Below are 72,089 nucleotides of genomic sequence, written 5' to 3'. Positions count from 1 at the left end.
TGCATTCATTCAGATCTAGGATGTGTTATTTGAGTGTTCCCTTTATTTTTTTGAGCAGTGTATATAGTATGTATCTGAAGACTATACCTCCCCCAATGGCCCTTAGTGGAACTGCGAGCACACACATCCCCATTAGACCTCTAGCACATGGGTGTATCTCTATTGGTCTATCAGATATTACCAAAACTACAACTTCCTGCACAACAGGATTTGTAAATTCACAAGAGCAAACAGTTTGGAGCTCTAGGACATGTGATGGTGCCTTATGTAAATGACGCGCCCCCTGGGCCGTGGGGTACTCGGTGCCGGGCCGGTCGTTGCTAGGGGAGATGTGATAGTGGCGGTGACCCGGTCCGTGACCCAGGGCGGTCATTCAAAAGGGGATTATTTACAGGGGAATTTAATAAAGTTTTTATGTACAGTTCGTGACGCCACCTGTGGTATGCGGCTATGTGGAGCCGCCGCTGCAGAGCAGATCCTCTGGTGCTGGTGTTAGTGCAGCAAAGCTGGTGTGGCTCTCCACAGGTAGAGCTTACCTCCAGGGCAGTGTAGATGTAGTAGGTGATGCTGGGCGTTGTAGTGCAGGGGTAATAATCACAGAGACAGTGGGGTGCAGTCCTCAGGGTCTTTACTCACAGTTGTTGCAGTCCAAGTTACAGGTACCGGTGTAACTTCCATCGTCGTGCTGCGCTTACTCAGGGAGGTGTTCGGTCCACCCCCAGATATCTCCGGAGTACTTAGCGGGACCCCCTTCTGTGTGTTCTCTCTCTGGCTGTTTCCCTGCACCTCATACCAAGTGTCCCAATCCGGTACCCGCGGGCCTTGTCGGGTGACGTCTGTTCCGTCCCCTGGGTCCTCTATAGCTACCTTCTTGGTGAGACTGATATGGACTATTGACTACAGGACTTGAAATACTGCAGCCTCCGGTTTCTAGTTGAGACATAAAGTGCTCTGCTAGTTGAGGGACCGATCCCCTTTGTGTGGCCTGACCCCTCCACCTCCTGGTAGATTCGGGCGTACGGGTGGCCTCTAGCACTGCCCGTACCCCTGGGGTCCATTCTTCGTTCCTGGAGCCTTTCTCCTGCTCCCTCTCCTCTTCCTTTCAGTCCTGGGCCTCTCCTCAGGCTCGCTCTGGAGCAGAGCTCTTGCAGAGCCCCTGCTCCTTCCACCTCTCCGCCTCTGACTGAACTCTCTGATTCTCCTCTCTAAACAAGATGGCTTCTCTATTCATACCTTCCTCTCATGTGCTCCCCTAAGCTACTTCCTCCACCCACACCCACTACATAGCACCTCCCCTCAGCTAGGGACCCAGGACTGTGCTCTCCCTTAGGAGCAATCTCGCCTTACCCCCACTGCGGGTATGTGTTGGATGCAGGTGTTAGGGTCCTGAGCTGTACTCGTTCCTTACCTGAGAGTCAGATACCTCACCTCTGGGTGGGATGCAGTACCTCTGTGGCGACCGAACCCTCAGGAGCGCCACATAAACACCCTGCGGCGGCAGAAATGTGAAGTATCAATGATTATAACGCAGGGGAAAAAGGGAATATGTTCACTTCACATGGTAGAAAATAATAACATTTTACTGCATTTCTCATAAGTCGGTGAAACCTCAATCAATGGAGCACATCACACAGACAGCTATTACAGGAAAGCTACCATGTTATGTAAATAAAACGGAAGACTGATACATTGTAACTATCAAGACAGGAGCTCTCAGAGGATTGTCTACACTGGACACAACTGTAACAATCTCTCTGCTGTGAGGACTATTAGGTCAATGCAAGTTTTTCAGCCTATTGATAAACATGAGCCCTCCCATTCATTAGATAGATAATAGATAGATAATAGATAAATAGATAATAGATAGATTGATAGATAGGAATATTGCATAGATAGATATGAGATATACATTACCGTTCAAAAGTTTGGGGTCACCCAGACAATTTTGTGTTTTCCATGAAAACTCATACTTTTATTTATCAAATGAGTTGCAAAATGATTAGAAAATATAGTCCAGACATTGACAAGGTTAGAAATAATGATTTTTATTAGAAAGAATAATTTTCTCCTTCACACTTTGCTTTGGTCACAGAATGCTCCCTTTGCAGCAATTCCAGCAATTTTTTGACCTTTGGCATTCTAGCTGTTAATTTGCTGAGGTCATCTTGAGAAATTTCCCCCCATGCTTCCTGAAGCCCCTCCACAAGTTGGATTGGCTTGATGGGCACTTTTTCGTACCATACGGTCAAGCTGCTCCTGTTAGGATAGGCTACAAGCACTAAGGAAAGACAGGAGATCTGTCCCTACAATAGAACTAAGCTAGATCCCTACGATGTAACAGGGAACCTGATCCTGCGATCAGACCCGCTAAAGTCCTCAGCTAGTCTGAACGAAGACCTATAGATGTGAGGGAGGGATCCCTACAAGAACTAGGGACTGGGAGAAAGATGGACACCTCCTAGCAGAAATTGTAGCAGTAAAAAGACAAACACACAACATAGAACATAAAGGTCAAAAGACCTAGCTAAACTGAGAGAGAAAGGTTACAAAGCACCTGGCTAGCTTAAGAGTAGAAATTACAATGAAGTCCAGCATGGCCAGAAGGGCGGAGCAGGATTAAATAGGCAAAAAGGTCATGTGACCAGCAAAATAGAAAAAACCTAACAGGAGAGTTCTAACAGTACCCCCTCTTCTAAGAGGATCCTCCGGATCCCCTAGGCCCAGGCCTATCAGGAAACCTCTTGTGAAACGCTCTGACAAGTCTGGAAGCAGAAACATCATCCGCCCTCACCCATGAGTTATCCTCGGGACCGAAACCCTTCCAAGCGACAATATACTGCAAACTCCCACTATACCGCCTCGAATTAAGGATGCGGGAAATTTCATATTCCCCGTCCTCTACCACCGGAGGAACGGTGGCAGTGGCGTCTCTATCTGATACATCAGCTTTTTTCAACAGAGAAACATGAAACACCGGATTAATCTTCCAGGAGATAGGAACCTCCAACCTAACAGCAGATTGGTTAACTACCTGAAGCACCTTAAAGGGCCCTACAAACTTGGGACCCAATTTTTTAGAAGGAATCCTCAATCGCAGATTCTTAGAGGACAACCAAACCATGTCACCAACCGTAAACAAAACCTCTTGACGTTTCCTGTCAAAGTACCTCTTAGATTTTTTGTTAGCCTCCTGAAGATTACCACGCACATCCGTCCAAACTCTCTCCAAATCACCGGAAAAACTCTCCTCCTCAGGCACAGCCGATACCAATTTGGAGAATGACCCAAAAGACGGATGTCTCCCAGAACAACAAAAAAAAGGCGAACACCCAGCAGAAGAGGATGTATGGTTGTTAAGAGCAAATTCAGCAAGCGGCAGAAACTCAGACCACCACTCCTGATTGTCTGCCACAAAACAACGCAAGAACTGCTCAACATCCTGATTCTTCCTTTCTGTCTGGCCATTAGACTCAGGATGATATCCAGATGAAAACGACAAATGAACTCCCAACCTGTCACAAAAGGCACGCCAAAAACGAGCCACGAACTGAGGTCCCCTATCAGAAACAATATCAGTAGGAACACCATGGAGTCTGACAATTTCCTTGACAAAGGCCTTAGCGAGTGTCTTAGCGCAGGGCAGTTTGATGAAGGGAACCAAGTGACACATCTTGCTAAAACGGTCCACGACCACCCAGATTACCGTGAAACCCTCAGAGGAGGGAAGGTCAGTAATAAAGTCCATAGCCAGATGTGTCCAAGGTGCACTAGGAACCTCCAGAGGGCAAAGCAACCCCGCAGCAGGAGTATGAGAAGACTTAGATCTAGCACACACAGTACATTGGCGCACCCACTTAATGACTTCCTTCTGCCATCCAGGCCACCAAAAACTGCGACCCACAAGTCTCTTGGTCTCAGAAATTCCTGGATGACCTGCCAACCGAGACTCATGACACTCAACAAACAAATCTCTCCTAAAGGTCCTAGGCACAAACAACCTCCCATGGGGAGTGTTAGAAGGGGCATTCTTCTGAGCTTTAAGAATCTCATCTTCCAAAACGGAGTCCAAAGCAGCAATCAAAACACCTTCTTGTAAAATGCTCTCCTCCTCCTCAACACCGACCATGGGAGAAAAGCTGCGAGACAACGCATCAGCTTTAACATTCTTGGTACCCGGGATGTAAGTAACGGAAAAATTAAACCGCGAAAAAAAAAATGCCCACCTAGCCTGACGGGCATTCAAGCGCTTGGCAGCATCAAGATAGATCAGATTTTTATGATTAGTGAAAACCTGAATGGGAAATTCAGCACCTTCCAAGAGATGACGCCAGTGTTCAAATGCGAGTTTAATAGCCAGCAATTCCTGATTACCAATATCGTAATTAAGTTCAGTCTCAGAAAAATTTTTTGAAAAAAGGCACAGGGATGTACTCCATCCTTGTTTTCCTGAGACAACACCGCACCGACCCCCACAGAAGAAGCATCAACCTCAACCAAAAACGGCTTAGTCACATCAGGCTGCATAAGGATGGAGGCAGAGCTGAACCTCTCCTTTAGAAACACAAAAGCTTCAATGGCCTCAGAAGTCCACTGAACCGTATTAGAACCTTTCCTGGTGAGATCGGTCAGTGGTTTAACAATAATAGAAAAATTTTTAATGAATTTTCTGTAATAATTGGCGAAACCCAAAAACCTCTGTATCGATTTCAAACCAATAGGCCTAGGCCATTCCTGCACAGCTTGAACTTTCAACGGGTCCATCTCAAAGCCCTCGCTGGAGATAATGTAGCCCAAAAAACTAATTCTCTGTACAGCGAACTCACATTTCTCCAGCTTAGCAAAAAGCGAATTGTCCATTAATAACTGTAATACCTCACGCACGCTCCGCCAATGAGACTCCAGATCTGGCGAATAAATCAAAATGTCATCCAAATACACAACCACATTTTTACCGATCAAAGGTCTAAGGATGTCATTAATCAGATTCTGAAAAAATGCAGGAGCATTAGTAAGACCAAAAGGCATAACCAGATTCTCAAAATGACCCACAGGAGTGTTAAAAGCAGTCTTCCATTCATCACCCTCCTTCATGCGCAACAAATTGTATGCCCCCCGGAGATCAATTTTAGAGAACCACTTGGCCCCCACTAACTGGTTAAACAAATCAGGAATCAATGGCAGTGGGTAGGGATTATGTACAGTAATTTTATTAATCTCGCGAAAGTCCAGACAAGGACGTAAACCGCCGTCCTTTTTTTTAACAAAAAAAAAATCCAACAGCCACAGGTGACTTAGAGGGTCTGATATGACCGGCTGCCAAGCTTGTCTGTATGTATTCCTCCAAAGTCTTTCTCTCAGGAATAGTAAGATTAAATAAACGACTTTTAGGAAGAGTCGCTCCCGGGACAAATTCAGTGGTACAATCATAGTCTCTATGGGGAGGCAAAATTTGCGACTCCTCCTCAGAAAAAACTTTCCAAAAATCCTGAATAGGTACAGGTAATTCCCCTTTATCCACATCAGCAATGCGCCCGTTACAACACTTGTCATAACACTTAGGGCTCCAGGACTTAATTTCATTAGTAGACCAATCCAGTACAGGATTGTGCAATTTTAACCAGGGTAACCCCAAAATTACTGGAGAAGGCAAATTATTTAATACTACCAAATCCAAATTTTCTTGGTGAATACCATTAATAGTGAGGGGAAATTCATAAACCTTGTGAGTAACACATTTCAAGAGAGAGCCATCGACAGAAACCACGGCAATAGGGGATGACAAAGGTTTGGGTTTTAATTTAAGTTTTTCCAAGAATCCCCCATCAATCACATTCAGAGTAGAACCACAATCCACAAATACCCGAAATTCAATTAATTCTTCCTGAGATGCAGTAGTAGCAGAAAGAAATACCCCCTTAGTGTTTAAACAGGCCATATGGGCGTAACTGACCTTTTTTTTTTTTTCTTTGTTCATACGAAGCACACAGTTCTTAATGAAATGGTCAGATTTTCCGCAATAAAAGCACAAACCTTCAGAAAACCTGCGATCTTTTTCCTGAGAGCGGGGTGACATCGCCCCAATCTCCATCGGCTCTCCAATGTCAGTACAGACCCTCTCAAGACTAGGAGCTGACATGGCAAAGGATTTACTCTCATTAACCGTTGCACGCAGTCTCCTGTCCACCCGTATAGCTAATTGCATTGACTCCTGCAAGTTTCCAGGTGTAGGATAAGCAATAAGCAGATCCTTAACCCTTTCACCTAGCCCAGCAAGAAACAAACTTTTCAGAGCTGAATCGTTCCACCCCACCTGAGCAGACCACCAACGGAAGTGACTACAATAATTTTTCACATTACCTGATCTCTGTCTCAAAAGTCTCAATTCCGTCTCAGCTGATGAGACACGATCAGGATCATCATACAACAACCCCAAAGCAGAAAAAAAAATATCCACTGATCTAAAGCACGGATCACTAGGTTGGAGAGAAAAGGCCCATCCCTGAGGTTCTTTGCGCAAAAGTGACATTATGAACCCTATGCGCTGTGATTCATCACCAGAGGATCTGGGTCTCAAACGAAAATACAATAAACAAGCATTTTTAAAGGAAAAAAAATCTTGTTGTTCACCAAAAAATAAATCAGGCAATCATACCTTTGGCTCCACAAAATGCGCTCCAGAACAGCTACTCACGTGTTGTTGGAGCTCGGCCACCTCCAGAGAGAGTCCCTACAGGCGTTGAGCCAAATCCTGAACCGACACCATGATGGAAACTGGAGGTCTTTCCTTAGAGATATTTTTGGGCTGGACTTACTGTTATGATAGGCTACAAGCACTAAGGAAAGACAGGAGATCTGTCCCTACAATAGAACTAAGCTAGATCCCTACGATGTAACGGGGAACCTGATCCTGCGATCAGACCCGCTTAAGTCCTCAGCTAGTCTGAATGAAGACCTATAGATGTGAGGGAGGGATCCCTACAAGAACTAGGGACTGGGAGAAAGATGGACACCTCCTAGCAGAATTTGTAGCAGTAAAAAGACAAACACACAACATAGAACATAAAGGTCAAAAGACCTAGCTAAACTGAGAGAGAAAGGTTACAAAGCACCTGGCTAGCTTAAGAGTAGAAATTACAATGAAGTCCAGCATGGCCAGAAGGGCGGAGCAGGATTAAATAGGCAAAAAGGTCATGTGACCAGCAAAATAGAAAAAACCTAACAGGAGAGTTCTAACAGCTCCCACAACAGCTCAATGGGGTTGAGATCTGGTGACTGCGCTGGCCACTCCATTACAGAAAGAATACCAGCTGCCTGCTTCTTCCCTAAATAGTTCATGCATAATTTGCAGGTGTGCTTTGGGTCATTGTCCTGTTGTAGGATGAAAATGGCTCCAATCAAGCGCTGTCCACAGGGTATGGCATGGCGTTGCAAAATAGAGTGATAGCCTTCCTTATTCAAAATCCCATTTACCTTGTACAAATCTCCCACTTTACCAGCACCAAAGCAACCCCAGACCATCATATTACCTCCACCATGCTTGACAGATAGCGTCAGGCACTCTGCCAGCATCTTTTCAGTTGTTCTGCGTCTCACAAATGTTCTTCTGTGTGATCCAAACACCTCAAACTTTGATTCGTCTGTCCATAAATCTTTTTTCCAATCTTCCTCTGTCCAATGTCTGTGCTCTTTTGCCCATATTAATCTTTTCCTTTTATTAGCCAGTCTCAGATATGGCTTTTTCTTTGCCACTTTTCCCTGAAGGCCAGCATCCCTGAGATGCCTCTTCACTGTAGACGTTGACACTGGCGTTTTGCGTGTACTATTTAACCCCTTTAAAGCCCAAGACGTATTACTATGCGTCTGTGCCCTGGGCTTTAAGAGCCTGACCCGTATTAATACGTCATTGCGATCGCGCGCACACAGGCTGTGCGGGCGCGATCGCCGCCGGGTGTCAGCTGATTGTCACAGCTGACACCCGGTACTATGTGCAGGGACCGCTCCCGGCACATTAACCCCCACAATGCTGCGATCGAAATCAATCGCAGCATTGCAGTGGCTAAGGGGAGGTGATCGCAATACTCACCTCCTCTTCCGGCCTCCAGGGCTGTCTGCCGCGGCTTCCCGGATGTTGCCATGACGACCCGATGTCGTCATGACAACATCCAGGTCACCAGATAGCAGGAAGATTTTTTGGTCATGCGCAGTGCATGACCAAACTATCTTCTCCCTGTGCAGCGCTGACAGCCTGCATAGCACAGGTAAGGTGCACCATTCCTGTGCTATGCAGGCGATCAGAATAAAAAAAGTGAAAGTCCCAGAGTGGGACAAAGTATAAAAGTAAAAAAAAACAGTCAGAAAGTGAAATTTTTTTTTTTAAAAAAATTTAAAAATAAAATAAATAAATAAATAAATAATCCACCAAAAATAAAAATATAATGTACCCATCAATAAATATTATTATGAAAAAAAAACAATAAAAGTACACATATTTGGTATCGCCGCGTCCGGAACGACCTGACCTATAAAATTGTTCCACTAGTTAACCCCTTCAGTGAACACGGTAAAAAAAATAATAAAAAACAAAGCAAAAAACAATGCTTTATCATCATACCGCCAAACAAAAAATGGAATAACATGAGATCAAAAAGACGAATATAAATAAAAATGGTGCCGCTGAAAACGTCATCTCGTCCGACAAAAAACAAGCTGCCATACAGCTCCATCAGCCGAAAAATAAAAAAGTTATAGCTCTCAGAATAAAGCGATGCAAAAAAATATTTTTTCTATAAAATTGCTTTTATTATGTAAAAGCGCCAAAACATAGAAAAACTATATAAATGTGGTACCACTGTAAACGTACTGACCCGAAGAATAAAGCTACCTTATCAATTTTACCGCACGCGGAGGAGAATAAAAAATAAAAAAAAAACATTCCTGAATTGTTGTTTTTTGTTTATTCTGCCTCCCAAAAATCGCAATAGAAAGCGATCAAAAAATGTCACGTGCCTGAAAATGGCACCAATAACAACATCAACTCATCCCACAAAAAACAAGCCGTCACATGATTCATGACATGATGAATTATAGCTCTCAAAATATGGTGATGCAAAAACTAGATTTTACAAAAAAATGCATCTTTTAGTGTGTGACAGCTGTCAATCATAAAAACCCGATATGATTCTGGTATCTCTGTAGTCGCACCGACCCGAAGAATAAAGTCGTCTAATCACTTATACCACACGAGGAACGGCGTAAAAAATAAACTCTCGGGTTAGGGTTGTGCTAGGGTTAGGGTTGGGGTTGGGGTTAGGGTTGTGCTAGGGTTAGGGTTGGGCTTAGGGTTGGGCTAGGGTTAGGGTTGGCTAGGGTTGTGTTGGGGTTAGGGTTGGGGTTAGGGCTAGGGTTGGGGTTAGGGTTGGGCTAGCGTTGGGCTAGGGTTAGGGTTGGGCTGGGGTTAGGGTGGGCTAGGGTTGGGCTAGGGTTAGGGTTGGGGTTAGGGTTGGGCTAGGGTTGAGGTTAGGGTTGGACTAGGGTTGGGCTAGGGTTAGGGTTGGGGATGGGCTAGGGTTAGGGTTGGTTTTTTTTTTCAAAAGTCAAAAAAAAAAAAGATGACGATATGGCAACTAGTGTTAAGTGCAAGTGCTCGCTACTTGAGTTTGCATCGGGTGCTTGGGTATGCATTGAGCATCGTGGGTGCTTGAGTGACATGCTCGAGTCTCCGCCCCATATGTTTTGCAGCCCAAAAAAACTTGCAGGGATTGCCTGCCATGTACAAGCGATCCCGGCATGTTTTTTTTGGGTGTCAAATAACTGTGAAACATGCGGGCGGGGACTCGAGCATGTCACTCGAGCACCCTTGATACATGGTGCATGCTTGAGTACCTGATGCAAACTCAAGTAACGAGCACTTGCGCTCAAGACTAATGACAACTTATTCAATAAGATGACCTAATGTTATCAAATTCTGTGTCGTACCTCTGGGTTCAAAATGTTCACTATACCCCTTGATAAATTTCTTGAGGGGTGTAGTTTCCAAAATGAGGTCAGTTGTGGGGGGTTTCCACTATTTAGGTGCATCAGGAGCTCTCCAAACACGACATGGCGTCCGCTCTCGATTGGGTTCAAAAAGTCACACAGTGCTCCTTCCCTTCTGAACTCTGCCATGCGCCCAAACGCTGTATTTTCCCCACATATGGGGTATTGGCATACTCAGGAGAGATTGCACAAAATTTTCTGGGGTCCATTTTCTCCTCTTACCTGTGTGAAAAAAAAAATTAGGGCTAAAACATAATTTTTGTGGAAAAAGTTTGATTTTTTTTATTTTCACGGCTCCATGTTATAAACTTCTGTAAAGGAGTTGGGGGTTCAGGGTGCTCACCACACATCTAGATAAGTTCCCTGAGGGGTCTAGTTTCCAAAATGGTGTCACTTGTGGGGGGTTTCCACTATTTAGGCACATCAGGGGCTCTCCAAACGCAACATGGCGTCCGCTAATTATTGAAGCAAATTTTTCATTCAAAAAGTCAAATGGCGCTCCTTCCCTTCCGAACCCTGCCATGCGCCCAAACAGTGTTTTTTCCCCACATATGGGGTATCTGCGTGCCCAGGGGAAATTGCACAACAAATTTTGTGGTCCATTTTTTCCTGTTACCCCTGCGAAAATAAAAAAAAATTGGGCCTAAAGTAACATTTTTGTGAAAAAAGTTAAATGTTAATTTTTTTCTTCCACATTCCAAAAAATTCCTGTGAAGCACCTGAAGGGTTAATAAAGTTCTTGAATGTGTTTTTGAGCACCTTGAGGGGAGCAGTTTTAAGAATGGTGTCACTTTTTGGTATTTTCTCTCATAAAGACCCCTCAAAGTGACTTCAAATAAGATGTGGTCCCTAAAAAAATGGTTTTGTAAATTTTGTTGGAAAAATGAGAAATCGCTGGTCAACTTTTAACCCTTATAGCTCCCTAATAAAAAAAAATTTTGGTTCCAAAATTGTGCTGATGTAAAGTAGACATGTGGGAAATGTTATTTATTAACTATTTTGCGTGACATATCTCTGATTTAAGGGCATAAAAATTCAAATTTTGAAAATTGCAAAATTTTCTAAATTTTTGCCAAATTTCCATTTTTTTCACAAATAAACACAAGTGATATCGAAGAAATGTTACCATAATCATGAAGTAAAATATGTAATGAAAAAACAGTCTCAGAATCAGGGGGATCCGTTGAAGCGTTCCAGAGTAATTACCTCATAAAGTGACAGTGGTCAGAATTGTAAAAAATGGACTGGTCATTAACGAATGAAGCTGCCAGTTGAGGAGCTGTGAGGCGTCAATTTCTCAAACTAGAGACTCTAATGTCCTTGTCTTGTTGCTCAGTTGTGCAGCGGGGCCTCCCACTTCTCTTTCTACTCTGGTTAGAGCCTGTTTGTGCTCTCCTCTGAAGGGAGTGGTACACACCGTTGTAGGAAATCTTCAGTTTCTTGGCAAGTTCTCGCATGGAATAGCCTTCATTTCTAAGAACAAGAATAGACTGTCGAGTTTCACATGAAAGTTCTCTTTTTCTGGCCATTTTGAGAGTTCCATAGAACAAACAAATGTAATGCTCCAGATTCTCAACTAGCTCAAAGAAAGGTCAATTTTATAGCTTCTCAAATCAGCCAAACCATTTTCAGCTGGGCTAACATACTTGTGCAAGGGTTTTCTAGGGTTTTCTAAACATCCATTAGCCTTCTTACACAGTTAGCCAACACGATGTACCATTAAAACACTGGAGTGGTGGTTGTTGGAAATGGGCCTCTATACACCGATGTAGATATTGCAATAAAAAACAAGACGTTTGCAGCTAGAATAGTCATTTACCACATTAACAATGTATAGAGTGGATTTCTGATTCATTTAATGTTAGCTTCATTGAAAAAAAATGTGCTTTTCTTTCAAAAATAATGAAATTTCTAAATGACCCCAAACTTTTGAACGGTAGTGTAGATAGTGGAATGACATACACTGCACTCCTAATAAGCGATGATGACATCCCCCTTTGCGCTCGCACGTTACCCCTGGGATGTATTTCTTCTATACAGTTTGGTTTCTGTGATATCCTGTTCTCAGTGGAGTGTTGTAATCCCGGGTTCTGTGTAACATGGAAGGTCACTCGGTGTTAGATGCGCAGGTTATACAATAACGCCTTTCATAGAGAGAACATAAAAACATATAATCTGTGACACCATATTGCAGAGTCCTTACTGTATCACAGCCTTGTTGCAACGTATCACCACCTGCTATACATCACACAGGGGTCGGACATATCATTGGTGCAATGTGTGCGGCCACACAAGGGCCCAAGAGGTAAGAGGGTCACTCCCAGCTCCAAAGCAGTAAGCAGCTCTCTTCACAGACACGTAAAGGGGCATTATGATGTGACACTGGACTGCAATATTTTGTTCTTGTGCAGGGGCCCTCTTCTGTCTGTTACATATGTAACCAATAACCCCCCATATTGAACTAAACAGAGACACACAGTAAAAATTATAACAATAACAGATCCGTCAACAGCAGCTTGTTGATTGGATTCCAAGTAATACTAGGATTTGCTACAAATAGGGATGAGCGAGTAGTGAAATAATCAGACTCGCTATCCTCGTAACAAATAGGTCCCAATACTCGGGTACTCGTTACGAGTAGCGAGTCCAATGTAAGTCAATGGGAAATGCGAGTAAGCCGCATGATTGTTTAAAAGCCAGCTGTAAAAAGCTGCCGGCTTTTAAACAATCACTCAGCCCCATACTGCTTCCCCGCAGCCTCCCATCCCAATCCTCCGCTCCCCCCGCCGCCTCCCATCCCGATCCTAAGTTAGGACCGGGCGGGGAGCGCAGCACCAGGGAGTGGGGAGCGAAGGACCCGGGCGGGGAAGCCGGCAGTGAAAAGACTTCACCGCCGGCTTACCCGTTTGGTGCTGCGCTCCCCGCTCCCTGGTGCTGCGCTCCCCGTCCGGTCCTAACTTAGGATCGGGATGGGAGGCGGCGGGGGGAGCGGGGAGCGCAGCACCAAGCGGGAAAGCTGGCAGTGAAGTCTTTTCACTGCCGGCTTTCCCGTCGGTTATTTCAAATGAACAGCTGAGGTATCAGCTGATGCTGATCAGCTGTTCATTTGAAGTAGCCGCGGTGCCCTCAGAGGGTTCATGTGAGTTCATGCTTGACTGCATGAAGTCACATGAACTTTCCCACGGCCGCACAGCTCAGCTACATCTCTGGTAGAGAATCTCTACCAGAGATGTAGCTGAGCTAAAGAAGAAGACTACATTGGACTACGTCAGACTGAAGATAATTTTTTTTTAATAAAGATGGAGTCTCTAAGTGTTTTTTTGTTTTATTTCTAATAAAAAAATTTTTTCTATGTGTTGTGTTTTTTTTAAATACTTTACTAGAAATTCATGGCTGTCATGTCTAATATTGGGGTGACCCCATGAATTTCGGGCTTAGGGCCAGCGGATAATACAAAGCTGGCCCTAACCCCTTTATTACCCAGTGAGCCACCGCACCAGGGCCCTGGATGAGCTGGATACAGCGCCAGAAAATGGCGCTTCTATGAACGCTGGACACAAAAATAGGGCGAAGCCCCACGTATTTTTTTTTTTATTATTTCATGAAATTCATGAAATAATAATAAAAAAAAAAAGGGTTACCTATATTGTTGTGTCCGGCGAAGTACAAATAGTCAATTTATTTCAGTTCTTCAATACAAAAAGTGAAGTTCATATATTATATAGAGTCATTACACACAGAGGGATCTATTTCAAGTGTTTATTTCTGTTAATGTTGATGATTATGGCTTACAGCCAATGAAAACACAAAAGTCATTATCTCAGTAAATTAGAGTAAGACAGATTAACAAAAAACACCTGCAAAGGCTTCCGATGTGTTTAAAAAGGTCCCTTAGTCTGTTTCAGTAGACTCCACAATCATGGGGAAGACTGCTGACTTGACAGATGTCCAGACGGCAGTGATTGACACACTCCACAAGGAGGGTAAGCCACGAAAGGTCATTGCTAAAGAAGCTGGCTGTTCACAGAGTGCTGTATCCAAGCATATTACTGGAAAGTTGAGTGGAAGGAAAAAGTGTGGTAAAAAAAGGTGGACAAGCAACCGGGATAACCGCAGCCTTGAAAGGATTGTTAAGAAAAGGCCATTCAAAAAATTGGGGGAGATTGACAAGGAGTGGACTGCTGCTGGAGTCATTGCTTCAAGAGCCACCACACACAGACGTATCCAGGACATGGGCTACAAGTGTCGCATTCCTTGTGTCAAGCCCCTCATGACCAATAGACAACGCCAGAAGCGTCTTACCTGGGCCAACGAGAAAAACATCTGGACTGTTCTCAGTGGTCCAAGGTGTTGTTTTCAGATGAAAGTAAATTTTGCATTTCATTTGGAAATCAAGGTCCCAGAGTCTGGAGGAAGAGTGGAGAGGCCACAATCCAAGCTGCTGGAGGTCTAGTGTGAAGTCTCCACAATCAGTGATGGTTTGGGAAGCCATGTCATCTGCTGGTGTAGGTCCACTGTGTTTTATCAAGACCAAAGTCAGCGCAGAAGTCTACCAGGACATTTTAGAGCACTTCATGCTTCCCTCTGCCGACAAGCTTTTTGGAGATGGATATTTCATTCTCCAGCAGGACTTGGCACTAGTGATGATCGAGCATGCTTGTTGCTCGAGATTTACGAGCATGCTCGGGTGAGCACCTATTATGCTCAGGGGTTACGTTTTTATCGCTCCATGAACATGATTTGCGACTGTTTGACAGCTTTAATACATGTGAGGAATGCTGGAAAAAGAGGCATTCCTCACATGTATTAAAGCTGTCAAACAGTTGCAAATCATGTTCACGGAGCGACAAAATCGTAACCCCCAGCATGCTGGAGATAATAGGTGCTCACCCGAGCATGCTCGTAAATCTCGAGCAACGAGCTTGCTCGCTCATCACTACTTGGCACCTGTCCACACTGCCAAAAGTACCAATACCTGGTTTACACACAACAGTATCACTGTGCTTGATTGGCAGCAAACTCGCCTGACCTTAACCCTAAAGAGAATCTATTATAGAGAATCTATGGGGTATTGTCAGGAGGAAGATGAGAGACACCAGACCCAACAATGCAGAAAAGCTGAAGGCTTCTATCAAAGCAACCTGGGCTTCCATAACACCTCAGCAGCCACAGGCTGATCGCCTCCATGCCACATTGCCGCATTGATGCAGTAATTGATGCAAAAGGAGCCGCAACCAAGTGTTGAGTGCATTTACTGAACATACATTTCAGAGAGACTATGTAATAAAAGAGGGCACTGTGACTGAAAAAAATAACAAGAATACGCTATGTAAGGGACAGCACTGTACATAACAGCAGAGGAAGCTATATAATAAGAGACGGCACCATATACAACTAGAGAGGATGGTATGTAATAATGGAGGGTGTTATACATAATAAAAGAGGAAACTACAACCCCTGGCAAAAATTATGGAATCACCGGGCTCGAGGATGTTCATTCAGTTGTTTAATGTTGTTGAAAAAAAGCAGATCACAGACATGGCACAAAACTAAAGTCATTTCAAATGGCAACTTTAGGGCTTTAAGAAACACTAAAAGAAATCAAGATTAAAAATGTGGTACTCAGTAAGGGTAATTTTTTTCAGACCAAGCAGAGGGAAAAAATTATGGAATCACTCAATTCTGAGGAAAAAATTATGGAATCACCCTGTAAATTTTCATTTCCAAAACTAACACCTGCATCAAATTAGATCTGCTCATTAGTCTGCATCTAAAAAGGAGTGATCACACCTTGGAGAGCTGTTGCACCAAGTGGACTGACATGAATCATGGCTCCAACACGAGAGATGTCAATTGAAACAAAGAAGAGGATTATCAAACTCTTAAAAGAAGGTAAATCATCACGCAATGTTGCAAAAGATGTTGGTTGTTCACAGTCAGCTGTGCCTAAAATCTGGACCAAATACAAACAACATGGGATGGTTGTTAAAGGCAAACATACTGGTAGACCAAGGAAGACATCAAAGCGTCAAGACCGGAAACTTAAAGCAATATGTCTCCAAAACAGGAAATGCACAACAAAACAAATGAGGAACGAATGGGAGGAAACTGGAGTCAATGTCTGTGACCGAACTGTAAGAAACCGCCTAAAGGAAATGGGATTTACATACAGAAAAGCTAAACATAAGCCATCATTAACACCTAAACAGAAAAAAACAAGGTTACAATGGGCTAAGAAAAAGCAATCGTGGACTGTGGATGACTGGATGAAAGTCATATTCAGTGATGAATCGCGAATCTGCATTGGGCAAGGTGATGATGCTGGAACTTTTGTTTGGTGCCGTTCCAATGAGATTTATAAAGATGACTGCATGAAGAGAACATGCAAATTTCCACAGTCATTGATGATATGGAGCTGCATGTCAGGTAAAGGCACTGGGGAGATGGCTGTCATTACATCTTCAATAAATGCCCAAGTTTACATTGATATTTTGGACAGTTTTCTTATCCCATCAATTGAATTTGGGGATGATGACATCATTTTTCAAGATGATAATGCATCCTGCCATAGAGCAAAAACTGTGAAAACATTCCTTGAAAGAAGACACATAAGGTCAATGTCATGGCCTGCAAATAGTCCGGATCTCAATCCAATTGAAAATCTATAGTGGAAGTTGAAGAAAATGGTCCATGACAAAGCTCCAACCTGCAAAGCTGATCTGGCAACAGCAATCAGAGAAAGTTGGAGCCAGATTGATGAAGAGTACTGTTTGTCACTCATTAAGTCCATGCCTCAGAGACTGCAAGCTGTTATTAAAGCCAGAGGTGGTGCAACAAAATACTAGTGATGTATTGGAGTGCTCTTTTGTGTGTTTGTTTTTCATGATTCCATAATTTTTTCCTCAGAATTCAGTGATTCCATAATTTTTTCCCTCTGCTTGGTCTGAAAAAAATTACCCTTACGGAGTACCACATTTTTAATCTTGATTTCTTTTAGTGTTTCTTAAAGCCCTAAAGTTGCCATTTGAAATGACTTTAGTTTTGTGCCATGTCTGTGATCTGCTTTTTTTCAACAACATTAAACAACTGAATGAGCATCCTCCGAGCCCGGTGATTCCATCATTTTTGCCAGGGGTTGTATATAACTAAGGATGGCGCTATACATAATAAGTGAGTACACTATGTACTAAGGGACTGTGTTATACATAATAAGACTACATTCCTGTATCTGTGTGCAGTGTCGGTGTGCTGCCTGCTTTTACAGATGCATTGAGCATGTCCTATTCTAAACCACAAAATCAGATCAGAACAGGACATCTCTGACCCTCTTAGATCTCATTCTCAGATCCGTGATTTTCATGGATGTGTGAATGGATCTATAAAACTCTACGAGTCCGTGGACCATCCGATAAAAAAATCTGGCAGCACAAGTACATTTCACACAAATGTGAGAATGCAGCCTAAGGGATTTTGCAGATAACATTATCAATCCAAGTCACACAGCGCAGATACAGAATAATATTTACATCCAGGCACTTACCGCTGACGTCTCATCTGATCAGAGTCGGTTTCTGCTGCTTCTTCTCCATCTGGTCAGACCTTCATGTCCACATCTCCCAGCCACGACTCGTCTTGTCACGATGATCTCCAGTCTAGATAATAACAAGGTCACATATATTGTATATATAGAAGTGTCTCCCCCACACAGCGCCCCTGAATACAGATATGTACCCCCGCCCCTTATTAATATATTATTAGCCACTTAGTAATCAAAATATAAAGTGATAAGCAGCACTGTGCCCCCCATTAACTATAATCTGCACCAACCAATAATATAAATTATTCAGTCTCTGTGACTCTCCCAAATTAACTGTAAGGCTATGTGCACACGGAATATATACAAGGCTTTACAGCACAAGCAAAGTGAAACCCCCATCATTTCTCTCTCCCAACACCCCCATCATTGCTCTGTCCCAGCACCTCCATCATTGCTCTCTCCCAGCACCCCCGCCATTGCTCTGTCCCAGCCCCCCATCATTGCTCTGTCCCAGCACCCCCATCATTGCTCTCTCCCAGCACCCCCGTCATTGCTCTCTCCCAGCACCCCGTCATTGCTCTCTCCCAGCACCCCCATCATTGCTCTCTCCCAGCACCCCCATCATTGCTCTCTCCCAGCACCCCCGTCATTGCTCTCTCCCAGCACCCCATAATTGCTCTCTCCCAGCACCCCCATCATTGCTCTCTCCCAGCACCCCATCATTGCTCTGTCCCAGCACCCCCATCATTGCTCTGTCCCAGCACCCCTGTCATTGCTCTCTACCAGCACCCCATCATTGCTCTCTCCCAGCACCCCATCATTGCTCTGTTCCAGCACCCCCATCATTGCTCTCTCCCAGCACCCCCACCATTGCTCTCTCCCAGCACCCCCATCATTGGTCTCTCCCAGCAACCCCGTCATTGCTCTGTCCCAGCAACCCCCCGTCATTGCTCTCTCCTACCACCCCGTCATTGCTCTCTCTCAGCACCCCATCATTGCTCTCTCCCAGCACCCCCATCATTGCTCTCTCCCAGCAACCCCCGTCATTGCTCTCTCCCAGCAACCCCCGTCATTGCTCTCTCCCAGCAACCCCCGTCATTGCTCTCTCCCACCACCCCCATCATTGCTCTCTCCCAGTATCCCCGTCATTGCTCTCTCCTAGCACCCCCCGTCATTGCTCTCTCCCACCACCCCCTTCATTGCTCTCTCCCAGCACCCCATCATTGCTCTGTCCTAGCACCCCCATCATTGCTCTCTCCCAGCACCCCCGTCATTGCTCTCTCCCAGCACCCCGTCATTGCTTTCTCCCAGCACCCCCATCATTACTCTCTCCCAGCACCCCCGTCATTGCTCTCTCCCAGCACCCCATCATTGCTCTGTCCCAGCACCCCCATCATTGCTCTCTCCCAGCACCCCCGTCATTGCTCTCTCCCAGCACCCCATCATTGCTCTCTCCCCGCACCCCCATCATTGCTCTCTCCCAGCACCCCCATCATTGCTCTGTCCCAGCACCCCCATCATTGCTCTGTCCCAGCACCCCTGTCATTGCTCTCTCCCAGCACCCCCATCATTGCTCTCTCCCAGCACACTCCGTCATTGCTCTGTCCCAGCAACCCCCGTCATTGCTCTCTCCCACCACCCCCATCATTGCTCTCTCCCAGCACCCCGTCATTGCTCTCTCCCAGCAACCCCCGTCATTGCTCTCTCCCACCACCCCCGTCATTGCTCTCTCCCAGCAACCCCCGTCATTGCTCTCTCCCACCACCCCCATCATTGCTCTCTCCCACCACCTCCATCATTGCTCTCTCCCAGCACCTCCATCATTGCTCTCTCCCAGCACCCCATCATTGCTCTCTCCCAGCACCCCCATCATTGTTCTCCCACCACCCCCGTCATTGCTCTCTCACAGCACCCCATCATTGCTTTCTCCAGTCCCATCATTGCTCTCCCCATCCCCATCATTGCTGTCCCTCCCTAGCCCCATCATTGCTCTTCATAGCTCCATCATTGCTCTCCACAGCCCCATAATTACTCTTCCCATCAACACCATTGCCCTCCCCATCACCACCATTGCTCTCCCCATCATTGCTCTCTCCAGCCCCATCATTGCTCTTTCCAGCCCCACCATTGCTCTCCCCATCGCCACCACTGCTCTCCCCAACCCCACCATTGCTCTCACCAGCCCCACCATTGCTCTCCCCAGCCCCATCATTGATCTCCCCATAGCCAACATTGCTCTCTTTAGCCCCATCATTGCTCTCCCCATCGCCACCATTGCTCTCCTTAGCCCCATCATTGTTCTCCCCATCGCCACCATTGCTCTCCTTAGCCCATCATTGCTCTCCCCGTCGCCACCATTGCTCTCCTTAGCCCCATTATTACTCTCCCCATTGCCACCATTGCTCTCCTTAGCCCCATCATTGTTCTCCCCATCGCCACCATTGCTCTCCTTAGCCCATCATTGCTCTCCCCGTCGCCACCATTGCTCTCCTTAGCCCCATTATTACTCTCCCCATTGCCACCATTGCTCTCCTTAGCCCCATCATTGTTCTCCCCATCACCACCATTGCTCTCCTTAGCCCCATCATTGCTCTCCCCGTCGCCACCATTGCTCTCCTTAGCCCCATCATTGCTCTCACCATTACCACCTTTGCTTTCCTTAGCCCCATCATTACTCTTCCCATTGCCACCATTGCTCTCCTTAACCCCATCATTGCTCTCCCCATCGTCACCATTGCTCTCCTTAGCCCCATCATTGCTCTCTCCATCGCCACCATTGCTCTCCTTAGCCCCATCATTGTTCTCCCCATCGCCACCATTGCTCTCCTTAGCCCATCATTGCTCTCCCCATCGCCACCGTTACTCTCCTTATCCCCATTATTACTCTCCCCATTGCCACCATTGCTCTCCTTAGCCCCATCATTGTTCTCCCCATCACCACCATTGCTCTCCTTAGCCCTATCATTGCTCTCCCCGTCGCCACCATTGCTCTCCTTAGCCCCATCATTGCTCTCACCATTACCACCTTTGCTTTCCTTAGCCCCATCATTACTCTTCCCATTGCCACCATTGCTCTCCTTAACCCCATCATTGCTCTCCCCATCGTCACCATTGCTCTCCTTAGCCCCATCATTGCTCTCTCCATCGCCACCGTTGCTCTCCTTAGCCCCATCATTGCTCTCCCCATCGCCACCACTGGTCTTCTTAGCACCATCATTGCTCTCCTCCACCTCCCCAGTTCACCCCAGCGTTTCAGAATATAAAAATTAAAAAACACTAAACTTACCTCTCAGCGCGCTCCCCTGCAGCATCGTCCTCACCGGCAGCTTTCTCTCTGACACAGGCCCACACCGCATGATGACGTCATAAAGCAGCGCGGGCCTCTGCTGCCATTTTCTCTTGTCAGCAGCGGAGCTGGAGGAATCGCTCCCTGCCCACCGCATATGATGAGGGCAATTTGACCATGTCCCCCCCGGAGTCTGGGGCTCTGAGACGCAGGCCAGATTGCTCTCATCATTAGTCGACCGGCAAGGGCCCCCTGCACCGCCGGGCCCCAGTGCAGTTGCCCCGGCGGTAGGTCCACTCCAGAAATAGTCCTACATGTATGCCTCATCAAAGCTGTTCTTCACTTCAGGAGCAGTGACTCGCCGGCGCCTGAGCAGAAGAACAATGATGTCAATGCCCATAAAAGGGCGGAAAAGGTAAGTATAATTGCGCTATTGCAGGGTGCAGGAGCAGGATTCTGGCTTTACAACTACACGTCACATGGCACTGTGACCCTGATGGCAGGTGACATGTACACAAATGAACACCGGAGGCAGAGTTTTCTTCCAGGCACCGCACGCCCCGGAGCCTGGAAGACCTCATTAACATATAGGATTAAAAGACGATTTCTCAACAGCAAGGCCGCAGCTATGAGGCATACAAAACTATTTTAACAATTCTATCACCTGTATGCCCATAGTAATAGATTAAAAGCGTTACGGGAGTGACATATTCCCTTTAAGCCTGCGTTAATGGTGAATTTCATATTGTAAACACAATAAGGATGGGCTGCTGCAGTGGACTTGCCCTCCAGGCTAAAATTTGGCAGCCAGCCCCTGTATACGCTAGTGGAAGCCCTTAGATGAATAGATAATCTGCAGATTAAAGCTACTGTATATCTGCAGGATCTTGGTACTTGGGGGCAGAACAGGTCCCCTTTAGTTTCGAATATTCATCCTGAAGGTTTTTTTACACTATTGAGTTAGGTAGATAGATATGAAGTCAAGTATAGTCCTGTCCCAATCGGGAGCTTGAGGGCCGAGCAGCTGAATACAGCCGTACATCACCAAGCACAATGCCAAGTGTTGGAAGGAGTGGTGTAAAGCCGCCACCACTGGACTCTGGAAGAAATGTGTTCTTTGCAGTGACGGATCGCACTTCTCTATCTGCGTCTGATGGACCAGCCAGGATGTGGTGATTCCAGGATGACGTTACACCCTGACTGCATTGTGCTGCTGTACACATGGTGGAGGAGGATAATGCTATGGGCTGTTATTACAGGTCAACCTTGGCCCCTTAGTTCCAGTGAATGGAAATCTTAATGCTTCAGTACAAGTAATTGTGGACAATTGTAGCTCCCAAATTTGTGAGAACAGTTGGGGGAAGACCCCCTTCTGCTCCATGACTGTGCCCAAGTAGGGAAGCCCCCATACATATTAGGTGGTCAACCAATCCAGCCAAAATCTGCAGGCTCAACCAAGTTTTATCTAATATGTAAAAGCCCCCGTAGGTAGATCGATCGATAGATAGATGCTTCAAACGATCGATCACATCCATCCTCAAAAAGCCCTCCCTTGACCCATCCTCTCTGACTAGCTATCGCCCCATATCACTTCTCCCCTATGCCTCAAAACTACTGGAACAACATGTCCATTCTGAACTGTCCTCCCACCTCTCCTCCTGCTCCCTCTTTGACCGCTTACAATCTGGCTTCCGACGGCACCATTCTACTGAAACTGCACTGACTAAAGTCACCAACGACCTACTAACTGCCAAATGCAAGTGACACTACTCCGTCCTCCTCCTCCTGGACCTGTCATCTGCCTTCGACACAGTGGACCATTCCCTCTTACTACAGACTCTCTCATCTCTTGGCATCAAGGACTTGGCTCTATCCTGGATCTCTTCATACCTAACAGACCGGACATTCAGTGTCTCCCACTCACACACCACCTCCTCATCTCGCCCCCTATCTGTCTGTGTCCCCCAAGGTTCAGTCCTAGGACCCCTGCTCTTCTCCATCTACACCTTCGGCCTGGGACAGCGCATAGAGTCCCACTGCTTTTAGTATCACCTCTATACTGATGACACACAGATCTACCTCCCTGGACCTGATATCTCCTCCCTACTAACCAGAATCCCACAATGTCTGTCCGCTATTTCATCCTTCCTTTCTGCTAGATTTCTAAAACTTAACATGGACAAAACCAAATTCATCATCTTTCCACCATCTCAATCATCCCCCCCATCTGACCTATCTATCAACGTCAATGGCTGTTCACTCTCCCCAGTCCTGCAAGCTCGCTGCCTCGGGGTAACTCTGGACTCTAATCTCTCCTTCAAACCACATATCCAAACCCTTTCCTCTTCCTGTCGACTCAAAAATATCTCCCGGATCGGCACATTCCTCAATCAAGAATCTGCAAAAACACTAGTGCATGCCCTCATCATCTCCCGCCTCAAATACTGCGACCTCCTGCTCTGTGGCCTCCCTTCTAACACTCTCGCACCCCTCCAATCTATTCTAAACTCTGTGACCTAGTCTCCCGGTACTTACCTGTATGCAACCTCCGATCGTCACAAGATCTCCTTCTCTACTCCCCTCTTATCTCCTCTTCCCACAATCGCATAAAAGATTTCTCCCGTGCTTCCCCCCCTACTCTGGAACGCTCTACCCCAACATATCAGACTCTCGCCTACCGTGGAAACCTTCAAAAGGAACCTGAAGACCCAGCTCTTCCGACAAGCCTACAACCTGCAGTAACCCTCGCTCCACCATGCCGCTCCACGACCAGCTTTACCCTTACCTACTCTATGCTCACCCATCCCTTGTAGATTGTGAGCCCTCGCGGGCAGGGTCCTCTCTTCTCCTGTACCAGTCAGCGACTTCTATTATCTAAGATTATTGCAATTGTTTTTGCTATGTATACCCCTTTTCACATGTAAAGCGCCATGGAATAAATGGCGCTATAATAATAAATAATAATAATAGGATCTGTCATCTATTCTATCTATTATCTATCTAACATAGGGGATTTATTATATACGTATACTGTATAGAATATGGATTATTGTACATATATAATGGGCCGGGCGCAGCATGAACCTTCGTAAATAAGAAACTGAATCACCCAGGAGACGTCACGCGAGATGCAGGAGGCGTCTTCCCACCAGTCAGGATGTGCAGCCTTGGCTTCAGGGTATTGTTTAATGATGTTGGAATATGTTTTCCGATACCTTGACTCCGGTCGTTCTCTCCTCACCGCGCGCCGGATTCTCATTCTTTTCTCCCAGCGTAATCATTATTTTTAATGCAGTGATGGAATTCTACGTCCTGTGCGATTCTCTTTCAAGGTTGCTGTGTAACGAGCTTCTAGAACTCGCGCATCAGGAGAAAACAAGGTTCACCCTGTGACATCGGCTCCTGCGCCTTAATATTGTGAATTGCTTCAATCTGTGTTTCCTACGCGCGGCAGAACTATTTCCTCCAGTGTTAGCACATAAATAAATGCAAATTTAAAGAACAGAAACTACCAAAACAAATGTGTTTGTCAGAACAAGCAGCCACACAGCCGGAGAAAAATAAAATTCTGTCTGCCATCATTCACCACTAGGGGGCAATCACTGTATATGTGAAAATGTGTGACGTGAGCTCCATCTAGTGATAGCACGAGGCAGCCAGAATTTTATAATATTATCTTTGACATATAATTGCATTTTGTTAGTAGGAGTTATGACCTCTGGGAAAATAAAGGATATAGATGTCCTCGCCAATGACTGCACAGAAAACTGCAGCACAGAACTACTCCGGTGAAATATTGAAACAGTACACTAAGGACACTTGAATTGTCACTGTCCTTTCAAGAAACTTTTCAGAAAATGAATAGTTTAATAAAATATAAGAAACTTTGTAATATATCTCATCGGAGAAATTTATTTCTTTCTCCACTTAATTTTCTCAGAAACTTTTCTAAAATTAGTTCTAAAGACAAGATGGAGTGCCAGCTCACTGAGGGATTACAAAAAGAGGAGGGAAAGGAGGAGGAAGGAGCAGAGAGAGAGACACAGGCTGAGAAGCACAGATGATGATGCAGCTTTCTAGTAAGGATTTTATCTCACCTCCGAAGCTGGATTCACAGCTATACTACTGAGTATATCTGTATCATGCCCTCCAGGCTGCTACTTCTGTGTGCTACATAGGACTGGGGAACATGAATCCCTCATATCTCTGTGTGCTCTGGATAGGTGTCACGCACAGTGTAGGAAAGGCAAAGTGCAACACGAAGGGATGAGGGGAAGGGAACCCAGATACTACGGAAAGGGGGAGTGAAGACTTCCTAGGCTGATCTAATATAACCCTGTCTCCCCTACCGTACCTATATTGGTTCCCCACCAATCGCTGAACAGGAAACCTAAGCCCTGTATATCCCTGGAGCTAGACCCTGGATAGGGAAGGGGGGATGAGCACTGGTCAGTGCCCGCTATAAACTAAAGACAACAAGGGAGACAAACACAGGGGAAAGCAACTTAGCTTGAGCCGACTTCAGAGAGATTATACCAAACGTCCTCCAAGCACCAGAGAGGAAGTAAGCAGACTGCAACAGCTACAAGCCTTCACAAGGGAACATGTGAATATCACCGGTACCTCCCTGCACCAAACTGAAAGTATTTAAACACCCAGGCCAGGGTGTCAATCAGAGCAGGAGGGAGGTAGCCGCTGGGTCCTAAAGTAAGACAGATTTATGAAGGTGTCTGTAATGCTAAGTGACCTTCTGCAACTGTAGCACCCAGAGGGCTCGGCTGCTACAGGGGTATTGCACCTCAAACCAGAGGTGTGATATTCCACTCCCGGGTAAGGATGGAGTGTGGACCAGGACTCGTTTAGCTGCATGCACCACACACACCCCATTTCCGAGGGACAGGTCAACGGTGCTCCCACTAGACAGAAGTGCAGGCACGACAGCATCTGTCCCTGGCTGGAGTGGGGTGGGGGTGGAATACCCAGTGGTGTAGGAGCAGATAGGGGTGGGTTTCTGGGCATAGGTAGGAGCCCATTGGTTGCTAGTCACCTGGGCTCGGGTGTTAGAAGGAGGTATATAAGGTGGGCACCATCTTAGAAGTTCAGACAGTCAGAGGAGAGGAGTGAGAGAAGGAGTTCAGCCAGAGAGGGCTGGCAGGGAGCTGTGGCTCTGTCTGAGTGGAGGCCAGAAACAGCAGAAAGAGAGAGGAGAAGGAACGGAAAGGAAAGTAAGAAAGGAACTGGAACAGAGGAGAAAGGAAGCAAGGAACACAGAGAAGGGCCCAGAGACACGAGGACAGAAGGAACCCCATATGCCCAGGAGATACAGGGTGAAGGGTTGGCAGAACAGGGTACCGGAACCCAAATTGGTGGAGGCAACAAATTCCTCAGCCAAAGACCGGAGGTTGTTACCACATCTTGGTGCGACCCCTCACTACATCCACCAGGAAAGGATACCGCATAGGGTCAGGGAAACCGGAGATAGGTTTCGCCAAGAGAAGGCCCGAGGGAGCTGGATAAAGGTGGGTCACTGGTGGGGACGGCCAGAGAAAGGAAAGGAAGGGAGCCCTGTGCCACGCTCTGGAATTGCCTGGGAGTTGGTCGAGTCCCTTGCCTGGTGGACGCAGCACGGCTCAGGCGGTCCCTCATGTGCACAAGTGACCAGAATAACAACTGTGAGTAAAGCATTGGAAACTGCAATTACAAGTCTCTGTGTTTCATCGCCGCACCAGCACCATCGGTCCTGGGACACACACACCATCACTCCCATCATCCACTCTAGCTGCCCTGAGGCAATACTTCTCCCGTGGGGAGTTATTTCATACTCGGCTGCGCAAATGACATCAGCCTCAGCGGTCTGCAGCGCAGCGGCGGTCCCCACTGACCGCAATCCACGGGTGGCGTAGTCGGACAATTACAATACCAATAGACTGCCACTAGTTTGACCGCCCTGGGCACGGACCGGGTCACCGCCACACTGAGACTACAACCCCCAGCGATCCGGCTCCGGGTATCCCCCCTGCACAGCACAGGCCCAGGGGGCGCGTCACAACCAGCTGCAGAACGACCCCACTAGCTCAGAGGCTATTGAAAATTATAGATAGAGCCAACGGTGGGAACACTGGTGAAAATGCAGCATACAAGACATACTTATAATGACCAGATATAATGTTATTCATCATTTACACATGACAACTTATACATGAAATGATAGGTACGCTTTAAAGAAAGACTAAACCTAGAATGAATGTCTAAGTGTCCAGGACCAGACAGTTTTAAATCTTTGCATTTTCTTTTTTCCTCCCCTTCTTCCAAGAGCAATACCTTTTTTTTTTTTTCCTCGTTGACCTAGCCATACGAGGACTTGTTTCTTTGCGGGACGAGTTGTAGTGTATAATGACACCATTTATTTTACCATATAATATGCTGAAAAATGGAAAAAAAATCTAAGTGGGAGGAAATGGTGAAAAAAAATTAATTCCACCATTAATTTGGGATTCTCTAGGTTAGTACCAATACCAAACTTGCATAGTTTTTTTTTTTTCATGGAAGTGAAAATTTTTCAAAAGTTTAAATTATGGGGTTAAACAAGAAATATACTTGTCCTCACTGTTTGTTAGTCTGTTAGTTTGACACAATTTCTGTATGAGCCTGAAACAGTCAGTTATGTAAAAGCCTTGCAAAGAACACAAGGGTTAATTTACTGTTCATCTCTTATAACTGTCTGAAGCCCCTCCCCCTTAGTTCAGGGGGTGTGGCTTACTGATCTAGTGTTCTAATACAGATAGGTCATTGGGGGGAGGCTCCTGCTGCAGTCAGTTGACTTAGCACAGTTATGGGGAGGAGAGGTGATTGATTTCCAGAGACATACAGACAAAAAACATATTCTCTATTCATTATTTATTTATTTTGGTGGGTAGGGGCATTTTTTGTGCTTACACAACTAAATAGGGACATGCAATAAAAATAGGATCTGTATACATAAGCTTGTTGATGTTCTCTAAGGAGTAATGGAGTTCCAAAGAAAAATAAGCTAATGAATAGGGATGAGCGGACTCGTGGACATTCAGGTTTTGGTACATGATCGAAATTTTAGTCCATAATTTGGCTGGGGTACCAAAACTGTACCCAAACTTGAACCTGAACCCCATTGAAATCAATGGGTACCTGAATTTTGGAGCTTGAAAATATTCTCTCTCCTCTCGGAACTCCAAACATTAAATGGACTTCCGGGAGAAGTCCGTGATCGGAGTTTAGCACCGGACACTAACTGTCCGGTACGAACCCCAAACTTTTACGTTTGGGTTCTCTCATTTCTACTAATGAAGATACGTTGCAAAGAAGCTTTCTATTAGTTTTGCTCTAGTAAGGCTATGTTCACACATGTTGGGTTTTTCAGTGTCACAAATCTGCAGCAAAACGTAATCTCTGGCAGGAAATCAGCAGCGTAAAAAACGCAGGTTTTGCTGCGTTTTTTGTGCGTTTTTTCAGCCTTTTTTCACTGTCTTTCTGTCTCTATTTATTCATGTACATAAAGTTCTGTGAACAAAAAAGAACCCCATTCTATTTTGCCATCAAAAACGCTGAAAAACACTAAAGCAAATTTTGATGCATTTTTTTTAGCATTTTTTTCACCACTCATTACTTCCTATGGGTGAAAAAACGCTGAAAAAACGCTGAAAGAAGTTATATGCTCTATTTCCCAAAAACCCAACCAAGGCACAAAATAAGCAACAATAAAAAAAAAACATGATGTGTGAACAGAAAATTCCGGTTTCTCATAAACTTTGCTGGTACTGACAAACGCAGCTGAAAATTTACATAAAAATATGCAGCAAAAAAAACGCTGAAAAACCCAACATGTGTGAACATAGCCTAAAGGTTCTGGTTGGGAAATTTGTGGTTATTAATGGAAACATTTCGTTTTCTTTTCTACATTTAACAAATTACAGATTCATACTTAAAGGAAAACCAAAAAAATTATCCGGAACACAAGTTGGTATAAGTGCAATGTGTAGGTACACATTCATACTATGGCCATTTATCGGGCAAAACCTAAAATAAAAACAAAATGAGCATATACTCTGCAGTAAGTGAATAAAATAAATAGTAATAATAGATGTAAATGACATAGGGTACTTAGCTAACACTATTTTGATCAAAAGAGCATAAAAGTCATTCCATCATGACAAGGTGACCCCAATCAAGATGGTCCCTAACTCTTGTAGTTCACCTTACTAGGATCCAGACCTGACTGTTCAGCACCTGCCCGTGTAAAGCTATATAGACAAGATGCCCAGCCCAAAAAGGGGGAGCCGCACTTCTGTATGTATAAAGTGCAAAAAACAAAAGCAAAACCAAAGAAATGAGCCGGAACACATATTGGTATAAGTCCAAAAAGTGGCCACAGATTGACCGCAGCAGTCACGTGATGACTCCCTCCTTGGGAGGAAGTGAAGAGACCGCTGGGGTAACAATAGGGTGCTCATGTTATAGACCATGTTATTTTGACCAATGACCAGCATGCAAATGTGGAGCCCAGCTGCGCTTGGTACCACAGATCCTAGAGGGTTGCATAAACGGATTTCTCCACAAGAGGCCCCCACAGCATACATACACCTCCACCTTCCACCTCAGACCACCAGAGGGAGCCCGTTAGGGATATAAAAAGGGAAGGTGGAGCCAGGCAGCTGAGTGATTCAGCAGTTCCTGCTCAGACACAGAAGGAGTCAGTGCAGTCGAGCTACAGCCTAGCAGTTCCTGCAGAAAGAGTTCAGTACAGTCTGTAGAGTGAGTCCAGACTAGAACTCACAGAGCTCAGGATAGAGAGCTAGGAGTGTGCCGACACTCTGAGAGCGGCGAAGAAGAGCAGCTTCCCGGCTGCAGTGTGTGTAGCCTAGTGAGGGCCTGAGCGGGGCCGAAGGCAAGAGGAAGAAAGTAACATAGGGGGCAGAGGAGCTTTACAAGCTCACCCCAGAAGCATATACTGGACACCGGGTCCGAGTCTACGTGGATCTTTATGACCAGTAGAAAACAACCGGAACCCCTGGCGAACTATATGTCCCAGGACCACCAAAAGCTGATACGTACCAGGGTCAGGAATCACGGAGACCCCAAAGAATAGGGAGAGTGATCTCCAACAGAAGGCCCTATCACCAAGTCAGCCGGTGCAGAACAGAAACAAAGTTAGGCCTAGCTCCAGGCAGGTCAGAAACTTACTACACAAAGGCAAGGAACAGGAGGCCCTATACCCGCTCACTGGGGAGGATCCTGATATGCACCCTTCACCCTACAGTGCTCCGGATTGTGCCTTGAATACCACCAGTAAAAGGTACTGAAGTGACTATCGTGTCTGTCCCTGTTCTTGCTCTGACCCGGCGGGTCCCGTCTGTCCTGCATCCTTACATCCCCACTGCCCTGAGGCCACGCTCCTCCTGTGGGGAGCTATACCACGCAAGCTGCCTTAACACCGACCTCAGTGGGCTGCCGCAGTGCTGGTGATCCTCACCAGCACCACAGGTGGTGTCACGAACATTTACAAACCTATTATCCCAATATACATTCCCCTCTTTTCAGTTGTCCGCCCTGGGCCACGGACCGGGCCAGCCACCGTGATTTCCCCCAAGCATCTGAAGGCCCGGCTGCTGAGTACCCCACGGCCCTGGGAGCGCGACAGCTTCTGGCGTCACGAACACGATCCTGTGCCCGCTGCAACGACGGAGTGTTATGCCCGTTGCCACCGGGTACTGTGCGCCTCTAATCAAAAACTGTGTATTAAACTGTGGTGAAGATTGCCGCCATTGTTGGGCCACCGAGCGAGAAGAAGGGCGTAACCGCGGGAAACTGAGGGGCGTACCTACAAAAGCGCGCGAAGCCCCGGACACGCCCCACGCCTCGACGTCAAACCAGGAAGCGCCAGGTCCTGGAAGGAGCGTCGGCGAGCGCTCTGACGTAGGATGCACGCGACGCAAGGTCCTGAAGAAGACCGTCACCTGCGGAGCTGCGGCCAACCGGAAGAAAAGAAAAGAAGGTAGGACACGGTTCGCTAGGGGGGTGCCAGAATGTCCGAGGAACAGCACAGCGCCGGAGCACCGGTTAACCGCCCTGATGTTCAGCCCGAGCTCGGTGCCGAGCAGGCTGAAGCGGCCGCCCCATCAGCAGGACCTGTAACCCCTGTCATACCCATGGTCCTGAATGTCCACAAGGTAGGGGAGGAGAGCAAACCCCCGCCATCTACAGCTAATGACCCGGCTGGGCCAGCTTATCATGGACAGGTGCTTCCCCGGAAGGAGCACCATTATTGAACTGCTGAAAATGTTTTATATGTTTATAATGTTTTTGTTATGCAACGCTCAAGTCAAAGTGCCTTCCAAAAAGGGACGATTGTTATTGTTAATGTTTATTGTTTTATAAAATGTACTTCAGGCCAGGAGTGCTGAGCTTTGCTAGGGGGGAATGTGGCGCCCAGCTGCGCTTGGTACCACAGATCCTAGAGGGGTGCATAAACGGATTTCTCCATAAGAGGCCCCCACAGCATACACACACCTCCACCTTCCACCTCAGATCACCAGAGGGAGCCCGTTAGGGATATAAAAAGGGAAGGTGGAGCCAGGCAGCTGAGTGATTCAGCAGTTCCTGCTCAGACACAGAAGGAGTCAGTGCAGTCGAGCCACAGCCTAGCAGTTCCTGCAGAAAGAGTTCAGTACAGTCTGTAGAGTGAGTCCAGACTAGAACTCACAGAGCTCAGGATAGAGAGCTAGGAGTGTGCCGACACTCTGAGAGCGGCGAAGAAGAGCAGCGTCCCGGCTGCAGTGTGTGTAGCCTAGTGAGGGCCCGAGCGGGGCCGAAGGCATATGGAAGAAAGTAACATAGGGGGCAGAGGAGCTTTACAAGCTCACCCCAGAAGCATATACCGGACACCGGGTCCGAGTCTACGTGGATCTTTATGACCAGTAGAAAACAACCGGAACCACTGGCGAACTACATGTCCCAGGATCACCAAAAACTGATATGTACCAGGGTCAGGAATCACGGAGACCCCAAAGAATAGGGAGAGTGATCTCCAACAGAAGGCCCTATCACCAAGTCAGCCGGTGCAGAACAGAAACAAAGTTAGGCCTAGCTCCAGGCAGGTCAGAAACTTACTACACAAAGGCAAGGAACAGGAGGCCCTATATCCGCTCACTGGGGAGGATCCTGATATGCACCCTTCACCCTACAGTGCTCCGGATTGTGCCTTGAATACCACCAGTAAAAGGTACTGAAGTGACTATCGTGTCTGTCCCTGTTCTTGCTCTGACCCGGCGGGTCCCGTCTGTCCTGCATCCTTACATCCCCGCTGCCCTGAGGCCCTGCTCCACCTGTGGGGAGCTATACCACGCAAGCTGCCTTAACACCGACCTCAGTGGGCTGCCGCAGCGCTGGTGATCCTCACCAGACACCACAGGTGGCGTCACGAACATTTACAAACCTATTATCCCAATATACATTCCCCTCTTTTCAGTTGTCCGCCCTGGGCCACGGACCGGGCCAGCCACCGTGATTTCCCCCAAGCATCTGAAGGCCCGACTGCCGAGTACCCCAAGGCCCTGGGGGCGCGACACAATGATTACTGAAAAAAACACGAAGAAGGAGAAGCGATAAATGCCAGTACGATATATTGGGCTGATTTTGGACATTAATAGTTAATAGTCCCGTACGCTTTGTTTTTTTGCTGCCATTCTGACACATAGAAAGTAAAGGACATATTGTTAGCAGAAAGCATCTGCTGAGCTGAATGGATGGCCTTGTATCTGCACTTGTGAAGGATTCCTTCCCATTCGCTCAGCCCTGACACGACAAACAAATGCAGAATACTATATCGTAATGAAAGAACGGCATTTTTACTGCGCAACATGAAAAAAAAAATAGTCAAGGTCCTAAATCATTTCTTTGAGATAAAAGAAAATTAGAAAGAAAACGTGATGCAAACTGCTACATCTTTGTAATTATCGTACAATGACAGATAATGGAGTGTTCCTGGCCGTAGAGATGACAATCCTGCTGGTATTTCCCACCCGTGGCCTCGTATCTGGGGACAGACAGGGGAAAAAGAATGTACAGGTTGGATTTTTACATGTCCAGCTCTTTATTTCATAGAAGTAGCGAGGCTTTTAATGGCGAAACAGAGTTCTATTTTCAGGTCCGAGTGTCGTCTGTAAAATAAACGGATCAATGTTATTCAATGGGGCAGTGCCAATGAGCGATTATTTTCACAGACGGAATCTGCATATGAGAAAAATCACAGCTGCATCCGTAAATCGGATGAGACTCGCCCGTACAAGTCTATGGGTGCGCAAAATAAAAATCAGGATTCTATACGTATAGCGTCCGATTTTTAAAGATAAGTCTGTAACAGAGGAAACTGTAAATCATCTTGTAAATTAAAAACAGATGGCTCACGGATGACAAGTGAGAAGAAAGAGGAGTTTTCTGGATGAAACTCTGACCATTTTTTATATGGTTGTGCTAACTTGGCCTTAGTCTGAAAATTTGCAAAAAAAGGTACCAAGACACTTCAATCTCCCCCATCCGCTCTATTCATTCTCTATGGGACTGCCTGAGATATGTGATGTCTCCCATACACAGTTAAAGGGAGTGCATCTGAAAATTACCTATAATTTAAATTAGTTTTTTTTGCATTATACATATTTTGTTAGAAAAAATGTTGCCATTTTTTCATATTACGATCTCTGTTTAAAAAAAAAAAATAGTAATCTTGCAATTTTCACAGTGGTCACTGGGGCTTTTTTATAATCAGGAACAGTTTGCAGCTCTATTATTAATAGAGGCAGAATTACAGTGACTGCTAACACCTCTATATACAGCTGATAATATAGGATCCAGCATACACAATATGTGATGTCACAGCTCACCTTCTCCTCCTGTACAATGACTGATAACACTTCTACATACAGTAGATAACACAGGCTCCACCATTCACAATAGGTGATGTCACAGCTCCCCTCCTCCTCTTGTACAAAGACTGATAACACCTCTATATACAGTAGATAACACAGGATCCACCATTCACAATAGGCGATGTCATAGCTCACCTCCTCCTCCTCCTGTACAATGACTGATAACACCTCTATATACAGCTGATAATATAGGATCCAGCATACACAATATGTGATGTCACAGCTCACCTCCTCCTCCTGTACAATGACTGATAACACCTCTACATACAGTAGATAACACAGGGCCCACCATTCACAATAGGTGATGTCACAGCTCCCCTCCTCCTCCTGTACAATGACTGATAACACCTCTATATACAGTAGATTACACAGGATCCACCATTCACAATAGGTGATGCCACAGCTCACCTCCTCCTCCTCCTTCTGTAGAATGACTGATAACACCTCTATATACAGTAGATAACACAGGATCCACCATTCACAACATATGATGTTACAGCTCACCTCCTCCTCCTCCTGAACAATGACTGATAACACCTCTATATACAGCTAATAATATAGGATCCAGAATACACAATATGTGATGTCACAGCTCACCTCCTCCTCCTGTACAATGACTGATAACACCTCTACATACAGTAGATAACAGAGGATCCACCATTCACAATAGGTGATGTCACAGCTCACCTCCTCCTCCTGTACAATGACTGATAGCACTTCTATATACAGTAGATTACACAGGATCCACCATTCACAATAGGTGATGTCACAGCTCACCTTCTCCTCCTCCTCCTCCTGTACAATGACTGATAACACCTCTATATACAGCAGATAATACAGGATCCACCATTCACAACATATGATGTTACAGCTCACCTCCTCCTCCTGTACAATGACGGATAACACCTCTATATACAGTAGATAATACAGGATCCACCATTCACAACATATGATGTTACAGCTCCCCTCCTCCTCCTCCTGTACAATGACTAATAATACCTCTATATACAGTAGATAACACAGGATCCAACATTCACAATAGGTGATATCACAGCTCACCTCCTCCTCCTGTACAATGACTGATAACACCTCTATATACAGTAGATAACACAGGATCCATCATTCAAAATAGATGTCACAGCTCACCTCCTCCTTCTCCTGTACAATGACTGATAACACCTCTATATACAGTAGATAATAAAGGATCCACCATTCACAACATATGATGTCACAGCTCACCTCCTCCTCCTGTACAATGACTGATAACACCTCTATATACAATAGATAACACAGGATCCACCATTCACAATAGGTGGTATCACAACTCACCTCCTCCCCTCCTGTACAATGACTGATAAAACCTCTATATACAGTAGATAACGCAGGATCCACCACTCACAATAGGTGATGCCACAGCTCACCTCCTCCCCTCCTATACAATGACTGATAACACATCTATATACAGTAGATAATACAGGATCCACCATTCACAATAGGTGATGTCACAGCTCACCTCCTCCTCCTGCTCCTGTACAATGACTGATAACACCTCTATATACAGTAGATAATACAGGATCCACCATTCACAACATATGATGTTACAGCTCCCCTCCTCCTCCTCCTGTACAATGACTGATAACACCTCTATATACAGTAGATAACACAGGATCCAACATTTACAATAGGTGATATCACAGCTCACCTCCTCCCCTCCTGTACAATGACTGATAACACCTCTGTATACAGTAGATAACACAGGATCCATCATTCCCAATAGGTGATTTCACAGCTCACCTCCTCCTGTACAGTGACTGATAACACCTCTATATACAGTAGATAACACAGGCTCCACCATTCACAATAGGTGATATCACAGCTCACCTCCTCCCCCTCCTGACAAAGACTGATAATACCTCTATATACAGTAGATAACACAGGATCCACTATTCAAAATAGATGTCACAGCTCACCTCCTCCTCCTCCTGTACAATGACTGATAACACCTCTATATACAGTAGATAACACAGAATCCACCATTCACAATAGGTGATATCACAGCTCGCCTCCTCCCCTCCTGTACAATGACTGATAACACCTCTATATACAGTAGATAACGCAGGATCCACCACTCACAATAGGTGATGCCACAGCTCACCTCCTCCCCTCCTATACAATGACTGATAACACCTCTATATACTGTGGATAACACAGGATCCACCATTCACAATAGGTGATATCACAGCTCACCTCCTCCCCTTCTGTACAATGACTGATAACACCTCTATATACAGTAGATAACACAGGATTCACCATTCACAATAGGTGATATCACAGCTCACATCCTCCTCCTGTACAATGACTGGTAACACCTCTATATACAGTAGATAACACAGGATCCACCACTCACTATAGGTGATGTCACAGCTCACCTCCTCCTCCTCCTGTACAATGACTGATAACACCTCTATATGCAGTAGATAACACAGGGTCCACCATTCACAATAGGTGATATCACAGCTCACCTCCTCCTCCTGTACAATGACTGATAACTTCTCTATATACAGTAGATAACACAGGATTCACCATTCACAATAGGTGATGTCACAGATCACCTCCTCCTCCTGCACAATGACTGATAACACCTCTATATACAGTAGATAATACAGGATCCACCATTCACAACATATGATGTCACAGCTCACCTCCTCCTCCTGTACAATGATTGATAACACTACTATATACAGTAGATAACACAGGATCCAGCATTCACAATAGGTGATGTCACAGCTCACTTCCTCCTCCTGTACAATGACTGATAACACCTCTATATACAGTAGATAACACATGATCCACCATTCACAACATATGATGTTACAGCTCACCTCCTTCCTCTCTGCACAATAACTTTTGCACAGGTTCATTTGACACTTCGATACAAAAGATATGGTTGGAGTCTGACCATTGTGGCTATCTACATATGTTATTTCCTGAAACCACAGGAAATCTAAAAAAAAAAAAAAAAAGGCCCCAGTGGCCAGAGTGGGAATTGCAAGATTTATTTTCTTTTTTTTTATCCATATTTTGACATGTAATAATAATAAAAAATATTGCAAACATTTTTAAATAATACATTTAACACAAAAACCTGATTTAATCAATAGGTCATTTTCGGATCACAGTTCATCTTTCATTTTACCAAAACAGTATTGGAAATAAAAGCTGCTCTATGATTGGCTGCTGTGCGAAACAAAAAAAAAAAAAACATTTTTCTTTTAGTCAGAATTTGCTCATCTGCCCCGGAGTATATTAGAAAGTTTCTGATAATTAAGCGTCACGCAAAATCATAACTCATGAAACCAACTTTCTTCTCTATAGAGAAACAACATGTATCAGTCTGATTTTATAGGTAAAGTCTTTAAAGAGTTGTCCAGACTAGAAAAAAAGCAGGTCTGCTTTTTTCCTGAAACAGCGCCACTGTTGTCTAATGGTTGTCATTGGTATTGCAGATCAGTCTCATTGAAGTAAATGGTACTAAGTTACAATACCATTTACAGCCTATAGGGGCGCTGTTTCTGGACTTTTTTTTAATGCTAGGCCACCTGATATGTAAAACAATTATTTTTCTTTTTGACCTATTATTTAGTTACCATTAAAACGTTTCTACTTACTGCTCTTGGAATTTGAGGGGTACCATCACAATGGATTTGCACAATTCCTGAACCCATTGTTATCATGTGTAAATAACATGCAGAAGTCATTTAAAGCAGAATTTACCATCGCTATACATGCCAAGGACAGGGGCCGACATCTAAGTCCTTCATTCATACGTTTCCGGTTCTGATCGATATTTTTGCTTAAAAGCCTTGGAGAGAAGAACAATTGATACCAAGGACGAATATGAAAAATATTTGTCATTATTTCGCATCGCAACAATAAGTTCCTATGCGTTACTAACTGATGACTATACAAAAGATGTTGACAACAGGTCACAAGCACATCGTGTAAAACAGAGCAAGGGTCAGATATAATTTTGGCTTAAAAGGTAAAATAAAATAGAACAAGCAGAAGGCTGTTTTCTGGTATATTTTATAGGACCTGAGGATGCCGAGGTGCAGGGTGGAGGAACGCAGGCGGAAGAGTAAAGTTTGTAGAAAATAAAACTTCTTGGACACTAAGACGTGGTGGTTACAAAAGCATAATTGTATTTATAGGGCATTCAGTCTTTATGGTTACAGTCTGTGCGGAGGCACTCAGCTTGAGCGTTACATGCTGTATCTGTAATGGACAAATCACAGAGATGGTCTCTTTTAGGCGTCTTGTCTCCAAAGCCGGAGCGTTCACCCCACACAATGAGGCTTGGGGTCGCCCGCTCACTTCTACCCATTTTCTGATGTGTACCCATATCGTCAGCCTCAAACAAATCCCAACTGTGTGAACTTTCTTTCTTTTTTCGCTTTCGTTTTTTCCCTCTCTTCTTCCAAGAGTTGTAACTTTTTTTTTAATTTTTACGTCTACATAGCCGTATCAGGGCTTGTATTTGTGCAGGACAAGATGTCGTTTTGAATGACACCAGTCTTTTTAGAGTATAAAATACTGAAAAACTGGGAAAAAAAATTGCAAGTGAGGTACAATGGTGAAAAAAAACCACAATTCTGCCATTGTTTTTTGGGTTTTATTTGTGCATTAATAATGACCTGGGAACATGACTCTACAGGTCAGTATGATGATTACAGACATACTAAACCTGTATAATTTTTTTTTACATATTATTGTTTCAAAATATCCAGAAGTTTGTGTATGTCATCATTTTACGAGACCCATCATTTTTTTTTTCTGTCAATGGAGCTGTGCAGGCGCTTGTGTTTTTGCGTGACAAGCTTCCATTTTCATTGGTATCATTTTAGGGTCCCTTTTTTTTTTTACTTTACCATACGGGTTAAATAATTTTATCTTCTGATACATTGGACTATGAGGATAAGGTGATCCTGAATATGTTTATTTATTTATTTTTAAAATGTATTTATCTTTGTATTGAGAAAAGAGTGGTGATTCAAACTTTTTTTTAAAGTTCGCCAAAGGGGCTTAAACTTTCCATACTGCAGTATATAGTGAAATTTATGATTTCCTATGCTCATGCGCTGCCCATTCACAGAACTGGTGTGCCACTGGGATTGCGCCACTTAAATGTTGTAGTTAGAAAGTGCCAGCAGCGATCGGACCTAGCTCTGATCACTGCTGTGAGAGATATACTGTACAGCTGGCACCTGTCGTGTATGAGGCAAGCTCATCTCCTGTGCCCCTTCCATACATCTGCACCCAAAATAAACTATAAATGTTGGCAAGGGGTTAAACACCAGTCCGGGGACTAACTAAAGTGGGTGCAGGAGTCACAGTCAAGCCTGAGCCTAGGGTCCAAAAGATCCTTTTGCCCATATAAGAAAACCGATGCTAGTAAAGACCCATGATCCTTGGGGTCCTGTTGGAGATTTTGCATTGAGGCCAATGTGCGTTATGTTACTTCAGTATCTCTGTTCTTCCTCTGTTCTATCCTTCTCTGGATCTGGTTTCTTCCACAATGGCCATCATGCAAGGAGGAGTTTCCCTCACCATCTCCATCCTCGTTTCTTGTTCTGGAGCCTGCCCCAAAATATGACATGGGGTGCCTCTCTCCCATCTTCCCCATTATGTATGATCACTTGCTGCAACTGTCCCTGGCTCTCTTGTCCTCCTATACTACTCCAGGCTGTTACACACGTAGGTGGCGCACGTGGTTCGTGGATCCACTGTGCCATGAGGCCGGACTTACCTAGGAGGGACGTAGTTGCTGACCCCAGGGGTCAGGTACGCAGACACGGACTAGACTCGGACTCTGTTCAGACCACTCCTCGGTAAGGACGGATATTGACACAGAGTCACAGACAGGGCTGGATTCAGAGACTTGTATCACAGTCTGGACAACTCGGAATATTAGGATAGATACACGTTCAGACACACGGGTCTCAGGAACAGGTTTAGGTTCCGCCAGAGCAACTTCAGAGTTTGGATACCGCTGGATGTGGTTCCAGAATTCAGATACCACCACACACGGACCAGGGGATCAGGTTCAGGCCCTGGTAGCACACGGACCTGGAGAGCAGGTTCAGGCGATGGTCACACACAGACCAGGGGAGCAGGTTCAGGCACTGACCACACATGGATCAGTGGACAATATTCAGGCACTGGCCACACATGGACCAAGAGAGCAGGTTCAAGCACTGGCCACACACAAACCAGGTACTGACCAAACACGGACCAGGGGAGCAGGTTCAGGCCCTGATCACACAAGGACCAGAGGTTCGGATACAGGACCTGGCCACACAAGGACCAGGGGACCTAACAACTCATTAGTTCCAAACTAACTGATCAATGTTGCTTAGGCACCTCCCGATTGGGGAGGGTGCCTTTTATACTAGATGACACCCAGCTATTGTCTGGGGGCAACATAGCAGTTGTGTGTGCTGCCCCTTTAAGAACAGCGAAGTGCGCGCGCACTTGGCCCACTGCTGGGAAATGCACAGACAAAGGCAGGGAGCAGAGAGACATGACGGGGACCACACTCGGGAACCGCTTGGCTGGGGTGGTGAGTATGTCGGCATCCCTGCATGGAGATGGAAGGAGAACCCTGCTGGGGCGTCGGCATTAGTATTACACAGGCGTATAAGAGACGGTCACCCATTGACTATAGTGGGACACCTATGCGCCCCTTCTAAAATCATCTCAATAGTCATAGGGGTCTTCTATTATCTTATTAATAGGTATGAGACGCAGCAGTTGGACCCCTACCTATAGACACCGCCCCGTAGATACTAATTAGGGAAATCCTTCTCTCAAGAGAAAGTGTCCAAATATGAACATTTTCAAGATGTTTTCTGCCCCAGTAACCACTTGTCATTGATCTAGCCTCCAATCTTATAAGTACGACATCCTAAGTAAGGTTGGCATCTACCCTTTTGTCCAAAAGTCATTTTCTATTTTGGGATAAGATATGAAATGACCTCAGACATTACTCAAAGGTCGTAGAGATTTATTAATGGAAATTTAGTCAAGAAGAACGATGTGTGCGGGATCCTACAGAACTAGGTCTTCAGAACCTCCGGGTATGTAGGATGAATGTGTAATCAAGGATCCTTGAGAACTTACAATGGGCAAATTTCGGAATAAAGCGCATTTTTACTTTCCTGTTTTACAACATATCTGATGATTCGTGGTCATGAAATATTTCATTGCTTTCATATCAGAACAGTTTGATATGTCCTTTTCATAAACTCATAGTACATATGGAGGTGACTCGTGAAATGACCACAGTTCGGCTTACGAGCAGATTTTGCAATTCTTTTTGAATAAAGCAATGGAATAAAAAACAGTTTCCATGTGCAATAATGCTGCTTTATTTTCCCGCTGCGTTCTTTCACAAAATAGCAATCTGATCTGGCTTTTGTGTTTTTCCTTTGTTTTGTTTGTTTTTTTGCATTTTTCCTGTTTTTTTATTTGAGTTTGTTGCAAAATTGAAGCTGCATTTTTCAGTGTTTTTAGGACAGAAATGCTGGGATTCTGCACTTAAAAAAGCAACAGCATTTTTTACATGTGTTTTTTTTTTTTAGGGCAGAAACACTGGGATTCTGCACCATATTCTTCCCTCAAACTATTGGATGCAACAAGGTAGTGATCCAATCTTTGCCATGATAGGTTCACATTGGAATCCACTACATGGAGGAATCCAGGGCTGCAGATCCTCCCTTAGTCGTCCACTCACCACAACGATCATCTAACTCAGCACGCAACTCCAACTATTTCCTGTGTTTTGAGGATGCAACAAAGGAAACACAGATTAACGGGACCATGTGAGCACCAGAACTGGACCTGCTGGGATCGGTTATGGTGGGTATTGTACACTGCTCAAAAAAATAAAGGGAACACTTAAACAACAGAATATAACTCCAAATAAGTCAAACTTCTGTGAAATCAAACTGTCCACTTAGGAAGCAACACTGATTGACAATCAATTTCACATGCTGTTATGCAAATGGAACAGACAATAGATGGAAATTATTGGCAACTATCAAGACACCCTCAATAAAGGAGTGGTTCTGCAGGTGGGGACCACAGACCACATCTCAGTACCAATGCTTTCTGGCTGATATTTTGGTCACTTTTGAATGCTGGTTGTGCTTTCACACTCGTGGTAGCATGAGACGGACACTACAACCCACAGAAGTTGCTCAGGTAGTGCAGCTCATCCAGGATGGCACATCAATGCTAGCTGTGGCAAGAAGGTTTGCTGTATCTGTCAGCTTAATGTCCAGAGGCTGGAGGCACTACCAGGAGACAGGCCAGTACACCAGGAGACGTGGAGGGGGCCATAGGGGGGCAACAACCCAGCAGCAGGACCGCTACCTCCGCAAGGAGGAACAGCACTGCCAGAGCCCTGAAAAATGACCTCCAGCAGGCCACAAATGTGCATGTGTCTGAACAAACGGTTAGAAACCGACTCCATGGGGGTGGTATGGGTGCCCGACGTCCACATATGGGGGTTGTGCTCACAGCCCAACACCGTGCAGGACGCTTTGCATTTGCCACAGAACACCAGGATTGGCAAAGTCGCCACTGGCGCCCTGTGCTCTTCACAGATGAAAGCAGGTTCACACTGAGCACATGTGACAGACGTGACAGAGACTGGAGACGCCGTGGAGAGCGATCTGCTGCCTGCAACATCCTTCAGCATGACCGGTTTGGCAGTGGGTCAGTAATGGTGTGGGGTGGCATTTCTTTGGAGGGCCGCACAGCCCTCCATGTGCTCGCCAGAGGTAGCCTGACTGCCATTAGGTACCGAGATGAGATCCTCAGACCCCATGTGAGACCATATGCTGGTGCGGTTGGCCCTGGGTTCCTCCTAATGCAGGACAATGCCAGACCTCATGTGGCTGGAGTGTGTCAGCAGTTCCTGCAAGATGAAGACATTGAAGTTATGGACTGGTCCGCCCGTTCCCCAGACCTGAATCCGATTGAGCACATCTGGGACATCATGTCTCGCTCCATCCACCAACGTCACGTTGCACCACAGACTGTCCAGGAGTTGGCGGATGCTTTAGTCCAGGTCTGGGAGGAGATCCCACAGGAGACCATCCGCAACCTCATCAGGAGCATGCCCAGGCATTGTAGGGAGGTCATACAGGCACGTGGAGGCCACACACAATACTGAGCCTCATCAGGAGCATGCCCAGGTGTTGTAGGGAGGTCATACAGGCACGTGGAGGCCACACACAATACTGAGCCTCATTTTGACTTGTTTTAAAGGACATTACATCAAAGTTGGATCAGCGTGTAGTGTGTTTTCCCACTTTAATTTTGGGGGTGACTCCAAATCCAGGCCTCCATTGGTTAATAAATGTGATTTCCATTGATGATTTTTGTGTGATTTTGTTGTCAGCACATTCAACTTTGTAGAGAACAAAGTATTCAATGAGAATATTTCATTCATTCAGATCTAGGATGTGTTATTTGAGTGTTCCCTTTATTTTTTTGAGCAGTGTGTTTTTAATATAAATATATATATATATACTGTATATACAGGTGCATCTCACTAAATTAGAATATCATCAAAAAGTTAATTTATTTCAGTTCTTCAATACAAAAAGTGAAGCTCATATATTATATAGAGTCATTACAACCAGAGTGATCTATTTCAAGTGTTTATTTCTGTTAATGTTGATGATTATGGCTTACAGCCAATGAAAACACAAAAGTCATTATCTCAGTAAATTAAAACAATTAACAAAAAACACCCAAAAAGGCTTCCTAAACATTTAAAAAGGTCCCTTAGTCCGTTTCAGTAGGCGCCACAATCATGGGGAAGACTGCTGACTTGACAGATGTCCAGAAGGCAGTCACTGACACACTCCACAAGGTCCCAGAGTCTGGAGGAAGAGTGTAAAGAAGGACTTGGCCCCTGTCCACACTACCAGAAGTACCAATACCTGTTTTAAAAACAACAGTATCACTGTGCTTGATTGGCAGCAAACTGGCCTGACCTTAACCCCATAGAGAATCTATTATAGAGGATCTATGGGGTATTGTCAAGAGGAAGATGAGACACCAGACCCAACAATGCAGATGAGCTGAAGGCTGCTATCAAAGCCACCTGGGCTTCCATAACACCTCAGCAGCCACAGGCTGATCCCTCCATGCCACATTGCCGCATTGATGCAGTAATTGATGCAAAAGGAGCCCGACCAAGTATTGAGGCATTTACTGAACATACATTTCAGTAGGACAACATTTCAGATTTTAAAGATATTTTTCAAGCTGTTATAAAGTATTCTAATTTACTGAGATAATGACTTTTGTGTTTTCATTGGCTGTAAGCCATAATCCTCAACATTAACAGAAATAAACACGTGGAATAGATCACTCTGCTTGTAATGACTCTATATATGATTTTCACTTTTTGTATTGAAGAACTGAAATAAATTAACTTTTTGATGATATTCTAATTTAGTGAGATGCACCTGTATGTATTTAGTTACTTTAGGGCAATTTTAGTAATAATTTACATATCCTGAAAAAAACCTTTAACACCTACAATTTTAATTTTTGCGCTTTCATTATTTTTTCCTCTTCTTCCAAGAGCTACTTTTTTATTTTACCATCAAAATAGCCATACAGGACTTTTGTTTTTTGCAAGAAGTGTTAAAGTTTTGAATGTAACTCAGGATCTGTATTATTCTCCAGAGCTGCACTTACTATTCTGCTGGTGGAGTCACTGTGTACATACATTACATTACTGATCCTGAGTTACATCTTGTATTGTACCCCAGAGCTGCACTCACTATTCTGCTGGTGCAGTCACTGAGTACATACATTACATTACTGATCCTGAGTTACATCCTGTATTATACTCCAGAGCTGCACTCACTATTCTGCTGGTGGAGTCACTGTGTACATACATTACATTACTTATCCTGTACTGATCCTGAGTTACATCCTGTATTATACTCCAGAGCTGCACTCACTATTCTGCTGGTGCAGTCACTGTGCACATACATTACATTACTGATCCTGTACTGATCCTGAGTTACCTCCTGTATTATACTCCAGAGCTGCACTTACTATTCTGCTGGTGCAGTCACTGTGTACATACATTACATTACTGATCCTGTACTGATCCTGAGTTACATCCTGTATTATACTCCAGAGCTGCACTCACTATTCTGCTGGTGCAGTCACTGTGTACATACATTACATTACTGATCCTGTACTGATCCTGAGTTACCTCCTGTATAATACTCCAGAGCTGCACTCACTATTCTGCTGGTGCAGTCACTGTGTACATACATTACATTACTGATCCTGAGTTACATCCTGTATAATACTCCAGAGCTGCACTCACTATTCTGCTGGTGGAGTCACTGTGTACACACATTACATTACTGATCCTGTACTGATCCTGAGTTACATCCTGTATTATACTCCAGAGCTGCACTCACTATTCTGCTGGTGGAGTCACTGTGTACATACATTACATTACTGATCCTGTACTGATCCTGAGTTACATCCTGTATTATACTCCAGAGCTGCACTCACTATTCTGCTGGTGGGTGTTTATGCAATTCCATAAAGTGTAGGTATAGGCTCATCCGCAGAGCATACATTGTAATATTCTATATAAGGTGTACAATTTCTTACAATATGTAGATTCTATTATAGTAAGGTAAATATAGCTGAATGGCAAGAAACACTGTTCAAAAATGTTCTTTGCTACTCTCATAGTAAGTGAATGTGCCTGGTGATAAAGAAGCCTCATATTGTGTGAGGCGATGGAAATTTCCTGCTCACAATGCCCTGATGTGTAACCACTATAGTTCCACCTCTGGAGCCTTTCCTTCTGCACACTATTTTGTTCTTCCTTTCACATCACCACTCCAGCTGAAGAGGGGTGAACGTGGAAACAGAAATGAAATGAAATAACCTTGTAAACTCCGCTTCTCAAAATTGTGACTTCTGCTGCTGATTTCTCCTATAACCAATGAAGAGAAGAGCTGGGACTGATGGGTGTGAGTGCAGAATTTGCTGCTTGCCTCCTATCCTGTGATTGACACCTACTACATCGTTGTGCTGAGCTTTATCTTGCTCTCTCTGAGTCATGGAGGATGGTTTGAATGGCAAGCCGAGCTTTATAACAGCTCAAGTAACTGGAGAAAGTGACGGAGTCAGAACACACTTTCTTCAGCTCCTGCAAAACCACCAAGTCTTCTCCTCAGACCCATCATCTACTCAACATCGGTTGTTCTGTTGAGTATCTGGTCTCACTCTGACATCCCCCAAGGAGCCTCTTTGGGATTTATATCATTCTCATCTCCATCTTCATAATTATTATGAGAAAAGTACAGTTACTATCACTCACCTTTGGTGCTTTACTACTCCTAACATCTGGAGAAACTGCAGTCATCACTGGGGTAAGTACCAAGAAACATCTCCAAGAGACCAACATTTTTAGAAGACCGCTATCTAATCTAGACCAGGTTTTTCTGTTTACCATATATTATGCATACCACTCACGTTCTTTGAAAAGATCACCTTTTATTCTAGACAAGGTTTTGATTTCCACCATATATTAGCTATCTTCTTTTAGAAAACAATACTCTTAGAAGACAAGATCAACACAATTGTTGATGGTAGCCTCAAAGAGGTATTACCATGAAGTTCTATTATACTCCTGGTGATCCTAAAAATAGTGTTTTTCTAGAACTGTCTTTGAGAAGACCACCTCTAGTCAAGACAAGGTTTTTAGTTTCACTATTTATTATGCATATTGTCCATCTTCTTCCAGGTTACTATACCCCTCAAAGACCACTTTTCAGTACAATTGTTGATGGTCGTCTCGTAAAGGGATTACCATGAAGTTCTATTAAGTCAGTTAGACTCCTTGTGATCATACAAATTGTGTTTAACTAAAATGTCCAGTCTTTGGTTGAGGTCTTTTTTTGAGTTTCACAGTGGTGTGTTTCCCCTATAGTTCTTTGAGGTTTTTTTTTCTTTGAATCCACCTGAAACCAAAGGTCCATATGTTATTACTAAAGTCCCAAGGGTTTAATTTTAGCTGAAGAACAAGTGGTTTGTCATTATTAGAACTTTCTGAAGGACTTTAAATTATCTATATACTTTATGGAACACTTTTCCACCCATTGTTCATTTGAAGAACTATTTCAAGCTTAGGCTTGTACTTGGAAAGCTTAGGGGATACAGAATGGATGAAGAATCAGTAATGTACTCTATCTCAACTAGAACAGGAGCATTATCTCATCCAACAGTCCTACAACTGATGTATACTACAAAAGATGGGTGACCAGGTCACTTGTAATGTCTGTGGTCCCTAGCTTTTGTCTTGAAACATAGATAGCTGGTCTTATAGTTCCCCTATAGTTCTTCGATACCCACATGCACTGGGATCTCATGCTTGCTTGACCAAGATGCCAAGTATTTGATTTTGACCTTGGTGTCAGTTTTTCATAATGTTCCCAAAACCCACGTGGAACTCCACAGTCGTTGAATGAGGAAAAACTAAATGTTGTGACTGGTTTAATGGGAGTGTAGATTAATTTGGGTCTTTCTTATTCTTACTAATTGGCTCAACGTAGGTAGGTAGACTTTGTACCAACGTTTTGGCTACCTACTCTAGTTTCTTGTCTATATTTGATTCATTAGACTTCATGTGTTCCTTTCTTTTTTTATTCGAAGGATTGCGATTAAGGATTAGGATTAAGCATATTACTCCTTGGATTTACCATTTACTATGTAAACACCTACCAGCCGACTGGGATTTTCCATTGTCTCAGTGTAGATGTAGTAGCCTCTTGCTTGACTCGACTTCTGCAATTGAAGGGTCATTAAATTCTCTGAGAGGGATTTTAAAACTAATTATGACTAATTATAGGGTTTGTGAGATTGAACCAGACTGATATATTAAACCACACACAAAAAAAATCCAAAAATATCAATAAAAACAAAGCGGGCAACAAAAAAACAACATCTTGACTTAATATTTACATAGCAGGCAAACCCAATGAAGTGGAGTAATGGTGGTCTCAAATCAACTGTATAGATAATAGAATGGGTTACAAATGAGGGATCGATGGAGAATTTATGGGGTCTGGATATCTGAGGATCTATGGCACAGGTCTCCATTACTATTTGATAAAGGATATTCTGTAAAATGTACATTTTGGTTATTTACAAAAATAAATCCAGATGTCCGCGTCTCCGCTAAATCCTGGATTTAGGATAATTTCGATCAGAGAACACAATGTTACTTTGAGTGTAAAGCAATTACGGAGGTAGGACAAGCAATATTAACACATTAAGCTGCATTCACTAAATAACTGTTAGTAAGTAGCCAAGAAATTTTGTGATTTTACAGTACGGTAATAATGCAGTAAAATTCTTCCAATCTGACATACTTAGGACCCGAAGGATGCTGGGTTTTAGCTAGTCATAGACAAAATAAAATAGTAATCTAAAATAATGATACAAATTTTTTTCCATCAGTCTCATCATTTTTTTTTTGCTTTAGATCAAGTTCCAGACTACTAGAATTTCTTCTAGATTTAGCAATTTCTGGGTTATTTGGTTAATAATTTGGTTATTTAATTATTTTATTCAATTATTTTTATTTATTTATTTTTATTTTGTATTTATTTATTTTGTATTGTATTGTTTATTTAATTTACTTGATTAATTATTATTATTTCTTGTAATTTATCCATGGTAAGTGATATCGCCTACAACACCAAGGACCACCCATTACTGATTTTGCTCAACCATTTTTTGGTCTGCAATAGACTCTAATTGCTCATTATATAATGGATTAATATGTATTATATAGGGTCAGTGAAAAACCAGGAGACATCATCATCCATAATAGTTGCAGAAATGCGGGGTAGGTCAGGAATAGGTAAAGAAAAAGCTTTCCACGAGAGGAGAACTTGAGGATAGTGTTGATTTTAAGACCAGTAATGAATGGGTTATTTGTGTAATCTGAGCATCTGTTACTTTAATATATTATGTGATGCAGGAAAGAAACATTGTACAGATAGGATAAAGTGTTCCCTGCATATTTATAGCGTTTGTTACAAGCTTCATTTATTTTCCTAGAAATCCACTTTACATATTGCGTTTGAGACAGTCTGAATACTTTAAATGACATGGGATATGCACTGTTTTAAAGAAAATGCTAGGACGCCACACCTGTCCACAGGATCTGTCTAGTATTGCACCTCTGCTCCATTAAAGGGATTTTCTGTGATTTTTGTTAACATTTGTCCAGGAGTACAGAATGATCTAAAATAAAGAAATAGGATATACCCTTTGAATCCCCTGCATCTCCAGCATTGTCACTCCTGTGGTCCTGGACGTGGTGATGTCATGTAGATCTATCACATGACCGCTGCAGTCAATCACATTCCGCAAAGGTCACGTGCTGTACATGAAAACATAATAGGCTACAGCAATCAGGTAACTTCCTTTGCGGAGGCGCTAGAAAGGCTGATGATTCAAAGAGTGAATAATGCTTGTTCATTTACTTCTAGGCAAAATTTTTTATTTTTTTAGAAACACAGGATCCACCATTCACACCAGGTGATATCACAGCGCTCCTCCTCCTGTACAATGACTGATAACACCTTTATATACAGTAGATAACACAGGATCCACCATTCACAATAGGTGATGTCACAGCTCACCTCCTCCTCCTCCTATATAATGACTGATAACACCTCTATATACAGTAGATAACACAGGATCCACCATTCAAAATAGGTGATGTCACAGCTCACCTCCTCCTCCTCCTGTACAATGACTGATAACACCTTTATATACAGTAGATAACACAGGATCCACCATTCACAATAGGTGATGTCACAGCTCACCTCCTCCTGTACAATGACTGATAACACCTCTATATACAGTAGATAACACAGGATCCACCATTCAAAATAGGTGATGTCACAGCTCACCTCCTTCTCCTCCTATACAATGACTGATAACACCTTTATATACAGTAGATAACACAGGATCCACCATTCACAATAGGTGATGTCACAGCTCACCTCCTCCTGTACAATGGCTGATAACACCTCTATATACAGTAGATAACACAGGATCCATCATTCACAATAGGTGATGCCACAGCTCACCTCCCCATAGTCCTCCATACAGTATAATGCATCCAATAGTTCATACAGTATAATGCATTTCGCATAGTTCATACAGTATAATACACTCTGATAGTCATCCATATACACTACTCAAAAAAATAAAGGGAACACTCAAATAACACATCCTAGATCTGAATGAATGAAATATTCTCATTGAATACTTCGTTCTGTACAAAGTTGAATGTGCTGACAACAAAATCACACAAAAATCATCAATGGAAATAAAATTTATTAACCAATGGAGGCCTGGATTTGGAGTCACCCCCAAAATTAAAGTGGAAAAACACACTACAGGCTGATCCAACTTTGATGTAATGTCCTTAAAACAAGTCAAAATGAGGCTCAGTATTGTGTGTGGCCTCCACGTGCCTGTATGACCTCCCTACAACGCCTGGGCATGCTCCTGATGAGGTTGTGGATGGTCTCCTGTGGGATCTCCTCCCAGACCTGGACTAAAGCATCCGCCAACTCCTGGACAGTCTGTGGTACAACGTGACGTTGGTGGAAGGAGCGAGACATGATGTCCCAGATGTGCTCAATCGGATTCAGGTCTGGGGAACGGGTGGGCCAGTCCATAGCTTCAATGCCCTCATCTTGCAGGAACTGCTGACAAACTCCAGTCACATGAGGTCTGGCATTGTCCTGCATTAGGAGGAACCCAGGGCCAACCACACCAGCATATGGTCTCACAAGGGGTCTGAGGATCTCATCTCAGTACCTAATAGCAGTCAGGCTTCCTCTGGCGAGCACATGGAGGGCTGTGTGGCCCTCCAAAGAAATGCCACCCCACACCATTACTGACCCACTGCCAAACCGGTCATGCTGAAGGATATTGCAGGTGTAAGGTGCCCCAGCGAGGTAGTCGTGGGCGAGCTGTAGCCCCCTCTCGCTCTGGCACCCTACAGACAATTCGTATCCGATCGCGGCTGTCTCCAGGCATTTCTCTTCTGGGACCAGGGCACCAATAAACTCAGAGGACAAGAGGTTCTTAACCATAACTTGGACTTTACTTGGGGAAGAGGAATATGTACAGTATTTACAGGCAGATATAATGGATAAGGCCTGACAGGTTATTATCTCTCTCACAGGCGCTGGCAACATCTTCAGCCCTGGTTCCCTCTTTAAGTGAAGAATCTCTGTGATTCTAATCTCTAGCCCAAGAGACTCTTCTGTAATACCAACAGTGATCTGGATCCGATATCTCCCCCACGTCTTAGCCTGGAGTCCTATTTATCTTCCTCTGCTTCCTGCAGACTAGAAGTGCCCCGGGTCCTCAATACTTCCTTTGAGTTTCTCTGGCCGGCTAACAGGACTCTTGCTCTTGCATAGGGAGACTTTCACACTGGTGATCCCACTGTCTGAGGGTATGGAGCTCCCGTCTACCCTAGCAGCCACAATATATTCAGGCTGCCCTTATGGTTCACTGTCCTATCTCTAACTGAACATCTCTTCCTACTTCTGGAAACTAAGCAGGGATTTTCCTAAAGAGCCCACCCTCTGTGAGCTGTCATCACTCAGCATTAACCCCATCACTGTCTGTAACACTGCTAGCAGACTCAACCTGACATCTGCACCCAGGACAGTGGCATCTTGTGGCTGTTTACAGGTACTGCAGCCCACAAGGAATTATGCCAGGAACAAGCTCTATATCACTGAAGGCTTGATCAGGGCACTAAGTTCCCCCTCTACTGTACTGACTGGACCACTGAAGCTAACCCCTTAGCTTGGCCTACCAACAGTTCAGAGAGGTCTAACTACAGGAACACTTCTTTTAACTACCTCAGTGCCAAGGGAAGGCTACGTCCTTCCCCACTATTACACAGGCAGCAGATCACTCTCCACGGCTTCTCCAGACTCTGTCACGTCTGTCACATGTGCTCAGTGTGAACCTGCTTTCATCTGTGAAGAGCACAGGGAGCCAGTGGCAACTTTGCCAATCCTGGTGTTCTGTGGCAAATGCCAAGCGTCCTGCACGGTGTTGGGCTGTGAGCACAACCCCCATCAGTTGTCGTCGGGCCCTCATATCACCTTCATGGAGTCGGTTTCTAACCATTTGTGCAGACACATGCACTTTTATGGCCTGCTGGAGGTCATTTTGCAGGGCTCTAGCAGTGTTCCTCCAATTCCTCCTTGCACAAAGGCGGAGGTAGTGGTCCTGCTTCTGGGTTGTTGCCCTCCTACGGCCCCCTCCATGTCTCCTGGTGTACTGGCCTGTCTCCTGGTAGCGCCTTCAGCCTCTGGACACTACGCTGACAGACACAGCAAATCTTCTTGCCACAGCTCGCATTGATGTGCCATCCTGGATGAGCTGAACTACCTGAGAAACTTCTGTGGGTTGTAGAGTCTGTCTCATGCACCACGAGTGTGAAAGCACAACCAAAATTCAAAAGTGACCAAAACATCAGCCAGAAAGCATTGGTACTGAGATGTGGTCTGTGGTCCCCACCTGCAGAACCACTCCTTTATTAAGGGTGTCTTGATAATTGCCAATAATTTCCATCTATTGTCTGTTACATTTGCACAACAGCATGTGAAATTGATTGTCAATCCGTGTTGCTTCCTAAGTGGACAGTTTGATTTCACAGAAGTTTGATTTACTTGGAGTAATATTCTGTTGTTTAAGTGTTCCCTTTATTTTTTTGAGCAGTGTAGTATAGTGCACCCCAAAGTCAACCATACCAAATTATGACCACCAGAATTTTCTCACTGATTTAAAAAAAATTACAATACTCACCTCTCCTCCTCGTTCCCCAAATGCTCCGGTTTCTGCAGTAAGCGTTCTGGAGCGCTGCACATCTCAGCACAGGGGGTGCCATGTAGTGATGTCATCACACCCGCTGTGCTGAGATGTCAGACGCCAAGGAGGAATGATGGGAGAGGGAGCGTGAGCTGACGCTCCTTCTCTCATCATTACATTCAACTGTATGACGGGCGGGGGGTACAGTGCCGATACGGGCCCCCTCAGCTCACGGGCCCCATAGCAGTCATGAGGCCTGCCGCCATCTAGTTTTGTTCAGGAGATCAGTGTGAGTTTTAGGCATTATGGCCGTACAATAAAAGCTAAAATAAAGTGTGAAATCGACCTTACATAGCTCTGCTATATCTGTTGTATTGCATGGTATTTCACTTTGTTTATTTTTATTTTTTTACCTTTCTACAAAAATATTAATGGCTAACTAATAATATTGTAAGCAACACATTCTCCATTCACCTTGAGCAGTAAAATCCTTGTTATTTTTTTGCCGCAGTACAAGGAATATGCACATAATGGCATTCCTTCAGGCTTTTGTTTCATGATGCATTTTTTTTTTTTTCTTTTTTTTTTTTTTTTTTAACTTTCAGGCGTGTGAAAGGGATCTACAGTGCGGAGGAGGGATGTGCTGCGCTGTCAGCCTCTGGATAAGAAGCTTACGGATGTGCACTCCTCTTGGCAATGAAGGGGATGACTGTCATCCATTAAGTCATAAAGTAAGTGCTCACCGATAATTAATTGTCGTCGCTGCTAATTCTTCATAATTGAGGATTGAAACACCCAACAAATTGACTTTATTGGCGGTGTACATGAGCAATTGAAGGACTTGTGCACACAAGCGTATTACTGCTCCATATAACTGTATGGGGCACATAGAACCATGCAAATGGATCTTATTTCTTGCAACAAAAAAAAAGAACATAGGGGCTTCATTCCTCTCGAACCTCTATGCACATGGCTCTAGGATGTGTATGGGTCCCAAAGGTCCATGCACAGACCAGGTCTGGAAATACATCACCATATAGACCAAGCACAGGCTCTATGAACCATAGTATGTGCCATAAATTGGAACAATATAGACCCCATGAACCTCTATGGAAGCCCTATATGACCAAGAGCTCTAGCCCTTAGGAGGCTTTCACATTGCGTTCCGGCACCCGTTCAGTGGCCCCATTGAGGCTTATGACGCGCCCCCTGGGCCTGTGCTGTGCAGGGGGTACCCGGAGCCGGGCCTTCTGTAAGATGCTGGGGGTTGTAGTCTCCGTGGCGCTGACCCGGTCCGTGCCCAGGGTGGTCAAACCAGTGGCAGTCTATTGGTGTTATAATAAGTGTCCGACTACGCCACCCGTGGATTGCGGTCAGTGGGGACCGCCGCTGCGCTGCAGACCGCTGAGGCTGGTGTTGTATGCGCAGCCAAGTATGGGATAACTCCCCACGGGAGAAGTATTGCCTCAGGGCAGCTAATGTGGATGATGGTGGTAATGGTGTGAGCGTCCCAGTACTAATGGTGCTGGTGCGGCGATGAAACACAGAGACGTGTGGTTGCAGTTTCGAATGCTTTACTCACAGTTCTTTACTGGTCCTAGTCACCTCGGTACCGGCGGTGACTGCCCAAGCCGTGCTGCGTCCACCAGGCAAGGGGCTCAACCAACTCCCAGGCAATTCCAGAGCGTGGCACAGGGCTCCCTTCCTTTCCTTTCTCTGGCCGTCCCCACCAGTGACCCACCTTTGTCCAGCTTCCTCGGGCCTTCTGTTGGCGAAACCTCTCTCCGGTTTCCCTGACCCTATGTGGTATGCTTTCCTGGTGGATGTAGTGGGGGTCGCACCAAGATGTGGTCACAACCTCCGGTTTTGGCTGAGGATTAGTCGCCTCCACCAATTTGGGTTCCGGTACCCTGCTCTGCCAACCCTTCACCCTGTATCTCCTGGGCATATGGGGTTCCTTCTGTCCTCGTGTCTCTGGGCCTTTCTCTGTGTTCCTGTTCCTTGCTTCCTTTCTTACTGTCCTTTCTGTTCATTCTCCTTTCTCTCTCTCTCAGGCTCCAGCCTCCTGACAAGGCCTGCCTGCGGAGCAGAGCCCATGCAGGGGCTCTGCTTCCTGTCTTCTCCTCAGACTGTCTCCACTGAACTGAACTGGACTGAACTCTGATCTAAGATGGTGCCCACCTTATATACCTCCCTCTATGTGTGAGCCCAGGTGACTAGCAACCAATGGGCTCCTACCTATGCCCAGAGACCCACCCCTATCTGCTCCTACACCACTGGGCTTTCCTCCCCCTCCCCACTCCAGCCAGGAACAGATGCTGTCGTGCCTGCACTTCTGTCTAGTGGGAGCACCGTTGAGCTGTCCCTCGGAAATGGGGTGTGTGTGGTGCATGCAGCCTACCGAGTCCTGGTCCACACTCCATCCTTACCCGGGAGTGGAATATCACACCTCTGGTTTGAGGTGCAATACCCTTGTAGCAGCCGAGCCCTCGGGGTGCTACACTTACATGTGAAACCCCTGCAAAATGGGATCGAACATATGCGCCAAAGGGACCATAGGCTATACAGGGTGGCAGCAGAGGGAACATGCGCTCTGTCGTGCATCATTTCGAGCGTCGAGGTGGACACTCAGACGTAGTAGACTGCGTTTGAATGTCCGCCTCCAGTAGGTGTATACACCCGAAAATTATGGATGTGTGCTCTGCCGGCACCATTATAGTCTATGGCCCCATTAGCGCATACGTCTGAATCCCGTTTTGTGGGGGGTTCAGACGTAATCCTCGACGGGGCCACCGAACGGGTGCCGAAACGCAGTGTGAAAGTACCGTTAGGCATATTTTACATTGGTAAATTTTTGTGTCTACATAGGGGGTCCAAGAGTTATAACCAGGGCTGGCACCAGCACCCAGGGAACCTGGGCAAGTACCAGGCCCATGGCACCTCTGGGCCCACTCTGCCCAGTTTTGTACTTGTAAGATCCGCATTACATGTACAACAGATGCATGCACTGCACGTATGGAGCGTGCGTAGGAGCTGTGTTGCACAGCCGACACCTGAGTCTAACCGGTATGAACAGAGCTTGCTCCAATCACGGCAGTTTACCCTCTTAGATGCCATGGTCAATCGTGACCACGGCATTAAAGAGGTTGGAAATGGGGAAAGGTGCCCCTTCCGATGCCCCTCGATGCACTGTAACGTGATTGCGAGGTGCGAATGGTATTGTCATTGCAAACAAGGGGACGTACTGAAGGTTCCTATGTCTGCCATATTTTTATACCTATGACGCCAAGTCCGTGGCTGGACTTCATAGGAGATCGGTAATTTTACAATACACAATATTAAAGTACCATAGTGTACTGTACAAGCGATTAACTCATCTAGGGACATAAATAAAAAAATGGAAAAAAAAGGAAAAATATTTTTGAAATATAAAAAAATCTATAAAATTCATATAACTCCCTTTTTTTTTTTTCAAAACGTGAAAAAAATCTAAAAAGCATATTTAGTTATTCCACATAAGTAACTATGTGAAAACCATACAGGAAAAAAAATCGAACAAGCAGTATTGCTGTTTTTTATTCACTTCATCCCACCTCACCCCACAAAAAAATGGAATTAAAAGGGTCTAAAAGTTATATGAATCCTTAAATAATAAATAATGAAAAAAAAAACTAAATGATATAATTGCTGTTTTTTTCATATAATTTTCCTCACAAAAAAAATGGAATAAAAAGATCAGAAAGTTGTGTGGTCCAGTGGTAATGGTAACAAAAAAAAAGCCTCTTGGAAGGCGAGGAGGAAAAAAATCAAAAGTGAAAAGGGGCCCACTGGGTAAGAAAAAAATTTGGAGCTGGCCCTAATTTTAGCTGTCTGGAATGGAGGGCACCGCGGGTCTAGGCCTCATCTGGCAAAATAAAATTTTGGCCTTGTTGTCTATAGCAACCAATCAGTGCTCAGCTTTCATTTTACCAGAGCACATAACTAGATGAAAGCTGCCTTGTGATTGGTTGCTATGGGCAACAAGGGCCATTTTACTATTAGACGGTTTAGATATTACCAATTTATGTCACCAAAATAAAGGCCTTTTAGTTGTTGTAAAACTGCTACTCCCATCATGTGCCTGACAGGAATATGCTGGAAGTTGTAGTATTCCAGATGGCGGAGAGTCAGAGGTGGCAGAGCACCGTTTTACACGGACATTTATAGATAATGAACTACGTTATGTTGAGTAACCGGCATCATTTAGGGCGGTGATTTACAAGGGTTTCACACCGGATCATTTTTCCTGTCCTTGCCTTTCATATTTACGTCAATTGGCAGCTAATGGCACCCATATATTTCAGAAGCAAGGGCGATGCCGGTGACATCACTAATCAACTACTGTGAATTTTTTATTTTTCCGTCAACATGAGGGCATGTATTTTTTTTTTTATGTGAGAACATTCATTTTACCATATAATTTAATGAAAATGGGGGAAAAAATTCAAAAGCAGTGAAAAAGTGAAAAAAAAAAATGCAATTCTGTAATTGTTTTTTTTTTTTTTTTGAGGGGGTGTTTTTATGGAGAGGTAAATATGACCTGGCATTATGATTCTCAAGGCCAGTGTGATTACGGCAATACCAATTTTGTATCGTTTTTTTATTTTGTATTTTAGAGGTAAAATAAATTCAGAACTTTGTAAAAAAAAAAATTGGTTTGTGTCACCATTTTCTGAGACCTGTAACTTTATTTTTCCATCTATGGAGATTGTCTATTTTTTTTTTTTGCGTGGCGAGATGTAGTTTTTATTTGTATTATTTTGGGGTATATACAATTTTAAAACACCATGGAATAAATGATGCTATAATAATAAATAATAATAATAGATTTTATTGCAAAATGTGGCATGCGAAAAATGCCAATTTTGCTTTTTAAATTATATATTTTTTTATGGGTATCATACAGTGTGTGAAATAATTTTATACACTGATATATCAGACTTTGGTGAAAGTGATAGTATAAAATATTTTCATTTACTTAATTATATTTTTAATTTATTTTTTATTTTATTAGGGGAAAAGGGGATAAAATTATTTTTTTTAACCCTCCGTCACATACAATATCGGTTCTAACGAGTTCACATACAATGTGACTGTCAGGCGCAGGCTAGAAAAATACCTATAATATCTAATGTTTTCAATTTCAGTGCTCTAAAAGTGATCAGTGACTTTCATAGGGATGTAATAAAAGAGACTACACATAATCAGGTGCAAAAAAAAACCATTTACTTAACATAAAACTAATAACTCTGAAATACAAACATTTCAAAACTCCCGCCAAATAGACCCCAGTTCGACTCTGTCCAAAAACTCTACAAAGAAAATTTATGGAAACAAACTTAATTTTAAGGTACCTTATGTACTATTAAACACATATTCAATCAGAATTAGATCCTGAAGTTTCCCCAGAAAAATTACACTTGCAGAGCAAAGAGCAAGAATTACACATCATTTTTGCATGTGTCAGGCAGATTGCATTATGACATTTGTGACATTCAGAATTAGAAAGCCTTCTGATTCCGCTTTCCGTGGTGCAGGTGCTGCATCTCCTTCTTTTGGGAGGTGGTGCAGGTGGTGAATTTTCACTATCATCTTCTGGGCGGAATCTTTTGAGCTGAACTTGAAGGCGAGAGGGGATACCGATTGTTTTCATACTTCTCCTGCGTAGCTCTCCAAGCACTAGTTCATGGGCCAATTTTTTCAGATAGAATCGTCTACGGAGTGGTTCAAGCTTGTTTTCAAGGTAAATGACTTGTGAATTTATACCACCCAAATTCAACATAGCAAAAAATATGACCATTGGCCAGCGTTTTGTGTTTCTGCTGACGTTGAAAGTTGAGCACATCTGATCAGCTGTATCAACACCCCCTTTGGTTGCATTATAAAATGTAATTATCTCCGGGTTTTTTTGTGCCTCAGTCCCAGGATCGATGGCATCATCATCATGAAGTGTTGATAGAAGAAGTACAATTTTTTTTGCTTGTGGTACATAGGAAACCAAAACCTTTCCATTATGGAATGCAAACATACTGCTGTACTGTTGTCTCCCTTTCACACTTACAAACTGTGTAGGCAATTCTTTTTTATTTTTTCTTACAGTTCCGACATATGAAAGCTTCTGCATTTTCAGATCACAATTTGAAAACCAATTGTCAGCTGTTATATTGCGACCCGATCCAAATAAGGGCTCAGCCAGTCTTTTTACAACATCACTGGGTTTGTTGCTGACACAGTAAGGACCTTCTGGTTGTTTTCCTGCATAAACTTCCAGGTTGTAAGTGTAGGTCTTACTGGCATCAACAAGGGCATACATTTTTATTCCATATTTGTTAGGCTTTGATGGAATATATTGACGAAAGGCACATTTACCACGAAAACCAGGGAGCATTTCGTCAATAGTGAGATTCTCCCCAGGGCAATAGCTTTTTTTACAGTTTTCAACAAATTTTTGGAATATATCACGAATTGGAGCAAGTCGGTCATGTGTTTTACGTTCGGTTCGGGTAGTTCTGTCGTCAAACCGAAGGCAACGAATTAGAAGCTTGAATCTGTTTATGGACATAACAAGGCCAAATTTTTCAACTCCATCCCCATCTTTACTCCAAAGTTCCTCCAAACTTTGTCTATTTGCCCTATAAGCTCCTGCAAGGTATAATAATCCAAAAAAAGCACGCAGTTCTATTTCATCTGTGGCCTTGATGGTTCTGTTGCAGATGAACTTGTCCTTTATAATGTCTATATATTGGTTGGTATATGTGACAATAGAGTCCAGAATGTCATCTGTGAATAAACTATTCCAGCATTCAACTGCAGTTTTTGCATTACTTGCAGTTCCTATAACTGCAGGAAGGTGAGTAATAATGTTTTGAGGTTCCCTATGTTTTTTTCTGGAATGTCTTCTTGTTCCATTGTTTTTTTTTATCTTTTCCCATATAATAAGATCCTACATCTTCATCCTCATCACTGTCACCATCTTGCTCTGTTTCAGAATCCACTTCACATACTTCCACCTCATCATGAGAATCAATCTCACTTTCCTCTCCTAAATCCTCATTCAGTGTGGGGTCTGCATCATCTAACAGCATGTTTGTTACTTCCTCAGCATCCAGTTTTTTTGATAAATTGTACATTTTCCTCTCCATTTCAGCAGATAATCTGAAGCAAGAGAAGGAATATGTGTTAGGGAACTACGGTATATGCCTGAGCAGCACACTTTCTTTTTTAATCTGCCTTATTTCTATGAAATATCCTCACACTTTATGCTATACATTCATAAAACAAGCTAAATAAACAATTGTGATGAATAAAAACATAAAATACCAACCTTATTGAGTGTGAAGTGTTCACATACAATGAGCCTGAGAGATTAGCGCAGTTATATCTGTCCTCCTGAAGCTCTGCAATCCAACTGTGGTATGAGGTTTCACAGAGCTGCTAGAGACAGGAGACTACCTGGAGGGAGGGGATTTCCTCACAATCTGGTGAGGAAGGAGAAATGAAAGTAAAAGAGATGTGCCTGTCAGGCATATTGTATGTGACGGAGGGTTAATAGCTCTAAAAAAAACATTTTATTTTTACTTTGCAATCTACTTTAGTCCCCATAAGATACTTGAACCTGCAAATGTTTGATTGCCAATACTATGTACTGCAATACCTTAGTATAACACAATCCGCACGTGATATTGGATGTAATTAGATGTTTTACGTCGGGAAAGGGTTAAACAGATAATGCAAGAATACATTTCTGCAAAGATTTGTAAAGTAGAGTCACTGGTAAATCAGTAGGGCATATTCACACGATGCATTCACTTTGCGTTTTTACGTTTTCACTTTCTGAAAATCGCAAAAAAAAATCGAGGATGCATAGTGTGAACATGGCCTTAGTCTATGTTCAGACAGTAGTTTTTTTTAGGCATACAAAAACGACAATTTTTTTTAAAGAGGAATCCACTTCAGGAAATGCTTTTGTTTTCCTTTTTTTGCAGCCTTTTGATGTGTAAAATTTGGAGCGATGAATCCGTGTCAGAGAAGTGACATACACTCTCTTTTTTTATCTAACTAGTGTTATTCACAACCTGAAAAGGAAAACATCTCTAAAAACAAAACTAGACATGTGAGCTGCAAAGTAGTTTAACATTGAAATGATCCAGAAGGGTCTTTCAGAGAATTTTTTAAGGGATTTTGAAGGCGTTTTTTTTGGAGCTGCTCTGCTGCAAAAATAACTCCTCAAAGAACTGTATGTGAATATACCCCTAAAAGGAAGCAATCATCAGAAAATGATCTATTTGGTTAAATCAGGTTTTTGTGTTAAAAGTATATATTTTTTTTAATTTGCTAATGTGTTGTTTTTTTTTTTGCATATCACAATCTGTATTAAAAATATTAAACAGAAATCTTGCAAATTTTCCCACAGGGACTTTTTGTGATTGGTGGATCCTGTGTTGACAAATGTGTATAGAAGTCATTGCAATCCTGCCATTGATGATAATGAAACTGCTGAAAACTTTTCCTGGAAAGTCAAGAACTTAGCATAAATCTAAAAAAATCCGCAGTAGGCAATGTGACAATTACAAGATTACTATTTTAGTTTTTATAATTCATTATCTTTAAAAAAAAAAATTGCAAAAACTTTTTAAAAATACACAAAAACCTGATTTAAAGGGAACATGTCATGTCCCCAAATTATATAGTGTCAATCTGCAGGTTCATAGCGTTCCAATGTTGTCCGGCTGCATCACTGAAAGCGTAGCTATGGCGAGAAAATGAATTTTATTCCTCCAAGGAGGCGCCGGCTTTCAGCCCTGGTAACATGTGAACGCAGCTTCAGTCACCGCTCATAAAGTGATTCCATTCCCTAGTCACTTTAAGAGATGGAACTACCCCTTTAAATATGTCATATATTGGGGATGGGGGAGTATACTTGGAAGTTTTGCCATTAGTCCATAATGTCATTTATGCCTTTTTTTCTTTATTTCTACAGACCCCATTTTTTGGAAAAAGAATGCACCACACCTGTCCATGTCTGCCAAACCTGGCCTGTACAAAGCTGGATGATGCCACGTATAAATGTTTTCCGTTCCTAAAGATCAACGATATTTATTTTTAAGAGATTCCATCGATGAAGGAAATGTGATTGTGAAGGATGAATTTGCTGCTGCCAAAAGTTTTAAAGTTTTTTTGCAAACTTTTTTTCTTTTCATGTCAAAAGCTAAAGACACATTAAAATAGTGAACCGTGGCTTACAGCAGCCAATCAGAGCTCAGCATTTCTGTCGTTAATTGCACAGAATAAGTGAACCCTGATTGGTTTCTATGGGCATCAAAACTGTGGCAGTTTCACCCTAAATGTAGATAGAGGGTCACCAATGCAAAGAAAAAAGGTGTCCATTGAACTCAGTGGGCAACATTGTGTTCAATATTAGAACCAAACTAGATGATACAGGGGTGTTGTGTTCAGGGGATCCATCACTACTGGTCACATGTGTCCTAATGAGACATACAAAGGAAACAAAGCGATATCTAGCCAAAATTAATGTTATGGATACACTTGAGAAGATAACATTGGTGAAATCTCAGCTTTACTGTATAAAGAAGATAAATCCTTTTGGTACTGCACAGAGATTTATGGTGAAACCTGACAGTCATTGATCTGACTGGCCTTCAGCTTAAGCGGACCATACACATTAACCCCTTAAGGACCAGGCGATTTTTCATTTTTTTTTGTCCTTTTCCTCCCTTTATTCCAAGAACCATAACTTTTTTTTTTCTGTCCACATAGCCATATGAGAGCTTGTTAGTTTTCGGGATGAGTTGTACTTTTGATTGACACCATCCATTTTATCTTGGGAAAAAAATGTCAAGTATGGCAAAATAGCAAAAAAAAGCACAATTCTGCAATTATTTTTTATTTTTTTATTTACAGCATTCATTTTACTGTAAAACTGATTTGGTAATAAGGTTTTCCAAGTCAGTACAATTACGGCGATACTAAACATGTATATTTTTCTTTTATTTAAGTGGTGAAAAAAAATTTTGAAAATTTTTTTTTTTGGCCTGTGACGCCATTTTCCGAGAGTAACATTTTAAATTTTCGGGATATGGGGCTGTGTGAGGAGGGCCTGTTTTTTTAACACTGACCCGATGTTTTTATTGATATCATTTTGAGGTGGCTATGATGTTTTGATCACCTGTTATTACATTTTTATGTGTTGCTACGGCAGCTGAAAAAATGCAGTTCTGCCATTTTGATTCTTTTACCCATTGGATTAATTTATATTATATTTTGATAGATCGGAGTTTTACAAAATTAATGATACCAAATACGGTATTTGCATTTTTTTTTTTTTTTTTTATTTCTTAATTTTTAAAGGGAGAAAAGGAGGTGATTTGAAATTTTTCATTATCACAGCCATCATCTTCCGGAAAAGATGTTAGCTCGGTTTACAAGCTCACATCAGTGCCAGGGAGACGACATATGACGGACATGGCACTTCATATGTCTTTAAGGGGTTAAATTAATTAGATAACCTTATGTGTATGGAGACCTCACCACCCTGACAGCAGATTTCAGAGTAAATTAGGATTGCCCATATTGGATTTCAACATGCCCAATCCTTTGCAATATTGGAAGCATAGCCGCTTGAAGAAGTTTCTTGGAAGTTTTCTTGTCTCCTTCCTCTCATCTTAGATGAAAGCTTAGGTGTATGGCCATCCTTAGCGTATTCTAGCAGACATTTCTTAGTAGTACCAAAGGGTTTATTTTTCACGCTACAGAACCCTATCAACTATAACATACCAGAAAATACTTTTCCGAGATTTTTGATATGTCCAAAACTTTTGAGGCCAATTAAACAGCCAAACATTTTACTTGTCCCCGTGAAGTATCGCTCCTATTGTGGTCAGAAGTATTGTATTTATTATTGTCATTTGTAAAATCTTTTGATGGGTGGGGTACTGGATGCTAAGACCCTCAATAATCGCTAGAATGAAGTTGCAGAAGTGCTCAGTTGTGCACAGCTCCCCTAGGAAACTGAAGACTGACTCCATAGACTTGAACATGTCTCAGGTGCTCCTTTAGTTTAGCGATCGGGTGAGGTCTCACCACCCTGAACACCACTTATCAAAACTTTACAGAATTATAAGAAAAACGTCACCCCCCAACAAACAGGGCATCATTAAATATTGTGGCTCAGCCTAATTCAATTGAATGGAGAAATCTCCCAATTTATTGAGTAGTGCTGTGTCTGTGCAACTTGGACAATCCCTTTAAAAAGGATCATCCTATATTCCATTCTTGGGGATTATGTCTAGTATTGGAGATCAGCCCCATTCAAGTGAATGAGGCAGTAAAAGTCACAGTTTATGGATAAGAATGGTGCTGCTTTTGGATAAAAGCCGCCATTTTTTCCTTATAAACTCTTTTAAAGGGTCATTCAAACAGCAATCTTTGGAGGCAATTTTTTTCTCGTTTAATTAAATGCATGTACTTTAGGTTAAAAACATTTTTGCAATTGGATTTCATGAGAAATGTTGCACCGCTTGTTTCTCTTTTATTTCCCTGCACATTCTTGGTTGAAGATTGAGAGGTAACTGAGAATCTGTCAGCGAGCTGGTTTTGAGAGGGAGTTTGTGACTTTTATCAGTCTTTTTTTGAGCTCCTCTCAGCTAATTTATCATCAAAGTTGAGATGAACTTAGGCCTCATTCAGACATCCGATGTTCTCATACAAGTGCGATCTGTGGTGTTCACGGATATCACTCGTACCTGTGATAGTTTATGGGGCCATACACATGTCCGTGATTTTTCTGGGAAAAATTGCGGTGACATGTCCGATTTTGATCTGAGTGTCTGATCAAAATCAGCAAGGCAAGTCTATGGGTTTGTGAAAACAGTGGACTGCACTGAGTACGTCTGAGTGCTGCCCGATTTTCACGGAGTGTCACATGGGAGAAGGTGGAAAAACTTTTATTTTTACTCCACGTACGAGAAAAACTGATGAGACTCCGACCAAACTCTGATCAAAATAATCAGTCTGTTTTACTCATACAGTGCCTACAAGTAGTATTCAACCCCCTGCAGATTTAGCTGGTTTGATAAGATGCAAATAAGTTAGAGCCTTCAAACTGCAAACGAGAGTAGGTTTTATGAACAGAAGCATAAATCTTACAAACCAAAAAGTTATGTTGCTCAGTTGAATTTTATTAAATTTTAAACATAAAAGTGTGGGTCAATTATTATACAACCCCTATGTTTAATATTTTGTGGAATAACCCTTGTTTGCAATTACAGCTAATAATCGTCTTTTATAAGACCTGATCAGGCCGGCACAGGTCTGTGGAGTTATCTTGGCCCACTCCTCCATGCAGATCTTCTCCAAGTTATCTAGGTTCTTTGGGTGTCTCATGTGGACTTTATTCTTGAGCTCCTTCCACAAGTTTTCAATTGGGTTAAGGTCAGGAGACTGACTAGGCCACTCCAACACCTTGACTTTTTCCCTCTTGAACCAGGCCTTGGTTTTCTTGGCTGTGTGCTTTGGGTCATTGTCTTGTTGGAAGATGAAATTACGACCCATCTTAAGATCCTTGATGGAGGAGCGGAGGTTCTTGGCCAAAATCTCCAGGTAGGCCGTGCTATCCATCTTCCCATGGATGCGGACCAGATGGCCAGGCCCCTTGGCAGAGAAACAGCCCCACAGCATGATGCTGCCACCACCATGCTTGACTGTAGGGATGGTATTCTTGGGGTCGTATGCAGTGCCATCCAGTCTCCAAACGTCACGTGTGTGGTTGGCACCAAAGATCTCGATCTTGGTCTCATCAGACCATAGAACCTTGAACCAGTCTGTCTCAGAGTCCTCCAAGTGATCATGAGCAAACTGTAGACGAGCCTTGACATGACGCTTTGAAAGTAAAGGTACCTTACGGGCTCGTCTGGAACGGAGACCATTGCGGTGGAGTACGTTACTTATGGTATTGACTGAAACCAATGTCCCCACTGCCATGAGATCTTCCCGGAGCTCCTTCCTTGTTGTCCTTGGGTTAGCCTTGACTCTTCGGACAAGCCTGGCCTCGGCACGGGAGGACACTTTCAAAGGCTGTCCAGGCCGTGGAAGGCTAACAGTAGTTCCATAAGCCTTCCACTTACGGATGATGCTCCCAACAGTGGAGACAGGTAGGCCCAACTCCTTGGAAAGGGTTTTGTACCCCTTGCCAGCCTTGTGACCCTCCACGATCTTGTCTCTGATGGCCTTGGAATGCTCCTTTGTCTTTACCATGTTGACCATGTCTGAGTGCTGTTCACAGGTTTGGGGAGGGTCTTAAATAGTCAGAAAAGGCTGGCAAAAGAGATCTTTAATCCACACATGTGAAGCTCATTATTCTTGGTGCCTGAACTACTTCTTAATACTTTTGGGGGACCAAACAGAATTCTTGTGGTTTGAGGGGTTGAATAATAAATGACACTCTGAATTAACTTTTAACGTTTTTTTTTTAAAAAAAAAAGAAAAAAAAAATTTGCTGCAGTGCATTTCCCACTTCCAGGCTGATCTACAGTACAAATGTCACAATGCCAAGTTAATTCCGCATGTGTCAACCAGCTAAATCTGCAGGGGGTTGAATACTACTTGTAGGCACTGTATGTTAGAAAAACTGATGCGGGAATGAGGCCTTAGTGGTCATAAATCAGCTAAGAGAATCTGCGATAAAAGAGTTACATAATCCCCAGAAGAAGTTCACTGATAAATTCTCAGATAATTCATTCTGCAGCCTGCAATGTGCAGGGAAACAAGCAATGCAAATTTTTTAATAATTTTTGCATTTGTATTTTCTTAAAAAAATTCGAACCATTTGTTTCCCTGCACATAGATAACTGAAAAATCTGTCAGCGAGCTTGTTTTGAGCGGGAGTTTGTGTCTTTGATCTGTTTTTTTTTTTACTCCTCTCAAAGACCACATCAAGGTTGAACTGAACTTTGTGGTAATAAATCAGCTGAGAGAAATTCAGAAAAAAATACAGATAAATGAGTTACATACTTATCATTAGAATGAGCTCACTGACGGATCTTTAGCTAACTCATCCCTTGTGCAGGGATATAAAGGTGCATGTAAATCCAAAAGTTGCAAATTTTTTAGTGAACTCCAACTGGAAAGAAAATATATTTTTAGACCAAAATACATGCAATTAAGTAAAAAAAAATGCCCCCTAAGGTGTTCATATCCTTGGCTTAATAGAAATCTGCAATTCAGGACTCATCATCCTGACTGGTAGTGTTTCTAGAGAACCTCAGACAATCCCTTTAAATTGATGCTGATTAGTGATGAGCGAGCATGCTCGTTACTCAAGATTTCCGAGCATGCTCGGGTGTTTTCCGAGTATCTTCGTTATGTTTCAGTCACGCTGTGCACATGATTTGCGACTATTTGACAGCTTTAATACATGTGAGGAATGCTTGTTTTTTAGGCATTCCTCACATGTATTAAAGCTGTCAAACAGTCACAAATCATGAGCACGGCGTGACTAAAACATAATACCCGAGCACGCTGAAGATACTCGGCGAGCACCCGAACATGCTCGCCGAAAGGGTTAACAGGACATACTCGCACATCACTAATGCTCATATATTCATAGCTCATAACTCATTGCTTGAGTTCTTAAAGGGAATCCGTCACCAAACTTGCCCAATGATGTTTGGACAACTATTGACACCCCTGCTCTGAAAATGATCAGAATGAAGGTTGCTTGGGTTTCTGCACCCACTTTCTTCTGCGTTCCCACAATGAGTTTTTGCTGAGTTTTTTTTATGCTGCGTATTTTTGAAAAAAATGCAAGTAACCATCTTACTTAATGAGTGCAGAAATGCTGCAGAAAATCCACAACATCAATAACTCATCAAAGAGCTCAACGTGGGAACAGAGCCTTAGGGTCTTATTAATAGGGTCTGTCTGGTAACAATGTAGCAAAATTCTTGACGATTGTATCAATGATTGTGATCCAGTATTTATATGTAAATATAATGGAAATTAGATTGTAGATTATGAATGGTATGGAATTATTTTACATTGCTAAAGTCATGTATAAACCTCCGGGAATCCGCCATGTCCGGCTCTGTATTTCATCACTCTAAATTCATATTGCGGTGTAATAATTCTGTATCAGAATAACAACATCGTCCCTTCTTATATCATCATCCTGGTTTCCTGTTTGGCGATATCCTATTTTATTAAATGACTAGTGGAAGAGGCCACATCCTCTGTACTGCGCCGTGAAACATGATGGCACCATAGAAAGAAAGAGTAATAAATGATAAGAATTGATTATTTAACAACTCCCATCGCGGACATGAATTAATTTTGTGTTGTAAAACAGAAACTTTGTGAAGATGAAGGAAAATTATTCGAAAGTTTAACATGAATTCATGTAAAAGTCGTGCTTCGCAGCGAATGTTGACATTTTAACTCTATTATTATTATTATTATTATTTAATGGTCTTCAGCTCGATTTCGAGCCATGGCGACTTGATGGATGAACAGTCTGCATGAAGATCGATCTTGTGCAAGCCTAGATAGATCCACCAGGGTCTTCCCCACCAGGGTCTTCTGCACCATTATCTTAATAGTATCAAGCCATCGGGTTGCTGGTCTTCCTCTTCACCTTGTTCCTTCTCTTCGTCCCACCATGATGTCCTTCGTATGACATGCCCAAAGTAGGCAAGTCGAAGCTCGGTGATCCTTGTTTCAAGTGACATGTTTGGCTTGATTTGTTCCAATACTGATTTGTTTGTTCTTCTTGCCATCCATGGTGTGACTCTGAGTCACTTGATACTAGAGAGATCTGGTTGTAGTATAGCACTTGCACCCCAAAGCGTGTTTCACCCAGCTTCATCAGGGGGGCGCCCACTGATGAATCTGGATGAAACGCGCCTTGTTTTTATTTGGTGTGTGGATGAAACGTGCTTTGTTATTGTTTGGTCATAAGAATTTATTAAGCCTGCCATACTCATTGAACAGTTGTCTGTCGAACTCGCCATCTCGCCCGACTGTCCCATACATGAGTATTCTTTCTGTGTTCTCCATGAGAGAGGTGTCGCCAGACATAAATAGTAGATGCTTATCTCCAGCAGTCCAATATTGTACATGCTGAATTGATATTTCCTCCGATAAGGCTCCCATACACATTAGACTGTTGGCCGATCAAGTTGCTACCGGGGGACCTTTACCCTTCTCAAGAATAGATCATTAAAAGGCTAGTGCAAGGGCTAAATAAATTAGACTAGAATATAACATTTCCAATAGTTAATTTAATTTATTTACCAACCAGGCCGCCCCTTTAAGGTATTTTAGCAAACAGACCTCTAGGATCCATCAGTGGGATCTGGCCCCTAAATTTTCTATTTTACTCCACACACAAAACACAGAAACGTTGCTAATTCTTTAATAGGTTTATTGAAAACAAGTTAGTTATGAAATGAGCACGCCACAAGTAAAATGTAACAAGATTTCTTTATCATGTTGCAAAAATGTGTTCCTTCTTTAAAATTGTAATTAGTTTTTTTGTTTCCAAAAGAAATTGTCATTTTGTATTTTCCAAGTTCTTATAGAAAAGAGTTCAGTTTAAAAAAGGACTGTATAAAAGAGGGGGGAAATGAAGTATAACAATGCATAGAAGTGAAGAAAGTACACAAATATCCTCTGAAAAGAGCCACGCCGCTATTTACAGGTATATTTACACACATTTCTATCAGGTTAATTCAATAAATACGCCTAATGTCTAAAGCAAAGAAATCCCACAATACTGTACAGAAATCACCTCTAAATGTATCACAGATCACACAACAAAATGGTCAATTTTTTACAAATATGTACAATAGAGAATATCAAGGGTCAAGCCTGGGGTGTACTTAAAGGAGATTGCCAAATTAAAAAAAATAAATAAATTAAAATAAATAAATATATATAAATAAATAAATATATATATATAATAAATAAAAAAAAAACACTACTCACCCCTTAGGCTATGTTCACACTTCCAGTAGTGATCCGTTAGAACGGATCCAGCAGCAATCCAATAGCAAAAAAGTTGTGCAGACATGACTTTTTCGTCCGCCTTTTAAAAACTGATTTCAGCTGGATCCGTTTTTTTAACATTGATGTCTATTGACAACGGATCCATTAATTAGATATTTGTTTCTCTTTCATTTGAAAAGGATTCGTTATGTGCTTACTGGATCAGTTTCAAATGGAAGATAACGGATGGCTAATTAACGGTCCATAGACTTCAATGTCAATAAAACGGATCCAGCTGAAATCAGCTTTTTAAAAACGGACAACTGCACAAATTTTTTGCTAACAGATTGCTGCTGAAATCCATTTTAACAGTTGATTACTGGACATGTGAACATAGGCTTACTTGCAATGATCCAGCACAAAAGCCTGGTCCTCCTAGTCTTTATCTGCAAGTGGTTAGCATGATAGGTTATGTTCACACTTGGCGCTTTTTCAGCGTTTTTTCAGCAGCCAAAACCTGGTGTCTTGGCAGTAAAAACGCGGCATTTTTTTTTCTTTTTACGCTTTTTTTTGGTGCGGATTACTTTTGTCATTTGTCTACAGTACGTGTTTAATAAAGTTAGTTTTAGTCACCAAAATTGCTGCAAAAACACTCAGTTGCATTTTTGCACGTTCTCATTACTTTCTATGGGAGAAGAAATCCTGCAAGAATTGACATGCAAAAACACAGCAGCAGTTTACCAACGTAGTCAGGAAAAAAAAAAGAGACTTGTGCATGAGGTTTCTAAAATCTTATAGCTTTTGTTGGTACTGTAAAAAGCAGCATAAAAAATACTGCAAAAAAAAAAAAATGCACCAAAAACGCAATGTATGAACATAGCCAAACAGCGGCCCACAAGGGTTTATCTTTCATACTACTATCTTCAGGGCTTGTCCAAAGTGACCACAACAGCTACTGATTGATAGACATGTGGCAGCCACTTGTAAACAAAGTCTGGCGGGACCACCGGAGCTTCTGCGCAGAATAGGTGGGAGAAGGAAGAGCTGAGTGTTTTTTCTTTTTGATGTGGCTGTTTTTAAACACTTTTTTTTAAATTTGGTGAAAGAATAGGATCCTGTCCACCTAGCTAGAAACAAAATGGGAACACATTCTGGTATTGGTTCCTACCACAGCCCCCTTAACGGCATGTATAAAATACAAAGTTCCCCCCTATGATGATGGATTTTGCTAAGTACAGAAGGGTTGCTGCCCTTTTTCATGACCCTTGGACTGGTTTCTCCATGAATGCAGTTCATATGGAGACGGGTTTGCACTGCGTTCCCTAGAGGAGAAATAAAATACTGCATGGCGGACATTCAACGCAGCGGTCAACGATGGGATCCATGGACAGGCTGGGTCTACAAGAGTAAAAGCAGGTCTCTCTTGGTAGCTCTCTGCTCTGAATAATAGAGAGGGGGTCCCCAAACTGGGGATATGCATTTAAAAGGGGATTTCTGGGTAGATTATGATCCCACTGGAGGTTGGTTGAGCAAATCTTATACTGAAGTCCTCTCCCCATTGGGCCAAGGTCACTTCTATAGTACATTTACCCATGACTTCTTAAATAAGATTGGTACAATGGGAAATTTCATAAAAGAACTGCTAGAAAACTTTCCCAAATGATAAAAAAAAACTAAAAGCTGCAGTACTACAATCAGCCACCAGGTGGCAAAGCCCTTCTCTATTTTACAGTGTAATTTGTAAACTATACACAGTTCATATACATTATACCATACAAAATATCTGTATAAAGTCAGCTGTGTACATGCTGCGGAATAGAAACATAGGCAGGCAGCAAAACGTATGGCACGATGAACTCAGTCAATCATTCATATTTTTGTTATTAACTCCATGCCTCCCTTTTACCCCCCCATTAGTACAACTAGAGGGAAATTTATAAAAATTAGTGTAGAAAACGAGTGGAAAAGTCGCCCGAGACAATCATTCAGTTAACTGTAATCTGATTGTTCCCTATGGCCAATACCACAGATTATATTTGCACATTCTGGGTTATAATAGCCCTAATATATGATAGAAAAAGTTTATATTAGTGTTCATGGATTATTTTCATGGTCTCCATATTCTCAGTTTCGGGTATAGCACCACAGACCCTAACATATTGTTTCCTTTCCTTGCTAAACATGCCAGGCTAATATACGACTTGCAACACTATTGAAAAGAAAGGGTTAATAATATATATATAAAAAAGGTATT

At 43.3% G+C, this 72,089-nt stretch overlaps 1 protein-coding gene across 1 annotated transcript; it reads left to right on the top strand.

Annotated features, from left to right (window-relative positions):
- Positions 1–45,979: 45,979 nt before the first annotated feature.
- PROK2 (prokineticin 2) lies at positions 45,980–64,979 on the top strand. The gene is made up of 3 exons (XM_073644762.1): positions 45,980–46,305; positions 53,404–53,529; positions 61,818–64,979. Exons 1-3 carry the CDS (start codon positions 46,225–46,227, stop codon positions 61,941–61,943), a joined length of 333 nt encoding a protein of 110 aa, XP_073500863.1. The 5' UTR covers positions 45,980–46,224; the 3' UTR covers positions 61,944–64,979.
- Positions 64,980–72,089: the final 7,110 nt, after the last annotated feature.

Source organism: Phyllobates terribilis, unplaced genomic scaffold, assembly GCF_046119375.1.
Source record: "Phyllobates terribilis strain yellow unplaced genomic scaffold, ASM4611937v1 Scaffold_8__6_contigs__length_399053987, whole genome shotgun sequence".
Classification (NCBI taxonomy): Eukaryota; Metazoa; Chordata; class Amphibia; order Anura; family Dendrobatidae; genus Phyllobates; species Phyllobates terribilis.
This window is presented reverse-complemented; position numbering and strand designations above follow the sequence as displayed.

Excerpts from the sequence above, each read along its gene's own strand:
- PROK2 (XM_073644762.1), top strand. The coding sequence starts at position 46,225 with ATGAGAAAAGTACAGTTACTATCACTCACCTTTGGTGCTTTACTACTC. Across the intron at positions 46,306-53,403 it reads AAACTGCAGTCATCACTGGG|GCGTGTGAAAGGGATCTACA; the intron begins GTAAGTACCAAG and ends TTTAACTTTCAG. Across the intron at positions 53,530-61,817 it reads GTCATCCATTAAGTCATAAA|ACCCCATTTTTTGGAAAAAG; the intron begins GTAAGTGCTCAC and ends TTATTTCTACAG.